This window comes from Dipodomys spectabilis, unplaced genomic scaffold (genome assembly GCF_019054845.1).
Source record: "Dipodomys spectabilis isolate Male_0828 unplaced genomic scaffold, ASM1905484v1 ptg000157l, whole genome shotgun sequence".
Taxonomy (NCBI): Eukaryota; Metazoa; Chordata; class Mammalia; order Rodentia; family Heteromyidae; genus Dipodomys; species Dipodomys spectabilis.
In genome coordinates, this window is record NW_024870834.1 from 17,985,646 (window position 1) to 18,057,734 (window position 72,089).

Genomic DNA, 72,089 nt, shown 5'->3' on the forward strand with positions numbered 1-72,089 from the left:
GATTGACTGAGTCTTAGAAGGGAGAGAGAACTTACCCTCCCCGTGAGAGTCAGCTTTCCATTACTTTGCAAGCTGAGACAATCAACTTAGAAAAAGGAAAGATTTGCTCTGGCTCACAGTTTGGGATGTTTCAGTCTATCACCAACTGGCCTCATTGCTTTGGATCCATGCTGGCATCCCAGTAGTATACCAGGGTGGAAGCATGTAAAGGAAGTCGATTTACTCATGAAAAAGAGAAAAAGGAAGAGACTGAGGCTCCCCTATCTCCTACGGTGGCATGCTCTTGTTAGGCTCCACCTGAGCAAGGATCCGCTGCCTCCCAGTAAAACCACAGAGGGCAAAGGCTTTAACATGTGGGAGTCTCCCCAGGCCTTCAGCAAGCTAGGTGGTATCTACTCACATTGTTGAGGCAAATCTGAGCCCTGAGTACGAATTCAAATGCTACTTTCTTCTGGAAACATCCTCATAAACAAACCCAGAAATAAAGTTTAGGAAGTTAGCTGGTCATTTTTTAGCCCATTCAAGTTGGCACATAAAATGAACCATCACAGAATGTATACCTATGTCAAAACTGGGTTATAGCAACCTTTTTTTTTAACTTAAGTTTGAGGAACACTGACTGTTTTGATTAAATATGATTTGAGTATGTCCACCAGTTCCTATATTGGAAGCTGGAAGCCTAGGATGTCAATGTTAAGAGGTGTGGGTCTTTTAAGAGGTGGAGCTGCTGAAGGTCATTAGTTATTGGGGGCACTGCCCTTGGCAAGTATTAAAGTAGCTCTTTTGAAATTCTGGGTGGGGATAATGGAAATCCCTTAGGCCTGGGAGCTGAGAGACCTAAGTAGTGTCAGGGAGGAGGGGGGCATTCAATGACCTTGTACAACAGCTGATACATAGTAGGTCCTCAGTATGGTTGGCAAAAGCCTCATGATCTGTACATAATGCTCATCTGCACGTTGTAAGGATTTTGGTAAACTGGGCTCTCATGGCTCATGCCTGTAATCCTAGCTACTTAGAGCTGGGTGCCAGTGGCTCACGCCTGTAATCCTAGCTATTCAGGAGGCTGAGATCTGAGGATCTTGGCTCAAAGCCAGCCTGGGCAGGAAAGTCTGTGAGATTCTTATCTCCAATAAACTACCAGAAAACCAGAAGTGGCCCTGTAGCTCAAGTGGTAGAGTTCTGGCCTTGAGCAGAAGAGCTTAGGGACAGTGCCCAGACCCAGAGTTCAAGACCCACGACCTCCCCCCCCCCACCAAAAAAAAAAAAAATCCTAGCTACTCAGGACGCTGAGATCTAAGGATTGCCGTTTGAAGCCAGCCCAGGCAGAAAAGTCCCCATGAGACTCTTTTTTTCTAATTTACCACTCAAAAACTGGAAGTGGTGCTGTGGCTTAAAGTAGTAGAGCACTAGCCTTGAACAAAAGAGCTCTGGAACAGTGCCCAGGCCCTGAGTTCAAGCCTCATGACCACCACCATCACCAACAAAAAAGAATGTTGGTACATTGATGTATACAGAAATGTTTAGAATTGAAAACACCATGGAATCTCCAGGTGTTACCCTAGTCATACCAAGGGAAGGAGGAAGGAAAAACACTTACTGGAGAGAACAGAGATCCCTAGTGGACCTGCCATCATGGCAGCCGTTTCCAGATAGTGCTTCTCTGCATGCCCACAGCAGTGATTCAGGCTCAGCAAGAACATTCCCATTCCTCTGGCTGGGCTTCCCAGGGCCTTGGAGAAGGTGAGGAACTCTTTCTAAGCCTCTCACTTTGTGGAGAACAAGGCTAGGGGGTGAGTCACTTAGCCATTTCCAAGAGCCTGGCCTTAGGAGGAAGAGGGAAGGCTTTCAGAATGGACAGCACCTCGGAACAATTCCAGGGACTCAGAAGTTCAGGGTGCTTAGGAGGAGCCTGGAATGCCGTAGAAGAGTGGGCACACAGTTCTAACGAGTGGAGAGGAGCGAAAGCCCTGCACATGCTCTCGGACATGATTTCTCCAAGCCACCATCCATCTTCCCCCAGCCCTGGGCTGTGCCACCACCTCACTGCCCTTGTCCTCCCTGGACTTACTACCCCCACCTGGCCTCTCGCCTTCACCACTCCTGCTGAGTTCTGTCGTTCAAGCCCCCTAATTTAATAGGTTTGTCTCCTTATTTTGATTAATCATATTAACTCGTGTTAATTAAGGGAGAGCTTTAAGCAATGACAGAGGTTAATGGAATCAGCCCGTGTGCTATTCTGGCTTTTGTTGGGGACACTGAGAAGCATGGGGTAGGGGGAAAAAAAAGGGAAATGGAACATTAGTAGGGAAAGCCCAGGAATACCCAGGGAGTCTGCAAAGAATGCCTAGAGAGAAAGTATCAAGGGAAAGATCAGCTACCAATCAGACTTCCCTCCTAATTGAATGTCTGATTTTATTAATGATGGAATTTATAAAGGTCCTTAAGAAAAGAAAAGAATTTAGTCAGTTCAGCAGTTAGCTGTGAAAATTAATGCAGAAGATGTAAGTTAAAGTGGTCCTTTTATTTGTCTTCCTAGTGGAAGGGGATGAAATCGGGCCTGTAGTCTGTGAGCAAGTTCTATGTTTGGGCTCTCTTTTCTTGGGGCTGATGAAGCAGACAGGCCCAGTGCTTCACCATAGATCTGTGAGGAACAAACAGTACACCTGCTACATTCCAGACTTCACTGCACAACATAAACTCATCCTTCCAGTTAATCTTCCTAATGATCCCTTGAGGTTCCTAACAGAGGGTGAAGATGGACTCAGAGAAGTTTGATCCTTTGTCCACTCCTTCAAGTCCTGGGTTCAGGATTACAACCAGGCCTCTGACCTCCATACCAATGAAATTCATAACAACCATGAGCTGTGTACATCACAGTTTTCTTCTACAGCTGGGGAAACCTTTGGTACCCTCATTGTCTCTGTCTGATCACAATGATTTTGGCTCTGGAGGGGAGCTGTGACATCCTGGCATGGGACCCATTGGAAAAGGCCTTCCTGCGGAAATAAACTGAGGAGGCTACAGATGGAGGGAGCATGAGATGGAGGCTTCTGGAGTTGACTCTGCTCCACTGATAAGTTCTTCTCTCCCTGTATGAGTCCAGTTTCATTGCTGTAACAAAATACCAGAAGGAAGTTAACTGGATAAAGGAATTTATTTAGTTCATAGTTTTGAGGCTGAAGGTCCAAATTGTATGAATCTGGTTCTGATGAGGGCCCTTTGATTTACAGCAGAAGTACACGAAGGAGGAAGCCAGAGACTAAGTCAAGTCAGGTGTTGGGTCCAGTTTTATAACTCTCTCTCTCTCTCTTTCTCTCTCTCTCTCTTTCAAAGGAACTATAACATCCTAATATAGGACCCATTGGAAAGATCTTACCTTCCTCTCTGAGCCTTTCCAGGCAGAGAAGGAGGAAGAGAGACAGACTTACACACAGACAGAGACAGACAGACAGAGAGAGACAAAGAGAGACAGAGAGTATGCTAGAGTCCAGGTATCCACAAGAGCTACATTACCCCCTACCCCTTTCAAGGACACACTTCCAGTGAGCTAAGGGCCTCCCACCAGTTCTCACCTCTTCATGGTCCCATCAACCCCATGTTACAGCCAACATGCCAAACTGACAGCCAACATCATCTTAAATAGGAAAAAGATGAAACCACTTTCTCTAACGTCAGGAATGAGACAAGGATTTTACTCTCCCCATACTTAGTATAACACTGAAATTCCTATCCAGAACAATAAGGCAAGGAGTGGAGATCCAGTTAGGGAAGAAAGAAATCAAATTATCCCAAGTTGCTTATGATATGGTCCTATATCAAAAGGACCCTAAAGATCCTACCACAAAACTCCTATATCTGAGAAGTAGCACTGTGGCTCAAATGGTAGAGCACTAGCCTTGTGCACAAAAAAGCTCAGGGACAGTGCCTAGGCCCTGAGATCAACCCCTAGGACCTGAAAAAAAAACCCACAGAACTCCAAGATCTGATAAATACTACAGCAGTACAGCAGGATACAAAATCAACATACAAAAATCAGTACCTTTTCTCTCTCTCTTCTTTCTTTCTTTCTTTCTTGCTTGCTTGCTTGCTTGCTTGCTTGCTTTCTTGGTCTTTCTTTCTTTCTTTCTTGCTTGCTTGCTTGCTTGCTTTCTTGGTCTAAGACTGGGACTCAAACTCAGTACCTGCCACTTTTGATCATTAGCTAGTGATCTAGCAGCTGAGGCTCACCTCCAACTCCCCAGTAGCTTTTCTAAATGCCAACAATGAATAGACTGAGAAAGTAAGCAGGAGAACAATTTCATTCATAATAGCCTTAAATAATACTTGTGAATAAACATAACCAGGGAGATGAAAGACCACGTCAATGAAAGCTATAGACTTGAGGAAATAAGGAAGACACTGAAGATGGGAAGAGTTCTCATGCTCATGGATTGGCAGACTTAATATTGTGAAAATGGCTACACTACCCAAAAGGAATCTACGGATTCAATGCATCCATCCTTCACAGAGACAGAAAAAAATCAATACTAAAATTCATATTGAAACACAAAGACTCTGAATAACCAAAGCAATCTTGAGGAAAAATTCCAGAATGAAACCAAACTCCAAACAAAAAACAAATAAGCAAACAAAAAACTAAAACAAGTCATTCTGGGGGTATCATAATACTGGACCTCAAACTATACTACAGAGACATAGTAACAAAATCAGTATGGTACTGATAATGAAGACCAGTGGAGCAGAAGTAAATCCAAGCAGCTCCAGCGATCTAAGTTTTGACAAAAGCCCAAAATGTAAAGAGAAGAAAAGATATCCTCTTCAACAAACCATATCAGACTGGACTACATCTCACCTTGGACTAATATCAATTCAAACTAGATCAAGGATCTACAGGAGAAAAAAAAAACACGAGAGTATATTAACAAAGAACTCCAATAGTTCAGCAAATAGGAACAAGGATTGACAAATGAGATTGTATCCAACTTAAAAGCTTCTGTACAGCAAAGGAAACTGTCACAAGACTAAAGAGATGGCCTACTGCATAGGATAAAATCTTTGTCAACTCTTCATCTGACAAGGGATTAACAACCAGAATATAAAGGGAGCTGAAAAGCTAAATTCCCAACAAATCAACAGCACAATTAATCAATAGACAAATGAACCGAGCAGATAATTTTCAGCAGAACAAGTACAAATGACCAATAAATACATGGAATAAAATGGTCAATATTCCTGGCCATCAAAGAAATTCAAATCAAAATGACATTAGGAGAATGCAGGGGGGAAAGAAACCCTCTTAAACCCTTGGTAGGAATGTAAACTAGCATAACCACCATGGAATTCAACATGGAGGCTTCTTATGAAACTAAAATAGGAAATGAGAAAATCAGGTTTATCCAAATTCCAGAACCTGAGAAGATCGAGGGGAGCTCTTATTCCTCAAAAGCCCATCTCAGAGGCAAAAAACAGCTTTGACAGGAAGGCAAAGGAGTAGCAGTAGATGATGGGTAAGAAGGCTCTGTGCTGAATGGGATCTCTGTCATCCCAGGCATGGTCTTTTTAAAAACTTGGCTGGAGTATTGCATTCAACCTTGACTTCCTGGGGCTACATCTTGTAATTCTTTAGACAAACGTATTACTCTTTTTCAAGTTCAGCACCATCTTACACTTTCTGATACAATCTGAAAGTCATCAGATATTCTAGGTTCCCTAAATCGAAAGAAAAACTAAGTTAACAACTCCGCTAAGGGAACAAACTGGGGGTCCCACAAGAACTGCTTTATCTCTTCCAAGGGCAGTGCCCCCACTGATCTGGTGACCTCCTACCCGGCTTCTATCTCTTAAAGATTCCACCAGCTCAGCCTCACGGCACTGAGGACCAAGCCTCCAACACAAAACCCTGGGAGGATAACTGACATCAAAACCATAGGACTGGTCTTCTCTCAAAGATGGCAGTGGTCTAGAACAAAGGTGGAGCTGGCAAAGTTTAAAAGGACTTCCATCTGCCATAAAGTTAAGGTGTTGAAGAAACAAAAGGGCAAATGGAATGAAAGGGTCAGGCCTTTAGTCTCTCTGCGACTAAACCAGACTTGAACCAGAAGGTTCAAGAAATAGCAGAGGGTGTGGGTATATTTCAAGATTATTTGTCTGCTATTTGTCTTATTTCAAAAATCACCTTATGTAAATACACTTTACCCTATTCAAATGAGCCAGTCACAAACAGATTGTGAAACTGAGCTCAACCAATCTGAGCAGAGGGGCAGGGCCTGCTGTGTTAGGGATAATTATTGGGACAGTCTGCCTGCTCTGTGTGCTTGCTTGTCAGATTTTTGGCTGATGGTGCACCCTTCTGCAGAAGTAAATTTTGCCTTGCTGAATGAGACAAAAAGAAAGGAGATAATAAAGCACTCAAAAGATTTTTGTAAGGGTTAGGTACACAGCATGGTTTCTCTAATTCCTGATACCTGATACCCCACCTTCCTCCACAAAGTTTAGATGTATGGCACCATGTTGAAGTTTGGTTTCATTGGCAGAAATGTGAATCAAGAAGAACATGAAAGGCCTTTTGGCTCTAGGTGGTCTTGTCATGGCCTGTGTTACTTCCCTCTCTTCCTACAAGCACTTTCCAGTTTGCAATTATAGCAGATTTTTTTTTCTTAAAAAGCCTGCCTATCCTCACCTGTCAGTATTAGCAAGAGAAAGTCTTTTCTACATTATGGTGGTTCCATACTGAAAATGGAAAGACAAGTTCCATTCCTGTGAGAATCTACTTTGTGACCCACAGGGACTGGGGCAGGGGATGATGGGATGGGTGGGTAAGGAGGAGCCCAGGCAGAATGAGGCAGAAGAGACTCCAAGGATCCATATTGTTAGGTTTTTAAAAAGAGGTAGCTGAGTAAGAACTGCAACACGCACGTGGTATTCAGGTAAGGGGTAGGTTTATTCATCATTCCCGGCTGGCACCAGGCCATCTTGGTCCTCCACGTGGTGGGGAAAGGCCTGGGAAAGAGAGCTGGGAGAGCTGGGAAAGAGAGAGAGCTGGGAAAGAGAGAGAGCTGGAAAAGAGAGGAGAGCTGGGAAAGAGAAGAGAAGGAAAGAGCTGAGAAAGAGCTAGAAAAGAGCAGAGAGAGAGCCTCTGGGCCTGGGCTAGGCCTTATCTAGGGTATGGGCGGAGAAAGGTGTGGCCACATCAAATTCAGATGTGACCTCAGCGGATGCAGATGTGACCTCTTCCAGGTGTGGTGCCAGTTGCCTAGGTAACACGTGCCAGTTGCCTAGGTAATGCAGGTATTGGGTGGAGACTTTGCTGGGAGGAGGGTGGAGTCTGCTAGCCATCCAGGAGTGGACCTTACTCACATAAGATAGGCAGATTTTGTGAAGGATGAAAGGCAAGCTTTGGTGGAGAAAGTAAAGAAGTATTTGGGTCTCTGTGTTTGGATTGGTTAGTGGTTTTCAGCCTTACCTGTACATTAAATTTACCTGGATGGCTTTTTTATAAAATACTGATGTCCCTTAGATATTCTGATTTATTGGTGTGCCATGGAGCTTCAGCATCAATATTTTATAAAGCACCCCAGGGGATTCTAAGTGGAGCCATTTTTGGATGCTAGTGAAATGAATAGTAATATGGTTCCCTTTGTCATTGTGGATGACACAGTCGGTTGCAGCTAACTCTAGTTGGAAAACACGGGTTCGTGAGTTTAGTAGAGTGATTTGCAAATTAAGAATGAGTAGAAAGAAGATATTTCATTTTATTGCTGGTCCTGGGGCTTGAGCTCAGAGCTTGGGCAGTGTCCTTTAGCTTTTCTTTCTTTCTTTCTTCCTTTCTTTCTTCTTTCTTTCTTTCTTTCTTTCTTTCTTTCTTTCTTTCTTCCTTTCTTCCTTTCTTTCTTTCTTTCTTTCTTTCTTTCTTTCTTTCTTTCTTTCTTTCTTTCTTTCTTCCTTTCTTTCTTCCTTTCTTGCTTTCTTGCTTTCTTTCTCGGTTATGGGGCTTGAATTCTGGGCCTGGGCACTATCCTTCAGCTCTTCATCTCAAGGCTAGCACTCTACCACTTGAGCCACAGCGCCACTTCCGGATTTCTAGTGGTTTATTGGAGTTTCCTTCCAGGGCTGGCTTTGAACCATGATCTTCAGATCTCAGCCTCCAGGATAGCTAGGATTACAGGCTTGAGCCACCGGGCCCTGCTTTTAGCTTATTTTTCAAGGCTATCATTGGCATCACAGCTCCACTTCTGGACTTTTTTTCTGGCTAATCAGAGCTAAAAGGCTAGAAGGGCTTCCTTCCTGGGCTGGCTTTGAATCATGATCTTCAGATCTCAACCCCCTGAGTAGCTAAAGATTACAGGCATGAGCCACTGGTACCCAGCAAAAACAAGGCATCTTGCTGTATGAACCACCTAAAGGAACTCAAAACTCCTAGGTCTAAGTCCCCACTGAGAGCTTATTGTGAGGGGACCTGAACTGAAATCCCTGCGTTTGCCTATCTGTCAAGTCACTCAGCTTCTCTGAGCCTTAGTTTCAGCATCAAAAGGTTAAAGCAATTATCTAATTCAAGTGAGAGTGCACAGTTTGTGGAGCAAGTTCTTCTGCCTTTTATTAGGCGTAACCCTTTAGACACTCTGAGATTAGGTTTTGCCATGCCTAAGAATGAGATACTAAGACACTGAAAGGATTGTTTTAAGAATTAGGTACTTATCACCTGGTCAGTCACTCTAATTCCTGCTAGAACTTCCTCCAAGACCCAGCAAGCTTGTGTGGAGAGCATTTCCTCCCTCAGAGCTCCAGACATTTATTTGCCTCGTCAAGTAGTCAATAAATAAACACTTCTATTTACTTAAGAAATGCTTAATTGGCCTTGTAAGATCTTGATTCTTGGGCTTTCACCTTGGTAGAGAAGGTTGTGAACAAAGGTGTGTTGCAAGGGCTCCCTTTAGTTCCCCAACCCAAGTACCTCTTCATTTCCTCCTCCTTATAGTTGAAGCTGGAGGGGAGGAGAGGCAGCAGGCCATACCTAGAAGCTGCAAGGGCGGCTACTCTGTGTGTCCACGTTATAAGTGATGAGCACAAGAGATCGAAGAGATCATTACGGATCATTTTTCCCCACTCAGACTTCCTTCTCTCACCCAAGTGGTGCCCAGATTTTCTTCTAGAAATCTCCAGCTCCACCTAGCCCCCAGAGGAAGATGTGAATGAACACACATTTTGCTACACTTATTTTAACCATCATCTTAAATGCTTCCGAATTCTATTTGTCCCACTGAAAAGCCCACTTCGTTAAATGCTTCCACGCATTTTAAACTGCATTTATAAACGTAAGTTTTGTCTGAAAGGAAACTGCCACGTGGTTCCAGCAGAAAATAATTTGGCGGGGGAGGGGAGGGGAGCAAACTGCTGGCCCCATACCAGATGGAGGCATATGGAGACAGAGGGGAAGAAAGAGAAGAGGACTCATTTTGAGCCAGATTATACAGGGGAAAAGTGGGAAGCCGGACCACCCTGGTGGATGAGGAAGTGATCTCTGAGCCTGAGGAACCTCTCACTAGCCAAGGGAGGAGTGACCTGGGCAGTTCTGGAAATGACTTCTTCAGTGGCTGAGATCTCAGAGCCTGAGATGCTTTGCTGACTCACAGTCAAGTGATTGACAGTCAGGTGATTACTGGTTTCAGGCAGGTGAAGAGGAGGGGGGCGGGGCTGCTCTCCTGGGCAGACCTAACAATAAGTAATTTATTTGCCTTTTTAGTATAAATACTTCAATATTCTGACTTAACAAATGCCTAAGATTCTTCAAAAATCCATGAAATTAAACTATTAATGTGAACATAAAGTTCTCTTAGGTGTTCCAAAATTCCCTAGTCTTTTGTGTTTTATTTGAGGACAAGACTTCAAATAATGTAGCCCAGCTGTCCTCACATTCTCAATCCTCCTGCCTTAGCCTAGCAAGCGTTAGGATTATAGATGTGTACCACCATGCCTGACTTTAAAATCCTAAGTCTTAAGTAAAATTTTAAATTACAAATTTTAGAGAAATTATTCTGAGTGCTGGTGGCTCACATCTGTAATTTTACTCAGCAGGCTGACATGTGAGAATCGCAGTTTGAAGCCAGCACAGGCAGGAAAGTTTGTGAGGCTCCTTTCTCAAACAATTAGATGCTCAAAAGCTGAAAGCAGGCTGTAGCTCAAGTGGTACAGCATTAGTCTTGAACACAAAGGCTCAGGGACAGCATCCAGGCCCTGAGTTCACCCCTAGAACTAGCCTCTCACCCTCTAAAAAGAAAATATTCTTTTTTTCTCGATAGTACTAGGTTTTGACCTGTTGGCCTTGCTCTTGCTAGAAGGTGATCGATGCCTGGTCCATTTGCTTTAGTTGTATTTCACATAGGGTCTCACACTTTTGCCTGGGGCAGCCTCTATGTAATTTGGTTTTGTCTGCCTTGCAGTTGCATTATATGAAGTCATTTTGGATATGAGAAGGACACTAAGGCACACAAGCTTACACAAATTCCTCTAGACTCCACACAAATCAGGGAAGAGGCCATGATTTGCTCAGCTAAGACACTGGTGGTCTCTACTGTTCCATTTTAAATGATGTAGTCAGGCCAGGGAGTCCATATAACTTTTTGTTTTTGTGTTGTTACTGAGGCTTGAACTCAGAGCCAGGGCATTCTTCCTTAACTTTTTGGTTGGTGCTCTACTACTTAAGCCACACCTCCACTTCCTGCCTTTTGTGGTTAATTGGAGGTAAGAGCCTCTTGATTTGTTTGCCTGGGCTGGCTTTGAACCTCAGTCCCTAGGTGTCAGCCTCCTGAGTAGTTAGAATTAAAGGAGTGACCCACTGACATTGGGCTCACATAACTTTTAAAATTGTTTCCCTCACAGTCAATCAACAAACATTTATTGAGTCTGAGCTAAGAGCCAGACTCTTGCTCTTGGTGGTGCTGTAGTTTGGAAAGACCCATGTGCGTAGCTGCCAAAGAGAAAAGAAGGGTATTCTGGGATGCCAAAGCAGGGTGTAACTGATCCCTGCCAATCTCCAGGGTGGGCCTGAGGCAGGAAGGGGGACAAACTAGGCTGGAATGTAGGAAGCCAAAGCCTGATTGTGAGTGGGGCAAGGTCTTATGGGAGCTTTGTTCCCAGGAACTCTTGCCCAGTCTTTAAAGAAAGACGTTGACATGACAGCTGAGATCATGACAAAGAAGTGTGAGAAGAGAGGATAGAAGTTGGATAGACAGGAGAGGGTCAAAGGAAGTCTTTTGTAATGTGTTCATTTCTGTCCCCAAGAACAAACACATCTGTTTCCTCTGACCACTCCCAGACCCACCTACAGGCTGACGCTCCAGATGTTAAAATATCACAGCCCGCTGCCCCTCTGGCTGGCAGATGGGACAAGATGGCCCTGCCTAGAAGAAACGCCACAGGTGTCTCTCCCTCTCATCCTCTCTCCCATCAGCTCATAGTCCTTCAGCCTCTATCTGCCTGGCTCTGTGCCAGAGGCTGGGTGACAACCAGGACCCTGACCAAAAGCCAGCACAAAACCTGGCTGGGAGGTCATTCGAATCCATTACAGGGCTGAAAGGGCTAAGGATTCCAGGGGAAAGGGCTTTCGTTTGTTCACAGTTTCTTTCTTCTTCTAGGGGACTTAAATATACATAAAACCTGAACTCATTCCCAACCTCTTCAACCTAAACTACTCTGAGAACTTTAGGCTCACGAAAGTTCCCATACATTATCCCTTCCTGTTTCCAGGCCTCATTTGTCAGCTAGATAAACATACACACAAACGCATACATGTGTATTAAAAAGGTCTCTGCATGGAAAATCAATGAGGAAGAAATGTCAAGAGAGCCTTAGTAATCGGGCTATCTCCCTATCTTTACAGGGATCCAACCATGGACTGCAAACAGATAAGCAAGGGGAGGAACGGAGATAGCAGAGAAAAGGAGGTTGTGCTTTACTCTGTTTCGAGCTGGAAGGAATGTGAGCTCCCTCTCTGGGGTGGAATTTTTTATTCCACCTGCCAGCGCTCCCCACCCTGACCTGGGCATGGCTGTGCTTTCCCAGCCTGAGTGCGCTGTCCTTGGTCCTGGCCCACTCGTGGCCAGTCCCATCGGCAGCCTCCTGTGGATGCGGGTCGAATTGTGATCCGCCAGCACATCCATATGCATGCGTGTCTGTATCCCAGCAGCGGCCGGCATCATTCATTTCCAAAACCAGCGTGCATTCATTTTCATAACTTTTTGTTCCATTACAATATTAATGGGACTATCAATGGGAAAGGACAAGAGAAGCATTTTTAATGTTTATCTGACAGTTGCAAATTTCACTTGAGGTTGTTTACTGGGATCTGATTGTTGGCAGAGAGGAGCAGGAGAGGCGGCAAGATTAATGGGATCACAGGAAGAGGAGATGTATTTATGGACCTTCCCAACACCATCTAAGAGTAATAAAAAGTCCTGCCGCACCCTTCCCCAAGTGAGACTTAAGAAGTTTTCAATGCTGAGAAATGAGGGATTGTTTTAATTAACTTCCATCTAATCCAGGTAGCCTGTTCAAAGTGAATCATGTTGCATTTATCTCTCAGTCTATTAAAAATTAGACATTCCCTCTCCCATCCCCCATCTCTCCCTCCCTCCCTCTCTTCCTACCTTTCCTACTCCCCCTTCCCTACTCCTGTCTCAGCCCTCTAGCCCTGCATTGCTGTCACTCTGGTTGGCTGGATTCTCCCTCTTGCTTTTCCTCCTATGCAGTCTCAAGGAGAAAGAGGGTGAGGGGAGGGGCATTCAACCAGGAGGATGGTAAGGAAGAGGAGGATCCATAGATAGATTCAAGAAGGAGCTGGCACTAGCTTTAGCATTCTCCCTTCCCCTGAGGTCTTTTTCTGGCTGGAAGGCTAGAGCCAGGCATCCTGGGATTCCCTAGGAAGCCTATGATACAGTGATGGGAAAGAGAGGTACAGGAGGGTGCGTCCCCTAGCCTCCAGAAGAGATCTGGCTGTGCAGACACTTTCCCAGGACAAGGCTCCAAAGATTGACCTCTTCAGGGTCTCCTGTGACCTCTTGCCCACTCACTTGGGAAGGAAAGTGCATGGTTATAAGCAGTCACATAATTTGTGCTTCAGCCTATTCTTCTATCAAATGATGATTAAGAGAGGGTCTCATTTTCAAGCCAGGTATCTGTGGCTCATGCTTGTAGCCCTAGTTATTCAAGAGACTAAGATATGAAGGATTAGAATTCAAAGCCAGCCAGGGAAGGACAATCCTCAAGACTCCATCTCTTAAGAACCAAGCAAAATGTCAGACTAGAGGCATGCCTTAAGTGGTAAAGTACCAATTATGAGCAAGCTGAGTAAGTGAAGGCCTGAGTTCAAACCCCTGGGGTATTGCAATAAATGAGCAAAAAAGTATGCTCTCTTGTTTAAATGATTTCCTCAGAGCTGGCTCAAAGATTTCAACAGGAATCAAAGTGGACAAGCAAGAGGTCTGAAGCTAGAAGCCGAGCACATGCCAGCTCATCCCCCAATGAGCGCTATACCTCAGAAGCCTTCTTCATGAAATCAAGGCTGCCCTGAGATCTCAGAGCCATCTGAGATGAACTCACACATGTGAGGACTTAGTGCAGTGTCTGAGAGTAAGCCCTGGGGTGTGTCCACCATCAGCACAATTCCATTCATCTGTCACAATTTCTTGGGCATTTTCCGTCTGCTAGGCTTAGGCTTTGTGTCATGTGTGTGGTGTACTAAACTGAGGCTGTACTTATCTCCAGGAGAAGACTACTATGTGAGGCTCTCAGATCCGCCATCTTTATGCCATTGCTGTCATCCCTGCTGCCCCTCTCTTCCTTGACAATGAAGCTTTTGAGCTTCTTTCCTTTCCATGTGAAGCTCTACCCCATGGGTGGAGCTGTGTACTCCTTGGCACAGATGCTGATATCAGACCAGCATTCTAGTCCTGTCAATAGCCATCTCTGATGAGAGTGGATGGGACACGTGGACTATCTCCTTGCATCGTGGTTGCATAAGCACATCATTATATAGAACTTAGCCCCAACTCTACAGAGGATAAAAAAATTCTAGGGTTGGAAAAGATCTAAAGGATAACCCTGGTTGAAAAATGAGGGAAATGAGAGACAAAAATATCATCAGTAGTGCTCACAGTGACTATTCTATCCTCCAGATCATCAGCCCATGTGCCGATCTTCACGTGAAGGGGTTTCAGAGGAGAGGTGTTCATGGACTTTCTGACTGAGCCCTTCAGGGCACTGACCACTTCAAACCCTGAAATTGCTGCAGCACCCACCCAGTGTTTTCTATGGGCCCAGGAAGCTATTTTAATAAGTTAAGGGAGGGTAGGCATTTCCTACCTATTTTAATAAGTTAAGGGAGGGTAGGCTGAGGCTGAACAGGGCCACATTCTTTTCCAAAATTATTTATTGTTATTACAAGAGTGATGTACAGAAGGGTTACAATTATATGAGTCAGGTAACTGGTATATTTCCTTGCATACAGTGTCTTCCCTTCCCTCACTCTCTCTCAGTCCCTCCCGCCTGTCTCCACCCATGAGTTGTATAGTTTACTTTTATCCATGTCCAGTGAGCTCTACTGTTGCACTTTTTCACCCTTTTCCCTCCAGTTCTGTGCCTTCCCTTCCCCTTCCTGAAGATATACATACAAATACACCATACATAAAGAAAGATCTCATTTCCATATCTTGGGGGTTGTTTTGATATATGTGTGTGTGTATAATTTTATATAAATATAAAGAGGCATATATGCTTTGCACACCTGTGTTTCTCTCCTAAGAGGATCTTATTTTGGTCTGTATGTGAGTGTCCAGAAACCTGTATAATCTATCATATCCCAGTATACTTTAGATCTACTTTCCACATATCAGAGAGAACACGTGCAGGTTGTCTCTCTGAGCTTGGCTTACCTCATTTAACATGATTTGTTCTAGTTCTATCCATTTCCCCGGCAAATGACAAAGTTTTGTTCTTTCTAATGGCTGTGTACAATTCCACGGCATGTATGTATGCTTTTTGGACCCACTCATCTATTGTAGGCACCTAGGCTCTTCCATTTCTTAGCTAGTGTGCATAATGTGAGGCCTACATTCTTAGACAAACTTGGGGATAGAGAATAACATTTACAATCTGAGTGAATTTTGGTGTTCCTTTTGTTTTTGGTGTGTGTGTGTGTGTGTGTGTGTGTGTGTGTGTGTGTGTGTGTGTGTGTGTGTGTGTGTGTGCTGGTCCTGGAGCTTGAAATCAGGGCCTGGGTGCTGTCCCTGACCATTTTGCTCAAGGTTAGGGCTCTACCACTTGAACCATAGCTCCCTTTCTTCCTCCTCCTCCATACTTCCTCCTCCTCCTCCTCTTTTTAATTTTGGTAGTTGATTGGAGATAAGAGTCTCACAGACTTTCCACCTGGGCTGGCTTCAAACCATGATCCTCAGATCTCAGTCTCCTGAGTAGCTAGAATTGCAGGCATGAGCCATTGGTGCCAGGCTTCCCTTAGTTTTTATTAAATTCTCTTATGAAATACATTGGTCATATATTTTAATAATAATAGTGATGATGATGATGATGATGATGATGATGAAGAAATGAAGTCTGGTGTACCCACTACCTGCTTAAGGAATAGTGTTGTTATCTTTGCTTCTTCATCCTTTTTGTTGTTGTTGGTTGGTTGTGGAGCTTGAACTCAGGGCCCGGGCACTGTCCTGAGCCCTTTTATCAAAGCTAGTGCCCTACCACCTAAGCTACAGTGCCAATTCCAATTTTCTAGTGGTTAGTTGGAGATAAGAGTCTGATGGCCTTTCCTGCCCAGGCTGGCTTCGAATTGTAATCCTTAGATCTCAGCCTCTGGAGTAGGTAGGATTATAAGAGTGAGCCATCAACACCCAGCTCTACTCATTATCTTTGAACCTGTCCTTGTGTGTAACATGCCTGGTACCCACCAAGCACTTCCACTTTGAGTAAGTTTGAGTTAACCATTCCCTGTCTTTATTTATCTTTTTACCACATATGTGGGCATCCCTGAAAATATATTGTAAAGTTTGCGTGGGTTTTAATTTCATATTGATAAAATCTTAGTTAATATGTTCTTCCCTCATTGGCTGTTTTATTCATTCAATATTCTGTTTTAGAGGTTTATCCCCAATGGCATTTGTGGTTATTGTTGACCTGGTTTTCACTGTGCACCAGCATTTACTTGTCTCTATTGCATTCAATGGATATTTGAATTGTTTCTAGCTTTTCACTATTGTGATCAATGTTGCTATGAAGAATCTTATTATTGTATGTCTCTGGGTGCATTGCAAGTTTGCATGTGTTGTGTGTACTTTTAATGTACTGACATTAAAAGTACTGGGTAGTAGAGTGTGCATGTTTTCATTCCTGGTAGACATTGCAATTTCATGGAATGACTTTTCCAACCTGTTGTATCCGTGTATACACCTCATTGGCATCAAGACCCTCATCACACTGGATGTTGTCAGGACTTAGTCTTGGCAAGTAAGTGGGTATGAAATGATAGTTCCTCATGGTGTGGGTTGCCTTTCACTGACTGCGATTGATTTCCACCTCTTGTGCTGTTGGGCTATCTCTTGATTCCTTTACTGGGAGTCTCTTCTGTGGGCCCTTTGCCCACTCATTTACTGGGATGTGCTTTTCATATTGGTTCACATGCATTTTTTTGTTTTATGGATACCCACCCTCTACTAATTGCAAGTGATCTCCCAGTTGGTGGCTTTGTTCTCATTCCCATATGGCGCCTTTGGGTGAATAAAAGGCCGTGCTTTAATGTAGGCAAAGGTATTTGTCATTTTCTTTATGGTGTCTGTTCTCTTATTTCCTTTATTTTCTTCACTCAGGATGTCATCTTCCCTAGGGAGATATGGTTGAGGTCCCCAACAAGTACATTCTTCCCATCTCATACTTGAACTTAGTTTACTCTCCTTTGTCCCCCTGAACTGTGAGCATGGATCATATATCATTGAGTTCCAATGGCAATCCCTACAAGGCTTTGCACACAACATTCCCTCTTCTCTATGTGTCTTAATTTCTCTCATTCCGTAGCAATGGGTTTTCAATGACAGCTGTATACCTTGCCAGCCTCCATGCCTAGACTTCTGACTTAATTGTTTTGATAAGGCCTTGACATTGATTTTGTGTGTGTGTTGGCACTGGGGCTTGAAGTCATGGCCTGGGTACTGTCCCTTAGCTTTTTTTGCTTAAGGCTAGCACTCTACCACTTGAACTATACCTCTACTTCTGGCTTTTGGCTGGCTAATTGGAGATAGGAAACTCACAGACTTTCTTGCCTAGGCTGACTTTGAACCACGGTCTTCAGATCTCAGTCTCTTGAGTAGCTAGGATTACAGGCAGGAGTCACCAGTGCCTGGAAGTATTTATGTTTTTTGAAAGTGCCTCAGATGACCTTGAATATGTGCATTCCAGGCTGAGAACCCCCCAGCTTTGTCAATTATATGGAAAATGCAGCCTTTAGTAATGTGTCCTCTGTAAAGTACTTACGTGTCAGTCCCAATCCCAAATAATAAGCCAGGGAGAACTTCAGGCCCTGAAAGTCTCCAGAAGATGGTCTGCCAAGAGTCTCCACCATTGAGGCTGCCATACTGGTGGCTTCAGTTGTAGCTGATGGGAAATGGATGAGAGGAAGGGTAGGAGGAGGATGGAAAGGGGAGAAAGGGGAAAGTACCATCTGTGAGTAAAGCAGAGGGATTCACGGAAAGGCAGAAGATCCACATTTTGGAAGGCCCCAAAGCTTTGACAGGAACCTGCTTCCTTCACTCCTCCTGTTCCCATCTGTTTTGGAGAAATGTAAATGCGCCCATGCTCCCAGGTGACTGGCCGACGGGTAGCCTCTTTGGAATTCTGCGAACTGGCCATCTGTCGTCCTGTAATAAATGATAGCTATAAAAGAAAGTGATTATGGCGCCGATAGGGAGAGAGGCATTTGTTTATATTCTTATAATATGTATCAGATTGAATAGAAATTATCACTTAAAATTGACAAATGGAGAGCGGTATCAGGGACACAATAGCGGCCATGGGACCAGGTGTCAGGGACCAGCTCAGCCCAAGGCTCCTAGAGAATGCTCCTGAGGATGGGGACCCAGCTTCTGACCTTCTGTGAAGGTCTTGGGTGTGCCTTGAGTCCATGCAGTTTGACTAGTCGCCTGCCCCTTCCTGCTCTTAAAGAAGGAAAGGTAGCTCTTTGAGATCTGTATTGAGCTAGGTTTCTTTGGTTTCTCTGTCCTGTGGGGGTTATTGACCTAAGACCCTCATCTGGACTCATCCCTGCCCCCAAATGACTACTTCTTGTCTTGATTTTTCCCATCCAGCCAAACTGTTCCAGACTCTGGTGCAATGCTCACCATCCGGGTCTTCAGCCTTCTCTCCCAGTCCTGCCATCTGTTCAAAGCCTTGCTGTTTGCCTTTGCTGAGCATGAGATTTGTCAAGGTCTCTGAGGAACTGGCTTCCCTAAGGCAAAAACCTGGTGTCTGTGTATTTCATGTATCACCTGGTCACCTTCTGTTTCCCAATCCAGGTTAGAGCATCTACACTAGGCTAAGGTTCCTTCACCTCTTCCCTCGAAGCAGCAAAGGCTTGAACACTTCAATACACCTTCCTCTCTTCTTCCCTTCCCCATATACCTGGTCAAAAACCTCCAGTCTCTCTGTGCTAGGCTGGGCTGTCTTTTCTCAGGTCTCAGAATAAGGTAACTTGATGTTATATAGTTCTCACCATGCTTTCCTCTTCTACAGGACAGGAAAGGAGAGTTTATTCTAGCTGAGATCCGAGAGCATCAGGTCACAGGTTAGGGAATGCTAGTCACCTGCTAACCATTTCTTATAACACCCTTTGCTCCTGATTAGTGCCTAGGAGAACAAGCTTGGTTTAGTTTGCAAACATTATTCACTTTCTCCTCCATTTTGCTACTTAGACTACATTCATGTACATCTTCATAAACATGTAACTGTGTTTATATTTTAAGCATAGGTTTATATACTCTAGTTGAATGTCCCTCATGCAAAAACCTGAAGTCTGAAAAACTCCAAACATTTGAGTTTCTGATTCAGGCCACAAGTGGAAACATTCCACACCTGAGCTAAGACAATAGATTGAAATCCCAATGCAACACACTAAAAATATTTTACCAAGTCACCTCCAGGTTGTGTGTGAGGTGTATGTGAAGCAGGGTTGGTATATAAGTTGTTTATAATGTAAATGAATTTCATGTCTAGACTCAGGTTTCATTCCCAATGTTTATGCAAACATTCCCAAATCTGAAAAGAATCTAAAATTGTGGTTCTAAGCATTATGGATAAGGGATATTCAATCTATATTTAATATAATATGCTTTTCTATTGAATACCCAGCACTCAGTAGCTGCCACAGCAATCATGCTATTATCTTAGTTACTTTTTCTGTACATTCTTCTGGAAGGATTCATGAGATTTCTTCTATGAGCAGGAATCTGGGGACTAGCACAAACTGCCTTTGTACAATTACTATGCACTAATAAAAATTTACAATTTTAAAAGTCTGTCTGTGGGCTGAATTCAGCTCATGTGGATATGACATGCTTCACCGGCTTTTTCTTTCCTCAAATTACTGTAGTTAATTGATTTGTTGTTGTTGTCTGTGTTTCTCGCAAAGCATTGTTGTTGAGAAGTCTAATGACAGTTGAATTTTCCTTCCTTTGTGAATGATAGAGCCTTTCGTTGGTGATCTGGTTGCAATGGTTTGCCATAGTTTTTGTCCCAGTGAGATGTGAATGTCTGTCATGCTGAGCAGAGAATATGGCCTTGGTGTCTTTCCTAGCATTTTGTTCAGGATTTTTATAGGACTTTTTGATTTGTTGTGTTGTTCTCTCTCTGTCTATCTCTGTCTCTGTCTCTCTCTCCCTCTCCCTCTCCTCTCTTTCTCCCTCTCTCCTTCTCCTTCACCCTCTCTGTTTTTGTTTGTTTTATATGATGTGCTAAAAGTCATGGCCTTTTCCTTCCAGAGACCTTGGCTTGTCTCCCTGACTTTGAGCTCTAGCACTGTTTAATAGACTCTTCTGTTCTGTACCTGAACTGTCCATCATACAATGGAAGCCACTCGCTGTATGAGCGAGTGATTAGCCACTAGGATGTGGCTTATGGCAACCACTGGTCTCAATTTCCAAGGCAATTTGAATGAATTTAGATGTGAATAGCTACACATGGCTAGTGGCTTCCAGATACTACAGTTTAGAGCAAAACTTCCCATCTCCTTTGCTTCCATGGTCCCCATTCTCCCTCAGCTTCAAATCTTACTTTGGGTTCTTCTTCTGGCTGGGTGTCCTGTTCTGAAAGGCCTCCCATTTGTTGGTTTCAGACGTGACTGTAGTGTGTCCTGTCCTTCAACCCAGGGCCTGTTGAAGTTGCTCCTAGCTTTGGTTGCTACTCTCCCAGGGGCCTTCCATCCCTGGGCTAAGGGTCTCAGGTCTAGCTGCCTTCAGGAGCCCCAGGCCTTGTCTCTACCTTCTCCACCGTAGTTACTGACACCTTGTGGCCCTTTTGGTACTGAATGTTGCCCTTGCTCACTCATACTTAGGGGTTTGTGGGTATGCTCCTCACATTTTTTGAGATTCTGCTGTTGACTTGGATTTTGGCTTCTCTAGCCTGGTTGCTATGTTTTATATTGATACTGTTTTGAATTGCTATTGTTATATCTGGCAAGATACTATGCATAGAATAAATGAACAACTAAATGAACGCATGAAAGATGGGGGTAACATCTCTTGTGGGGGAGACAAACCTGAATATGCCACCCCAATCTAGTCACCCCAATTCCTCTCAGGCTGCTCTTCTATCTGGAAATACATCCATAGGAGCTCTTCTGAGCTCCAACTCCCCAAATCCTGTCCTAAGTGGGTTTTATCCATGCTTTTCCCCTGAGCCAGAAGCCTTCTGCTAAGGCGATACTGCCTTGGTTTGCCATTGTATTAAAGATTTTGTCCCAAGTTCCTGAGATGTGGAAGGTAGAGTTCTCCTTCTTCCCTTAGTTCTGGCTATGCACATAGCTCCTGAACAAGCGATATCTTATGAGAGAGCCCTATGTCTATTCTGCATTTGCAAATATCCTTGGCTCAATGTTGAGTGAGAAATTCACATTCAAGAGAGTGTGCTTATGTCCCAGAGACCTGGAGAATGTCCATGGAGACTGGAAGCCAACTCTCCATGTTTAGTGATGGGACCAAGAACTTCCCTATACCGTGCATCCTCACTGCCACCCCTTGCTAGCACTTCTGTCTTATCCCTCTGCCTAAGAAATTTTCTCCTTTCTAGACATGGTACTGAGGGTCCTGCCCTGGCTTCCCATAGCCTTGTGCTTTTCTAGCCTTGATGAGGACAATAATGACACAATCCCAAGCCCACGCAACTTGGACTCACAGATAACATGGACCCCAGGGACAAGTCATGGGACTTCTGAGACTTGATGTTCCCCAACTTGTGTCTACTGCCTAACACCTTTTACCTATCACCAATTTAGGCTCTATTCATATAAACCCTAGCTCCTCAAAAATAATGTAATAGAAACAAGGGATTTGTTTTTCTCTCAAAGGACTTGTGGAGACAGAAGGTTGGAGTTGGTGTGACAGTCCCACAATGCAGTCAGTGTCCTACGCTGTTTCTACCTTTCTGTTCCATTATACTTAGTGTATAGCATCCATCTTCAAGGTTACTGCAGGGCTACAGGATGGCTGCTGCAGCTCAAATCATCATACCCACCTTTCGGGTATGCTGGAGGAAAGAAAGAAGAGCTTACCAGCAGAATTGGCCTATTTTAGAGAGGTTTCCTGGAAGCCCCTTCACAATAACCTTCTAATATTTGGGGGATGGGCCCAATTGTGAAGGAAGCTGGGAAATGTAATTTTTCATCTGGGCATATTTCCATCCTCAACAATGCAAGGACTGGGTCAATAAGGGGTTGTCTGGTGGCACTGACCCCTTGCTGAGTAGTCACTGGATGCCAGCTGTGGTTCTAACAAGCAGTCTTGATTAACACCTCAGTGTAGTCTCCCAGTTTGCCCATGATCAATTATTACCCATTATTTTCTGTAAGAGGAAACTGAGGCACAGGGGTTGAAGCAATTTTCCTAAATCGCAGAGCCTAGAGTTGGCACCAAGATCCCCTCTAACTAGGCTAGTTTCTACCTGAGCCTTGCCCTCAGGTATGCCCTCACTTTGAGCAGCATTTCAGGTCTCCAGCTCCCTGTCTCACCCCCCGCCCCCTCCCTGCCAGCCTCCAGCCTCCAGTCTCCAGCCTCCAGTCTCCTGCTCACTGGGTCACTGAAGTAGAAGAGCCTGGCCTCTGCTCACTTCTGAGATCTGCCCCCATCCTCCACTTGCCATACACAACCCATGGTTACTCCTAGTCCCTAACTTGTCCCCTCTTGTCTTTCTCCTGTCCTCTCCCAATCCCTTGTGAATCTGTTTTCCTTATTATCTCCTTCTGAAACCTCCCTTAATCCTGTCTTCAAAATAAAAGGAGCTGGCATCTCTGCAGGCTTCATCTTCATGCTTACAGTTCCCTCCGGCCCCTTCCTCTCTCCCTTCGTTCCCCCTCCCTCTCTCATCCCTGCCCTCCCCACCCAGGACACTGCCTCCCCGGCCCCCCACACCTGGCACACAGCCACCTCTGAGCTCACCCAGGGAGCAGGCCTGAGCTGCCAAGCCCAAGGCTATAAACATAATGGAACTGGCTCAGCCCCCTCCCCTGGGCTCTGTGCGGCCTGGCAGTCACTCACTGTCAGTCACTAAGAGGGAGTCCCCAACTCCCTTCACGGTGCTTGGGAGGACAGAGCCCAGCGTGAAGGGGACTTTTATGCTCCTGGAGGGAGCTTTACCTTCATGTTCCTCCTCCAATCCCTTCTTCCCAATGCCAGACTTTCAAGCTGGCAGCTTGAAAGTTTTTGGCTCAAATGGGACTCTGTACATCACACAGCAAACACCAGTTCATCAACTTCAGTCATCAGTAATACCAGCCAAGAGTTTGGCTGGCCATCTTGCAGGATAGAGGCTGCATTGTAGAAAACCACTCTGAGGTGCCATGGGCTCATGACTATAATCCTAGCTATTCAGGAGGCTGAGATCTGGGGAACACAGTTTGAAGCCAGCCTGGACAGGAAAGTCTGGGAGACCCTTACCTCCAATTAAGCACCCAAAAAGCTGGAAGTGGAGCTGTGGCTCAAGTGGTAGAACATTAGCCTACCAAGTTCAGGGACAGTTCTTGGGTGCTGAGTTTAAGCCCCAGGACCAGCACCAAAAAGAAAGAAAAAGAAAACCACTCTGGGGTGATAGAGCTAAGCCCAGGGTGTGGCTAGGATTTAGCAATATGCAAAAAGAAAAGCTTTTAGGGCTGGGAAGGTGGCTCAGTGGTAGAGCACTTGCCTTGCTTGCTTGAGGCCCTGGGTTCGATTCCTCAGCACCACATAAGAAAAAAGCCGGAAGTGGCGCTGTGGCTCAAGTGGTAGAGCGCTGGCCTTGAGCTGAAGAGCTGAGGGACAGCGCCCAGGCTCAGAGTTCAGGCCCCACGACCGGACCAAAAAAAAAAAAAAGAAAAGCTTTTAGAACAAGTCAGCGAATGAGCATTGTCCATATTTTAAAAAGAAGAGCTTTTCTCTCTATCTTCTTCCTTCCTGCTTAGCATCGTTTTAGGAAGATAGGATGTTGGGAGCTAAGGCAACCATCTTGTGGGCATAAGGTGATATTTTGAGAACTAAAGCTGATAGATGAACCATTATAAAGAGCCTACTCATGAAGCATTAACCCCAAATCTCAGATCCTACCTCCAGACTTCTCATTGAGAATGGAAAATAAATTCCTACTTGTTTAGTTACTCCAGTGGGCAGAATAATTCCCTGAAAGATGTTTGTGTTTTACTTTCTGAACCCTGTGCATAAGTTAAGTTACACAGCAACAGGGAATAAGGGCAGCAGATGGAATTGAAGTTGGTAATCAGCTGACTCTAAAATGGGGATCTTAGCCAGGTGCCTGCAGCTCATGCCTGTAATCCTAACTACTTGGGAAAATGAGAGCTGAAGATTTCAGTTTGAGGTCAACCCAGCAGAAAAGTCTGTGAGACTCTTATTTCCAATAAACCACCAAAAAGCTGGAAGTGAAACGGTGGCTCAAGTTGTAGAACATTAATCTTGAGCAAAAAATGCTCAGAGAAAGCACCCATGTTTGGAGTTCAAACCTAGTACTGGCATAAAAAAATAAAATAAAATAAATGAGGGGCTTACCTTGGTTGACTTGAGGATTCTCAAGAGAATACATAGGAGACAAGTGTATGCATATACGTTTTGTGTGTGTGTGTGTGTGTGTGTGTGTGTGTGTGTTTATGTGTAATGTAAATGTCTTCTAGCATATAGCATTTAGGAAAGGGATATATCAGAGAGAGATTTATTTTAAGGAATTGTGGGGGCTGAAGTACAAAATTTGCAAAATAGGCCACTGGTCTGGGATTTCAGGGAGAAGTTGAGGGTCAAAGGTTAAAGTCTTGAGTCTGAAATCTTCAGGCTGGAAGTCTAGCATGATTCCTATATTGTAGTTTGAGGTAGAACTGTCTGCTTCTGAAAGGCCCCAGACTTTGCTCTGCTTTATTCTGTCTCCTTTCAAAGTGTTAATCACATTTAAAACTTTTCCTCAGCAACATGGGTACCCCACATGGCCAGCCCCCATCGCTCGACCAAGTTGACACACACCAACACCCATCACCAAGGTTCCTAAATGTGGAAGAGTCTACATCAGCTTCTGAGACAAACAGCATCATTGTCTTTGAAGATGGAAGGGGGCCAGGAATCAAATATTCAGGTCTCCCTAAAGCTTCTAGAAAGCACCATAACCCTTGTTTCAGCCTCACAAGACCCAGGTAGATACAGATCTCCAAAGGAACAAGATGAGCATTGCTGTGTCTCTTTTTCCTCAGGTACAAAAACAACTGCTGAAGCCCCATACAGAAGGAAAGAAACAGTGTCCCCCAAGCAACATCGGTCTCTCTGATCCTGTCCTCGTTGGATCTCACTGACCACGACACTGTCATATGATCACTCCTAGCCTTAGGGAGGTCAGTGTAATGGGCTGAATTTTTTTAAATATATGTTTTGTTATTGTAAAGGTGATGAGAGTTACAGTTACATAAGTCAGGTAATGAGTACATTTCTATTTAACCCTGCCACCCCTTCTCTTGCTCCCTCCCATCCTATCTACAAGTTGTATAGTTCATTTTCCACATAGTGTCTAGTAGGTATCACTGCTGCATTTGTTCACCTTTTATCCCATGTTTTCTGTGTCCCCTTACCCATTGCAACAATGAGACGTACAAGTCATTATGTCGAAAACGAACTTTACAACTTTGGTAGGGGGTGGGGGAGGAAGATTGGGCGGGGGTCAGGGGGAGGATGAGATGGGAAGGGGAAACAAAGGAGGAGGCTACAATGCTTGATAAGAAATGTGCTCATTATCTTGCCCATGGAATTGTAACCCTTCTGTACAGTATTTTCACAATAAAAAAATTTTTAAAAAGAAAAAAATTGACAAAAGAAAAAGACAACAAAAAAGCAGCATCAGCAACAACAAATCTCTTAAAAATGTTGTGTACGTATACCATTGAATTCTACTTTTCTATCAGAAAGAATGATATTGTACCATTCATAAGGAAATGGAAAGACTTGGAAAAAATTATATTAAGCAAAGTAAGCCAGACCCAAAGAAACATGGGTTGCATAGTTTCTCTCGTTTATGGTAACTAGAATGTGCCTATAAATCTACAAGTAAACACACTGGATAGTTTTTTAAAAAACCACAAAATACAGTGGGACATGATAAATTATACAGGTCTCTAGACATTCACACAGTGAAACCAAAGGGAGATACTCATCAAAGCAGATCACAAAAGGCTCAATCGCTATGTGCATATGAGCATAGAAAACAGCATTTTATCGAAATGAACTCCAGGAAATAGACTGAATTTTTATGTCCCTTCTGAAGTCTTGTGTTGGAATTCTCACCCTCATGGTGGGGCCTTTGGTCATAGGGGTGGAGCCCTGATAAAGGGACCAGCTGCCTGCGAAAGACCTCAGAGAGCTCTCTTACTCCTTCTACCATGAGAGGCTGCACGAAAAGTGTTGTGCCAAGAAGCAGACCTAAGCAGAAATTGATTCCACTGCAGCCATGATCTTGGACTTATAGATTCCTGAGTGTGAAAAATAACTTTTTATTGTTTGGCAAGCCACTCAGAATATGGCATTTGGTTACATATCCCAAACCAAACAAGGTAGGTGAGATCAGAAAGATGTTTCCTTTTCAGTCTTCAAGGTAGAGGTTAGTGAGAATGAGGGACTGGAAATAGCCAGCCAGCAAGGTCTGCTGTGGCACACTCAATTATGCCTCAACGGATCGATCAACCAACCAATCAATCAGTCCCGTCAATAGATCAATCAATCAATCAATCAATCAAGGAGAGGGCAAATCTAGGGTGAAAGGAGCCAGGGTTCTGGTTTTCAGAGCTGAGTTTGGCCACTAGGTTTGGTTTGGTGGCAGTTTGTTCCCTCTTTCCTGTCTCCCTTGTGGGTTCCTTTGAACGAGGACCCCAATACAGTGCTTTGGGACCAGAACAGATAAGGAGAGAGGTCTGTCTCTCACTGTTCCCTGCCCCCTCCGGTCCTGTCCATACAAGACTGATAATGAAACCAATACCTTTCACCAGCGTAATTTTCATATTTAATGAGCATGACTCAAAAACTATTACATTAATTAGTCAAATCCCACAAACCGTTAATGGTGCACACGGTAATTAATATTGTACTCAATTAAAAAAATGACCTGTTTCGGGGGGCTGCTTCCAGGTTGAGTGTGCAGGGGGCAAGGGATATCGCACACATGCATGGCACTGTTTGTTGGCACAGCTCTCTGGTTAGAGCTTTCTGTCTTCCTTTACCCTGCCATTCATGCAGGGAAAGTGACTGGGGAGCCCGGGTGCCCCCTGCCCTGCCACCAAAGCCAGTCACCAGCTTCCCCTCTGTCTTGTGTCTCCCCCCTCTGCCTCTTCCCCACTTCGTGGAGCCGACAGCCTCGTTGCTGTGATTTATGGGAGGGCCTGGCACAGGGCTCACAGACTGGAAAATTTCCAGTTTACACAAGAATTCCCTGAAAAATGAGCTTGGTTAATTTATTTCTTTCATTAACGAGTTCGAACTGTGAGATAATCTTTCTGAGTGCCCCTCCTGGGCCCACCCTACAGCGTGCACACATCCTGGCAAGCTGCACCTGCGCCGTCCCCCCACCCCCCTATCTGATGAGTGGTGGGCAGGGCCCAGGAGGCTGAGGGGCTGGCCTCAGTAGGTTTGGCCCGTCTGCTGGAACTGCGGCCTGAGGCCAATCAGGGATCCCCTTCTCTGTCATCTTATAGATGCCCAGGGAGCTAAAGGCTAAGTCAACAAGACTCCTGGCATCTGGTTGGCTCAATGTGTTTACAGAAAGCTCAGCTTTTGGCCAAGGCTAGGTAGCCACAGCCAAGAAGAGCTTAGTTCACAGTGCTCATCACTCAGGGACTTTAGCTCAGCACATGAAGGGTAGGACCCATCTTCAGGACACAGCTGAAGGCCAAGGCTTGGACCTGGTCCTCAAACATCTGGACATGGACAGAGCATATGGGGGTCCCACATGCAGTTCTCCCATTTCTCTCCCATCAGGAGCTCCACCACAAGCTCAGACAACCTTTCCCAAACAGCTGTTTCAAGATTCCCCTCTCCCCACATTGGGCCTGGGATAGCTTGGGACCCTCAGGAGAGCTGAGGGACAGTCTGATTAGGTTAGGGTAGATGCACAACTTGAACCCAGGTGATGGTTTGGAGCCCATGAGGGAGCATGGGAAGATGGTACAAGTCCTGGGCTCTGAAGCAGGACCACCCACATGGAATCCTAACTACCATTTTCTTGTGATGGTGAGACTACGGACAAGTTACTTAACCCCACTAGTCTCTGCATCTTGATTTTAAGATGAGGATTAAAAACTCACTTCTGTATAGGGCGGTTGAGAGTCTAAAGCTTTGTAATGCACAGATCCCATTCTAGGACACACATCAGGATGTAGTTAGTAGAAGTGACGATGGCTGTAATCATGGCTGCATTATTAGAACAGGTCATGAGGGTGCTTCGGGACAACCAGGCTTGGGGCTGGTACTGCTGACTCAGAAGGCACCTGGCTGTGCCATTCGGTTGCTTCAGGATCTTGAGAAAGCCAAATAGTCTGCCTGAGCCTCGGTGCTCTCATTTGTGCAGTAGATATTATGGCAATTACCTCACGGGATGTGGTACAAATTAAGTGGAACAATGCACAGGTAGCCCTCGACGAAGCCAGCTATTATCTGTTAAGCATCTGTTCCTCTGCCTAAATATTTGAAATGTATCATTGTCATCACCCTCCAGGCATGTTAGTGCTTCCTCCTCCACTATAAATGAAACCATAAAATACAACCTGCACAAATGCACAATCTAAAGTAATGTTACAGACCCTAAGGCTAATATAAAGCAGAAATCATATAAAAAGTAATCATTTAAAAAAAAATACTGATTTTAGCCAGGCTCCACTGGCTCCTGCCTGTAACCCTAGCTATTCAGGAGGCTGAGATCTGAGGATCAAAGTTCAAAGCCAGCCTAAGAAGAAAAGTCCAGGGCTTGGAATGTGGCTCAGTGGTAGAGTGCTTGCCTAGCATGCACGAAGCCCTGAATTTGATTCCTTAGTACCACATAAAGAGAAAAAGCCAGAAGTGGCACTGTGGCTCAAGCTAGAATGCTTGAGCCACAGCTCCAGCCTGAAGCAAAAGAAGCTCAGGGAAAGTGCCTAGACCTGAGGACTGGAGAAGAAGAAGGAGGAGGAGGGGTGGGGGAGAAGGAGGAGGAGGGGGAGGAGGAGGAGGAGAGGAAAGGAGGGGGGGAGGAGGAAGAGGGGGGGAGGAGTAGAAGGAGGAGGAAAAGGAGAAGGAGGAGAAGAAGAAGGAGGAGGAGGAAGAGGAGGAGGAGGGGGAGGAGGAGGGGGAGGAGGAGGAAAAGGAAGAAGAAGAAGGAGGAGGAGGAAGAAGAAGGAGAGGGGGAGAGGAAGGAGGGGGAGGGGAATATGGGAGAGGGGGAGGGGGAGGAGAAGGGGGAGAGGGAGAGGGAAAGGAGGAGGAAGGAAGAAGAAGAAGAAGAAGAAGGGAGGAGGAGGGGAAAGGAGAGGGGGATGGGGAATAGGAGGGAGAGGAGGAGAAGGAGGAGGAGGAGGAGGAGGAGAAGGAGAAAGAAGAGAAGAGAAGGAAAGTTGTGGCCGGGTGCTGATGGCTCACGCCTGTAATCCTAGCTCAAAGCCAAAACCCAGGCAGGAAAGTCCATGAGATTCTTATCTCCAACTAACCACCAGAAAACAGAAAGTGGTGCTGTGGCACAAGTGGTAGAGCGCTCACCTTGAGCTGAAAGGCTCAGGGACAGTGCCCAAACCCCGAGTTCAAGCCCCATGACTAACAACAACAGAAATTAATCAACAACTGACAAAAAAATTAACCAACAAAAAGCTGAAAGTGGAGGTGTAGCTGAAGTGGTAGAGCCAGCCTGGCACATACACAAAAAATACTGATTTTTAAGTATAATTAAATAGAACCATAAAAGACAAGTAACTATTGGAAGCATGGCTCAAGTGGTAGAACACCTGCCTAGCAAGAGCAAAGCCCTGAATTCAAACCCCAGTATGACCAAAAATAAAATAACGATGAAGCATAAGTAATTGGTAACAGAACAATTTATATTTTAATCTCCAGGATAAAATGAAATGCCATTAAAAGACATAAAGAGGTCGGGTGCTGGTGGCTCATGCCTGTAATCCTAGCTACTCAGGAAGCTCAGATCTGAGGATCGCAGTTCAAAGTCAGCCTGGGCAGGAAAGTCTGTGAGACTATCTCCAATAAACCACTAGAAAACCAGAAGTGGCGCTGTGGCTCAAGCTGTAGAGTACTTGCCTTGAGCTGAAGAGTGCAGGGATAGTGCCCAAGCCAAGAGTTCAAGGCCCACAACCGACAAAAAAAAAAAAAAGAGAGAGAGAGAGATAAAGAAGGAGATAGTTGATAAAACTTGAGTAAGAGATGCAGTATAGAGAACTTTCATTTTCTGGTATTGATAATAGACTTGCTTGTTAATACAAGAGTGAGACGCCTCAGCCCCTCTGCCCTTCCTACAGAAAAGGAGGGTAGCTATCTACTGTCTCCCTGTAGCCTAGGAAGACCCAGAAGTGAGCTTCACACAGGAATGTGACTCAAGCATAGCTCCAAACCTTTCACTCCGGAAGCAGCAATTTTTTAATTTATTTTTTTTTTTTTTGGGTCCGGTCATGGGGTCTGAACTCTGGGCCTGGGCGCTGTCCCTCAGCTCTTCAGCTCAAGGCTAGCGCTCTACCACTTGAGCCACAGCACCACTTCTGGCTTTTTTCTTTTTGCTTATGTGGTGCTGAGGAATCGAACCCAGGGCCTCAGGCATGCAAGGCAAGCGCTCTACCACTGAGCCACCTTCCCAGACCTCAAATTATTCTTTATCACTATCTTTGAGCTCTATCAAGGTCTAGAAGACTTCAGATTTCAGTTCTGCCTTCAGGGTTTAGGAAAAGGAAGCCATCTACCTCACTGCATCTCCCCCTCCCCACCATGAGACAGAAAGGATTTCTAGAAGGCAAGTAACACTATAATTTCAAGTGCTCTGTAATGACTTCTTAGTTACACAGACACTTAATAGAATTTCCTGGGAAAGAGGTTGAGTCCACAGTAATTCTAGACCTCCTACTGACTAGAGCATAATTGCAGCTAATAGACAAAGAGGTAATTACTGCGTGACCTGCCTTCTGGTTTTGAAGCAAACAGTCACACACCCTGAGCTCTTGAGGGAATCTGGAGTGGTGTCTGAGTCTCTGTCCTTGAAAAGGCTGCATGATCCAATCAATCATAGGCTCCCTGGATCTCTGATGAGGAAGGGATGTTGAGATCCTAAGGGAGGTAGACTATAGTCAACCAAAGATGTCTTGGTCCTAATTGCCTGAGCCCAAGAATGTGTTGTGCCATTTGGCAAAGGGGAAAGCAGACTTCAGGTCAACTGTTTGCCGGCTGCTCATCAGCTGACCTTCACACAGGATGCCTCCTCTGGGTTGTGTGAGCCAATCCCATAGAACCAAGAGGGTCCTTAAATGGAGAAAAGTGAGATAGCCCAGGAGTCAAGAGTTGTGTGGCGTGGAAAGGGCTAGACCCACAGTTGCTGACTTTGAAAGTGAAACAAGAAAATATTGGGGTTGGGAATGTGGCTTAGTGGTAGAGTGCTTGCCTAGCAAGTCCTGGGTTTGATTCCTTGGTACCACATAAACAGAAGAAGCTGGAAGTGGCACTGTGGCTCAAGTGGTAGAGTGCTAGCCTTGAGTAAAAGCATCTCAGGGACTCCAGGACTGGCAAAAGAAAAAGAAGAAGAAAAAGAAACAGAAAACATTGGCAGATCATTTGTAGAGCACTTGCCTGGCATGTATGAAGTCCTTGGTTCAGTCTCTAGCACTGAAAAATCACAAACAACAAAAAAAACACAATAGCCACTCAACATAGAGGAATGGTCCATAAGCCAAGGGATGGAGTAGTCTCTTCATAACTGGAAAGGCCAGGAGATAGATTTTCCCAAGAGCCTCTGGGAAGGAACACAGCACTGCTGACATCTTAATCTTAGTCTGGTGAAACCCATGCTGGATGCCAAATTTCTAGAACTTGTAGATAATAAATCTGGGGTTTCTTTTTTTTTTTTTTTTTGGGTCCGGTCATGGGGCCTGGACTCTGGGCCTGGGCGCTGTCCCTCAGCTCTTCAGCTCAAGGCTAGCGCTCTACCACTTGAGCCTGGCTTTTTTTCTTTTTGCTTATGTGGTGCTGGGGAATCGAACCCAGGGCCTCATGCATGCAAGGCAAGCGCTCTACCACTGAGCCACCTTCCCAGCCCTAAATCTGGGGTTTCTAATGGCACTAAGTATGTGGTCATTTGTTATAGCAGCCATTGAGAACTAAAGAAGCCCCTGGGAAATAACCTTTACGGATCCTAGCCTGTTACTTGGTATAGGACATCCTGGTATAGGGGCTTCTCATGCTGTGAGATTGGTCTCATTGTCCAAACATATCCCTCAGAACTTGAAGTCATTCATTCCTACTTCTTTGCAGAGGACACATAGATAGTTAAGTCTCCAACAATCACGCTTCACATTCTGAAAGAGCAGCCCAAGGGCCTGATGCAGAGTATGGATGCATCAGCAATGTTTATTAAGAACTGAGTAAAGAGAAGGGCTTCTTGAAATTCTGTGGAGGCACACTTTGAGCCATCATCTCCTGTCTCCTTTCTCCTCCTGTTCCACTCAGGTTCTACTTGAGAAACACCCTTCCCGATCTCCATATGCAGGGTTGCCCCACCTCTGGTCATAGCAGAGGATGCAGCACTGACACATGATAAGCTAGGAGAAGGGGAACCATTAGGACCCAATTCTTAGAGTTTGACGGGCAGAGGCCCCTAGGAAAAGAACAGATCTCCTCCAGTGGGGTTGCCTGAGCATCTGGATTTCAGACAAGTACTTGGATAAAAGTTTGTACTCTACTAAATGCCATGTTGGGAAAATGACATCTACTTGGAATCTTAAGCTGAGCTGAACAAATGTAGACCCAGATGTTACCTGCAGGTAAATTTTTAACTTGGGGGTTATTTTAGATTCCCTGACCTCACGTGAGAACAAGCAGTGCAGTTTTTTGGGGTTTTTGTTTGTTTTTGGTCAGTTGTGGGGCTTGAACTTTGGGCCTGGGCACAGTCCTTCAACTCTTCAGCTCAAGGCTAGTGCTCTACCACTTGAGCCACAGTGCCACTTCCGGTTTCCTGGTGGTTTATTGGAGATAAGAGTCTCACTGCGGGGTGGGTACCGGGCCAGGGGAGGGGGGGGGAGGGGGGCAGGTATGAGAAGGGATGGGAATGGGAAACAAAGGAGAAGGCAACAATGCTTGATAAGAAATGTACTCATGGGCTGGGAAGGTGACTCAGTGGTAGAGTGTTTGCCTTGCATGCATGAGGCCCTGGGTTTGATTCCTCAGCACCACATAAGCAGAAAAATCTAGAAGTGGCACTGTGCCTCAAGTGGTAGTGTGCTAGCCTTGAGCTGAAATGTTGAGGGACAGCACTCAGGCCCAGAGCTCAGGCCCCACAACCAAAAAAAAAAAAAAAAAAGAAAGAAAGAAAGAAAGAAATGTACTCATTATCTTGCCCATGTAATTGTAACCCCTCTGTACAGTATTTTCAAAATTAAAAAACAAAAAAAGTCTCACTAACTTTCCTGCCCAGGCTGGCTTTGAACCGTAGTCCTCAGATCTCAGCTTCCTTAGAGGATAGGAGTACAGATATGAACCACCAGCGCCCAGCAGCAGTGTAGTTTTGTTAAACAGAAATACAGTTGATCAGAAATAACATTGTAGATAACCCCTACTTAAAAAATTATCTTTCACTTTGGGTCTTGAACCCCTGTTCCATAGACCATCAGACTAGTTCTCAGGCTTACTTTTTTCTCTTTCTGTTCCCTGATGCCTGTGTCTCAGCCTCTTGGGAGGATATCAAGTTATAGGGAACAGGAGGGGGTCTAGTCAGAGGGACCCTCCACTCCCATCCTCCCCTAAGGGGAGGCTGAATACGTGAAGGCTCATGAGGATAAGGGCTGAAAAGGTTGGAGGAGTCTCCTGGCAGGAGGGGGAGTCTGTCTCCACTGACATGGCCTGAACATGAGCAGCGAGGCCTCTGGAAGTTCCCAGGGTTCTGTGCATTTTGTTCTAGACTTTCCTTGCCCTTTGGAGAGAGGCCCAAACCCAGAACCTGATGTTCCCTTTCCTGCTGTGATGAGCAAGTGGGAAGCTGTCTCCCAACGTTTGATCAGGACCTGTGGGGTTGGATTCTTGAACTGTGTGGGTAGGGCTGAGCGTGAAGGGAGGCTCCTACAAACAGCTCTAGCACAGCCAGCATCTGGTCTCTCTACACGGATGTGTCTTCAGATTCTATTTTGTCACAGTATGAACCCAGTACTCAAGTCTCCTTATTTGGAGACCTTCCTGGAGCCTCACTACGGTGATGGAATGTGACCACCACATTCCATCAAAGTAACTTTGCATGCACAATAACCAAGGGTGGAAACAATTTCCAGTTCAGACTTGTGGCCTCCAGAAGCCTGGCAGCATAAGGGTCTGTTCTTTCAAGATACACAGATGATTATGTCTTTGCTACAGCAGTGCTGGGGAAACAAACACACCCAACCCCACTCCACCTCTATAGAAACAGAGAGAATGGATGTGAGAGTGAGGTATTTATTGCTTTACAGAGTTGTTGGGGATCAGAGAGGCAAAGTTTGTCACACACGTATAATCCTGGCTAGTTGGGAGGCTGAGATCTCAGGATTGGGGTTCCAAGCCACTCCAGGCAGGAAAGTTCATGAAACTCTTATCTACACATATGCAGCAAAAGACTGGAAGCAGAGCTGTGACCCAGGTGATAGAGCATCAACCTTCAGCAAAAAAGCTAAGAGATACAGCCTAGACCCTAAATTCAAGCCCTAGACCCTAAATTCAAGCCCTAGTATTGGTACACAAAAGAAGAAAGAAAGAAAAGAAAGAAAGAAAGAAAGAAGAAGGAAAGAAAGAAGGAAAAAAGAAAGAAAGCAAGCAGGTAGGAAGGTAGGCAGAACTTGTGAAAGAACGGAGCTTAGAAATGTTAACTACTAATTACATTTGAATACGATAACTAATTATTCTATTATTGCAGTAGCAGAACCAAATTCTGACCATGCAGCAGCCTACCCTCATTCTTGTTCATACAGTCACCTCTTAACCATTCGCATCATCTTTTGGTTCCCCTCGATTCCATCCCCTTCATTGCCCCGCAAACATGAAGCAGCCCTCTCTGACAGCCCAGTTAGGGACAAGGGATGGGCTTACCCACTTGGGGGAATGCTGGGAATGCTGCACACAGTTAACTTTGCCTTGAGGGGCCCAGGAACCCCAGTCTCCCCCCTGCCCCCTAGGTGTCCGTGTGCACTCATGTGTGCCCGAAGAGCATAGGGAGAGAATCCAGTGATATTTCACACAAATGAGAAATGTTATTCTGCAGATTAAAGCCTCGCCGAGCCTGGTTTTGTCTTTATTTATGCTTTTCCATTTCCCTCTGGGCTGACATGGGTGCCCACGCTGGGGAGCATTGAAGGACGTAATTGGTGAAGGATTGTTGAGTGGCCCCGACGCTCCCTGGCAGGGCCACCCTCCCTTCCCTCCCCCATCTGTCACCATCTAATGTGACAAAGTTTTTATCGGGCATTGAGGCACGGGAGATTAAAAGTAAATACTGCAATCAGCAGGCAGCTGGGGAGAAAATGCACTGCATTTCACAGTAAGCTGCACAGCTCATCAGGGTAGCCTTGTGGCTGGTGAGGCGAGGGGTGGGGGTGGAGACGGTGGGCTCGGGTGGAGGGAGAGGGGGTACATGGGCCCCGGCTGAAGTGCTTTCACTGAGTAGTAGTAAAACAAGACTGGCTGTCTTATACCAAATGCCTACTATGTGCCAGATATTGAGTCCCAGTGGTTTTGTGCATTTCCTAATTTAATCCTTTTGATGATAAGAAGATTTGGAATAGACTCTTCATTTAATCAATGAAGAACCCAAAGGGCTGGGTAGGTGAGGAAAATGTCTAGCATCATACTAGTGATTGGTCATCTAGGGTGACCTCTCTTCTCTCCTTCTTTCCTGCTAGCTTCTTTGGAGACATTTTTGGGGGTTTGAATTTACAAGTTAAAGCACCATGAACTGTTTTGTTACGTTTTCATGAGTTGTCCTAAGCCACAGGTTTCTACTAATAGCTAATTTAATCATTCAATCATTTAGTCATTCAAAAAACTCTACGCTTTGTTTTATTTTTCCTTCTTAATGTCTCAAGCACCTACATTACCAAGTATTCAGTACATACTCAATAAATATTTATTGAACGAATGAATAAACAGATAAACATTGGCCCAGTGTCTGCAATATGGGTTCAAAAGTAGCCAGAGCTTCATGGCTCATGCCTGTAATCCTAAATACTTAGAAGGTTGAGATCTGAGGAGCTTAGTTCAAAGCCAGCTTAAAATGAAAAGTCTGTGAGACTCCCATTCACTAGTAAAATAAAGTCAGAAGTAGAGTCGTGGCTCAAGTGGTAGAGCTTTAGTCTAATGAGAGCATGAGGCCCTGAGTTCAAGTTCCAGTATCGGTACCATTTTTTTTCTTAGGTTTTTTTAACTTTGTGGAAAAAGAAAGCCAGACACGGGTGGCTCATGCCTGTAATCCTAGCTATTCAGGAAGCTGTGATCTGAGGATTGCAGTTCAAAGCCAGACTGGACAGAAAAGTCTGTGAGACTCTTACCTCCAATTAACTACCAGAAAACCAGAAGTAGAGCTATGGCTCAAAGTGGTAGAGTGTTAGCCTTAAGCAAAAGAGATCAGGGCTAACGCCCAGGCCCTGAGTTCAAACCCCATGATGGACAAGCAAAAAAGAAACAGAGATCCAAAGAGGTCTTCTGGCATGAGGCCTTGTGTTCTTTCCATCATATCTACTGCCCCTACTTGATTCAGTGCTTCAGTGCAATTAGAAAACAAGTAGAGGCATGAGAGGAGCTGTTCTGAAAGAGATGGGGAGTGAGTGAGGACTGAAAGAAAAGGAAGAGGAAGACATGGTGGGCCTTAGAGTCAGCAAGGATTATAGACAGGAAATGTTGGTTGAACCAGGAATTTTGTCTAAACCAGGATGGAAGGAGTAATGATTCTGATCAATTACAAGCATGTATTGAGTATGTGTTGTATACTGTGTGTTGTGTTGAGATTAACCACAAAAGGAATAGTATCTACCACCTACCAGAGGAGAGAACATGGAAAGAGTGAGTTCTATGATGGAAAAGAGCCACCCTAGCCCTGGGATAGGACAGGCCTGCATTAGAACCTAGGTTTTCTAGTTACTGGTTGATGTTGCAGGGGGAAATGGTTCCCTCTTGAGTTTCTTCAGTCATAAAATAGGAGTAGCTATTAACTGTCTATGCTACACAGCAAATATGCAAAAGATCTGCTCTAGGCCAGGCATTGGTAGCTCATGTCTGTAATGCTAGTTACTCTGGAGGCTGAGACCTGAAGATCACGGTTCCAAGTCAGCCCAGGCAGAAAAGTCCACGAGACTCTTATCTCCAATTAATCACTGAAAAGCCAGAAGCAGAATTGTGGTTCAAGTGGTAGGGCACCAGCTGTAAGTGACAAAGCCAAGTGAGAGCATGGGCCCCAAGTTCAAGTTCAAATGCTGGCATGCACACACACGTGCGTGCACACACACACACACGTGCATGCACACACACGTGCACACACACACACACACGTGCACACACACACGTGCATGCACACACACACACACGTGCACGCACACACACACACAAACACACACACACATACACACACACACGTGCATGCACACACACACACGTGCACGCACACACACGTGCACGCACACACACACACACGTGCACGCACACACACGTGCATGCACACACACACACATGCACGCACACACACGTGCACACACACACACGTGCACGCACACACACGTGCATGCACACACACGTGCACGCACGCACACACACGTGCACGCACGCACACACACACGTGCATGCACACACACGTGCACGCACACACACACACGTGCATGCACACACACACGTGCATGCACACACACACGTGCACACACACGTGCACACACACGTGCATGCACACACACACGCACGCACACACACACACGTGCACGCACACACACACACGTGCATGCACACACACACACACGTGCGCGCACACACACACACACGTGCACGCACACACACACACACGTGCACACACACACACACACGCGTGCGCACACACACACGTGCATGCACACACACACACGTGCATGCACACACACGTGCACGCACACACACACACACGTGCACGCACACACGTGCACGCACACACACACGTGCACACACACGTGCATGCACACACACACACGTGCATGCACACACACACACACACACACACACACACACACACACACACACACACACACGAGAAAAATAATCTGCTTCAGTTTTTTTCTAATCCTGAAATCAGCATCTAATGATTTGAGCTTGAACTTGGCAAGGTTCCTGAGTCTCAGTTTGCTTTTTTTTCTAATAGCGATGCTTATGCCCATTTGAGAAACTTGAAAAAAAAAATGCTTGCTAACGATTTTGTTGCTCAACTCTGGCTACCTTTCACAAGAGCCCAACAGGCTGCAGCTAATGGATGCCAATGGGCCACACGTGGGAGTCTACCAGGCCCACCTGGCTGGCTCACAGGTAGAGAGGCATGCCTCTGTGTGCAGCCCATTCATGCACCGGAGTAGAAAATTTCTGCCACTGAAGGCTGAGGGTGAAGTAACATGATCTATGGCTCTGTGTTTCAGTCACGGCACTATTGACATTTTTTCCCTACACCATTCTTTCTGTAGCAATTGACCTATATTTTGTACTTTTGTTTAGCAACCTCTCTACCCACTAGATGCCAATATGGTAAAACACCATGCTGACAACTGAAGGTATTTTCAGGCATAGCCAAATGTCCCCTGAGGAAAAATAAAAAATCACCTCTAGATGAGCATTCTAATGACATTGTTTTAAATTTTATTTTATTGTAAAGATGCTGTGCAGAGGCGTTACAGTTACATGAGTAAGGTAATGAGTACATTTCTTATCAAACATTGTTACCCCTTCCTTTGTTTTTCTCCTACTATCCCTTCCCTTCCTCTAATGAATTATTATATTATCAAATGCTAGAAATATACTTTGGGGGTAGTATTTGTCCATTTTATCTAGCATGATAGAGACAGTCTAAGCTCAAGTTTAAATGGTTGGGGCTGACAGGAAATCTTGCAAACAGGCCAGGCAAGTTGCTGTGGAACACCACCCTCTAAAGCTGTGGGTTCAGGTGAGTGACTGAAAGAGATGAGATGGGGTATGAAACAGTGTTTGGAAATCCCACAGGAGGAGGCCTCCAATTAGCATCATCTCCAGCCATGATCTACTAAGGGCCACCGTCTTGCCCTGAGCCATCCACTGTCCTGATTCATGAACTGCAGCCCCCTGTGGCCAGGGATTGGCCTTGTAATTTGAAATACGTTTCTTCTTAGACAAAGGAACTGAGTCTGTCCTAGGTAGCACTGACAGGATGCCCCAACTGTGACCACAGCCATATTCATTCTCTCTCTCTCTCTCCATCTCTCTCTCTCTCTCTCCCTCTCTCTCTCTCTCTCTCTCTCTCTCTCTCTCCCCCTCTTTCCTTTCTCTCCCCCTCTCTCTGTGCACACTTTCCTTGCACTCACCTCTTCTGCCCTTTTCTCCCATCATCTTCCTCCTTGGCCTGGGAGCAACACTTGGTAAACTTTCAATGGCGATAAATGTCAGTGTAATCCCAGGTAATGGATTGTAATCCATTGTAATCCCAGATAAATGGAATGGATCCCAGGTGCCCACAGTGGTGAATTGCGCCTTCCAGGCACGGGTTTCCTCCCTTTCTTGATATTCCCCCTCTCTTCCACTCTGTCTACATCCCCAGTCAACTACCTCACATGTGCCCTGGCAGGCTCCGCTTTGGGGAACCAGCCTGTGGCCATCACTGAGTACCAAGAATGGCACCCTGCTCACAGCCAAACAAGGGCTTCTGGGCCCAGCTGATGAGTGTATCTAGCTACATTTCCTGCACAAAGACAAAGCTGGTCAGTGGAGGCTGAAGTTAGCATGATGGGCCTCTTCACCCGGCCACTACAGAAATCCACACATACTATCTACTATGAGCACCAGCCTGACTTTCCCATCAGCCAGAGGAAGTCACGTGGCGCTCAGGAGCACTGTGGAGTGCTCACGTTTTCACAGCAGCCAGCAGGTCTACCCTCAGTGTCTCAAGTTCACAGGGGCTCCATCGTTAATCCTGGAGATTCCCCAGGCAACACTATCTCCCAGTTGTTTCTTTGCTAACAAACTTGGGTACCTCAGTGTGAGTGCGTGTGTGTTCACATGCCTGAACCTCTGTCTTCATGCAGACATGCATGTGCCCAGCATATGTGTGTGTGTGTGTGTGTGTGTGTGTGTGTGTGTACGTGTACCCAGGTTTTTGTATGTTGCTGTGTATTTGTGGATGTAGCAGTTGCGTGTCATTATGCCACTAATGGGAATACTGCCATGGATCACAACTCTCAATTAGCTCCCAGGGAGATTGTTGCGGCAGCCAGTCACTGAACAGCAAAGCCTAAAGGAATGAATTAATTTGTAGTACAAGCAATGAGGGCCACCACATTAGCAATGGGGGTTCAGCAGCCAGAGACCATGATTAGAGAAGCTCAGGACTATTTGGCATCAGCACACACCTTGAAGATATGACAGGAACATCAAGGACCACTTCAGGGGATGCTGGCAAGTACATAGCCACAGCCCAGCCCAGAGTACTAGGAATTTGGAGAGGATGATGAGCAGGGCTCTCTCCTTCCTTCCGGCCATCTACCCCATGTATCTCTCAGCCACTGGCACAGAATGATGGGTAGAAGCTATGATCTGTGATAAGGGAGACGTCTTCATGTCTGAGCTATGAAGTAAAAAGACCTGGAGGCAGTCATGGTAAAAGGCACTTAGAAATGATGCATTCAGGTAGGGGGAGTAAAGTGATCTAGAAGAAGGTTAGCCATAGACTGTGGTCCTAGAATACTTCCCTGCCTCTAGAGAACCAGTACACCCATCTCTTCAGGGAAGATGGTAATGGACAGGCTAGACTGATCCAAGAGAGCAAGCAAGATGCTGGGCCTTTCCATTTCCTCCCTCTCCACCTCGGTGAAGAAAGATGCTGGTGTCCTGCATCTTTTTCTTCTTCTGTGATCTAACAGTTTCTTCAATGTCCTCATGTGTCTTAACCTAGAGCAGGTCAGTTAGTTTTTAGAATATTCCTCCATTTAAGTTTGTCTGTTTTTTTTTAAAAAACCTTTATTGTTATTATAAGAGTGATGTACAGAGGGGTTACAGTTATATAAGTCAGGTAAAGAGTACATTTTTTTTGTACAATGTCACTCCTTCCCTCACTACTTTTTTTTTTTTTTTGGTTACTGTTGTTGTTGTTGGTGGTGGTGGTGGTGGTGGTGGTGGTAGTGCTGATGGTGCTGGTGCTGGTGTGGGTATGTCTGTGTGTGTGTGATTAAATTCAGTTCATGCATTTGGACAAAAATCTTGTAGAAGTGATGCTGTGTTGTTCTCTGGGTTTTGTGTCAGGAGGCACAGGATGCTAATTAAAGCCAAATGTTGGTGCTATTAACTTTAATCATTCAGTTAAGTGACAATCCGCCAGGTTTCTCCAGTGTAAAGTTGCTGTGCTTCCCTGTGTAATGAGTAATTTGTGGGAAGGTACTATGAAGCTGTACACATGCCCTGCTTCACACTTCAAACTTACATCTGCCAAGACTGGCAGCTATTGATGATCTTCCTACTCCATCATCCCTTGCATATTTGTTGCTGGGAATTCTATTGTGAAGAGCCATCCTTCTCCCACATTTACTTACCTTTTCATATCAGTACAATTTTTTTTTTGGGTGGGGGGATCGGTCATGGGGCTTGAACTCAGAGCCTGGGTGCTGTTCCTGAGCTCTTTTGTTCAAGGCTAGTGCTCTACCACTTTGAGCCACAGCACCACCCCTGGTTTTCTGGTGATTAATTGGAGATAAGAGTCTCTTGGACTTTCCTGCCTTGGCTGGCTATGAACTGTGATCCTCAGCTCTCAGCCTTCTGAGTAGCTAGGATTACAGGTGTGAGCCACTGACACCCAGCTCCAGGACATATTTTTTTTTTTTTTGGGTCCGGTCGTGGGGCCTGAACTCTGGGCCTGGGCGCTGTCCCTCAGCTCTTCAGCTCAAGGCGAGCGCTCTACCACTTGAGCCACAGCGCCACTTCCGGCTTTTTTCTTTATGTGGTGCTGAGGAATGGAACCCAGGACCTCATGCATGCAAGGCAAGCACTCTACCACTGAGCCACCTTCCCAGCCCCAGAAAGGGTTTTTTTTTTTTTTTTTTGTGTTGTTTGGGTTTTTTTTAACTGTATTTTTTTGTCTTTTCTTTTTTGGTACTGGGGATCGAACCCAGGACGTCGCACTTGCTAGGCAAGCGCTTTGCCACTGAGCTACATCCCAGCCTCCAGGACATATTTTTGTCCTATCCAGTTCATTGTAACTCATTACTAACATACATTTTCATTCTCAAATTGTCCTAGATTTGGCCAGAGAGATCCCTTTAAGTTGACTTTGTTTCTCTCTCGTTCTTTTTTTTCAGTATGTAAACTATTTATTAACAGAAAAGGCCTACAGACTCGTTTCTTCTTGGACACACCCACAGTGCGACCACAGCGTCCAGTGGTCGAAGGCCCCAGAAGTGGGTCAGCTCTCTATGGACTCGAATCTTCAGCCACCCCAGGTCTTCAGGGAGCTTATGATCCAGACCATTGGCCAGAACCTGACTGTATTTTTCACCCTTTACTTCCTTCTGTCTGTTTAAGAACCAGTCTGGACTCTTGTATGATGTGGATGCTGCATAATGGTGATCACACGTTCTACCTCACCCTCTGTGAGTTCTCCAGCCCTCTTGGCGAGGTCAATGTCTGCTTTCCTCAACACCACATGAGCGTATCTTCGCCCCACACCCTTAATGGCAGTGATGGCAAAGGCTACTTTCTGCCGCCTATCGATGTTGGTGCTGAGTACTGGCAAAATGTGCTGCAACTTCTCAGGAATCACTAAAGACATAGCGGCAGCACCAGCAGCGGCGTGCAGGCCTCCTGTGGAAGTCTCTCTTGTTCTTTAAGCACATTTTACTATCTGACAAACCAGATGTCTAGCCTCCTTTTGTATTTATCTTGTCTCAGACTTGGTATCAGATCATCTTCCAAGGAATCTTCCAGGACCAATTTAATTTGTTTGGGGTTTTTTTCCCCCTGTGGTGGAGTGGAGACCTGTGGGAGGCAGCTGCTAGATATGTCTCAGGTTGGTTTGAACCGCAGTCTTTAGATTGTAGCCTCCTGAGTAGCTAGGATTACAGGCAAGAGCCACCAGATCCCAGTGGTTTGTCTATTATTAACAAGTGCTTCTGCCTTGCAATTATAGAGCTGAGTAGATCCACGGGGCCTAAGCCATCTAGACTTTTACAGAAAATTACCAACCTCTGGTCTAGATGATGCCCAAAAGCCAAACATATAACAAGAGCTAAATGTTCCTTATATAAATGAGTAACCCGGTGCCTGAACATTCAGGTTCCCATTTGTAACATTAGAGTGGTCATGTACCTTATCTTGGGTTAGCTTCTGAAGTCAACCTGCAAAGCACAGGTCTTAGAACCAACCAGAAATTCTTTTGAAAGTTGTTCTGTTGGGAAAGACTGATAGCATTTTCATGAAATTCCTCATAGCCAGTTTTTCCAGCATCTACAAACTCATGTTGTATATTTGGACAACATACACCTGCAACTTGAAGAGTTGCTCTTGGCAGCCATGCCAACCCACAGACCAGCCAGCTCAAATGTGCCATGTAACCAACTGCAGTCTTGAAACCCAATCACACGTGGGCTAGCAATGATTACAGGAAATAAATGATTAAAAACCCTAAAATAGCATCTCCCCAGAAGCTCTCTCATTTGGAAAATTGCAAAAGAAAATTGAAGTGGGAAATGTTTTGCCAACGTGAAAGCTATAAAACACACAATGTGTGTGTGTATGTGTGTGTGTGTGTGTGTATGTGTGTGTTTGCACTCACAAATTTTAAATACATGCTGAAAGAGACTTTATACTCTGGTAAATTGCCTCAATGATTAGTGAACACAACAAACACCATCCAGTTACGAGTGGTTAAAAAATGGATTTGAAGGATGATTCAAAGCTGGGTGCTGGTGGCTCATACCTCTAGCTACTCAGGAAGCTGAGCTATGAGGATTGCAGTTCAAAGCCAGCCCAGGCAGGAAAGTTGGTGAGACTCTTATCTCCAATAAACTGCTCAGAAAATACTGGAAGTGGCACTGTGGCTCAAATGGTAGAGTGCTCCTAGGACAGCACCTAGGCCATGAGTTCAAGCCCCATGACTGGCATGAAAGAAAAAAAAGAAGAAACATAATTCCAAATATATTTGAAATGCTCTTTTGGATTAATATGGCAATCATCTACCATTTCCTACCTACTGAATTGGGCAAGTGGAAGTTGGGTTATACCAAATAATGATCTGGACATAAGGAATTGAGGGTACTAAATCTGGATATTGAGGGATGAAGAAGTGGTTGAGCTGACAAACCACTTTGAAGAGCCATTTGGGTGAATGGGCAAATCCAGTCACCAATGAATTTGCTCCACTAAACTTCCCTGTAGAAGCTTTAACCAGTGTGATCTCATCCCTGGGAATTTCTGAGCCGTTTCTAAGGGGGGATTGAAGGTCAAAGGAACTGTGAGAGCAACTTAGTGACTCAGAGGAAGAGGGGAGAACCATAGTCCCACTCATGTGTTCTTCAAACTCTCTGGGCAGAATGGAGGTGCAGTGAGAATGGAGTGGCACGTGGAGGAGTACTTTCTGAGCAAGGTTTAAGGTAGGGCCCAGGATTCTGCACTGTTCTGATTTGGTTTGGTTGGTTGTTTTAAGCACTAAAGGTATTTTGATGCCTTAACAATGTATATTGGGCCAGGCAGGCCTCTGTGGCTCATACCTATAATCCTAGCTACTCAGGAGACTGAGATCTGAAGACTGTGGTTCAGAGCCAGCCCAGGCAGAAAGGACTGTGAGACGCTTATCTCCATTGAACTACCAAAAAGCCTGAAGTAGAGCTGTGGCTCAAGTGGTAGAGTGCTAGAAAAATAGCTCAGGGACAGTGCCTCCTGCCCCCATCCTCCCAATATGCATTGACTTTGGAGGACATCTGCTGGAGTAACTGGGCTCCAGTCCATCCATCCATTGGTTTGTTCTTTAGATCCAAAGTACTAGGGTGAAGGAGATGACCTAGACATAGCGTCTGTCTTGAAGGACTCCAGATCTAAGAGAGGAGACTGACCCATTAACAACTCATTTACAATTCAACTGCCTGTGACAAATGGGGGAACAGAATTCTCTGAGCGTAGAGAAGGGAGAGTGGCTTCTGCAGCTAGTCTTGAGAGAAACGAAGAGAGCTGTAGGGAGGGGATCTTGACCTTGGAAACCGTGCAAGATGGTCCTTGGCAGAGGGAAGAGGCAGAGGACTAAATTGAGAAGGGGGGAGCCTGCCCTCTCCACTGTCTCTAACATTCAACACAGTGCCACATCACTACTGGTATTTTTGAGCAAATCAGAAATGGGATGATATAAAGAAATAAAGTCTGACTGGTGTAGAATTGGAAACAATGCAGATCCTACTTTCTATCTGCTCCTATGAATCCTACATTCTGTAAGTGTGAGATTAGAAGAACGTATCACGAATACACCTCACATAAAGAAGCCTGCCCGTGTTCCAACCTCACACCAGCAGCCATGCTCTGGACTCCAGAGATGGAAAGCTTACCTGGGGGACTCCTGGCCGGGTGGACATCCATCTCCCTCAGCTCTGGGGCAGCCTGAGGCTGAGTCAGGTTAGTGGGAGGACAGACACAATGAAGCCTAGAGTCTAGCAAGGAGAGGCATTCAGGGACTGGGTTGGGCTGGGCTGGGCTGGGCTGGGCTGTGGCTTGTCCAATAGGAAAGAAGAAAACTATTGAGAGATCAACAAGGGCACTTGAGAGGATGAGGTCCGTAGGGCAGGACAGACCAGGGGCAGAGGAGTTAGAGTAGCCTGAAGCTAGAATGTGAGTATCCTAAGACAGGATATAAAATGAAGAGAGAATGAAACTAAAATCAGGACGTATTATAAAACTATACCATCAGTCATTAGAACCAGGAAGTCAAGTAAAGAAAAAATAAAGCCTGGGGCCGTGGCTCACGCCTGTAATCCTAGCTACTCAGGAGGCTGAGATCTGAGGATTGCAGTTCAAAGCTAGCCCGGGGAAGGAAAGTCCCTGAGACTCTTATCTCCAATAAACCATGAGAAAACTGGAAGTGGCGCTCTGACTCCAGTGGTAGAGCACTCGCCTTGAGCTGAAGAGTGCAGGGACAGTACCCATGCCCAGAGTTCAAGCCCCACGACTGACAAAAAAATAAAATAAAATAAAGAAAAAGACGAAACTAGTTTCCTCCCACCACCTATTTATTTATTTACTTATTTATTTTGTGGGTATGTGTGTGTGTATTTGCACATGCATACAAGTGTGAATTGAATTCAGGGCCTTATGATCTCCTTGAGCTTTTTCAATTACAGAATACTCTGCCTCTTGAGCTGCACCTCTACTTCTGGATTTTTGTTGGTTATTTGGTGATGAAAGTCTCTCAGGTTTATCTGTTTTGAACTTCGATCCTCGGATCTCAACCTAGGATTATAGGCATGAGCCATCAGTGCCTGGCTACTCCCCAGACATCTATTATTTGATGTTCAGTTACAAGAATAAAAGTAAAGGTGCTATCTGCACCTGCCTTCTCCGTTGAGATGTTACGGTTCCTTGAAGAGAGACAAAAAAAAAAATTATATGCCTGACTAAAGCGAACCCTGAAGCTCATTGTTGCTGTATTTGGGCCCATATCTCATGTCTAGGTTTCAAAATACTAATGAGCACCCATCTTCACTGTTAGGAAAAATGGAGAAAGGAACAGGCCAGACTTGATTCTCAGCAGGTGAGGACTGGAATTGAGGCATAACAATGAAGGGGTGACAACCTTCCCATGGGAATGGAGGTTGTGCAAGGGGGTGGGCTGGGAGTTAGGCTTCTATGAGGTCTGAGTTTAGTCCACGATGGAGGAGGTTACTGCAGGTGAGGGCAGAAAATAGGATAAGTATACATAGTGATAATTGTGACTCCCTTATCCAAGGTCTCAAGCTTTTTAATGCTCAAACAGCTCTACATTTGTCTTGCATTGACTGACCTTCTCAGGGTCCAGTTCTCAGTCTTCCAATCTCTTAACCCTTTCCTGGCCTCACAGCTCAGCCTCAGAGTTAGGCCCACAATGGGATGTTGGCAGCCAGGCTTAGGTTAGATTGCCCTGCTGTATCAAGCATGGCCACACATGCCTAGGGTTTTGCCTGACACCGTATGCACCTGGCTAGTCTACTGGCTAGAGATCAGGGTATTCCCCCACCTCAGAAAGGATAAAGATGGCAGCCGAGAGCTGTGATGTGTGTCTTTACTTCCATTTCCTGCACAGGGAGCAGGAAATGGTTCTTTTCCATTTCTCCCTACTTTATCCTTCTATACGAAGCTAAATCCTTGCTAAAACTTTCACCTTGTGAGATGCTTCTTGTGGTGAGACCCTCAGAATGCTGTCCACATGTACTTCCTACGTTCCTGTATTTGTGTGGAAACTCGGAAGCTGAGTTTAAAGAACCCACTCATCCATCTTCCAGTGACACACCCCAATGCACAGCTGTGTCCCAGCTCCTATCCTCTGAACACCTCTCCTTGCCAATAAATCTTTACTGAGCTCTTGGTACAAATCCAGCAGTGTTCTATGCACAAGGCTCATTTCACTGAGCAGAACCAGTGCCTCATGACTGTAATCCTAGCTACATAGAAGGCTGAGATCAGAGGATCAGGGCTCAAGGCCAGCCTGAACAGACAAATCCTAAAGACTCTTTTTATGTATGTATGTAAGTATGTATGTATGTATATGTGTATGTGTGTATTTTTGTTAGTTTTAAGGCTTGAACTCAGGGCCTGGGCACTGTCCCTGAGCTCTTTTGTTCAAGGCTAGGGCTCTACCACTTTGAGCCACAGCACCACTTCCAGTTTTTCTGGTGGTTAATTGGAGATGAGTGTCACAGACTTTTCTGCCCAGGCTGGCTTTGAACTGCGGTTCAGCCTCCTAAGTGTGATTACAAGTGTGAGTCACCAGTGCCCAGCTTTAAAAATTCTTATTTCCAGTTCACCAGCAAAAAGCCAGAAATGGAGATGTGGCTCACATCTATAGTATAATATCCGCCTTGAGCAAAAAAACTAAGCAAGAGCACCCTACCCTGAGTTCAAGTCCCTGATCCAGCACATATACAAAAAAAAGTTTAATTTGTTGCTTGGAGTCGTGTAGCTCAGTAGTAGAGCACAGGCCTTGTTTGGATGAGGCCCCAGGTTGAATCCTAGCACTGCAAAGAAAAGTTCGTTTTTTTAACACAGTAGTAGAAGGTGTAAGTACACTAAAGGAAACCAGGGCATAAGAGAAGGTAATGAATGTTGGGCAGTGTGTGTGGGGGGGGGGGGGGGGGGGGGGAGGGGAGTATATGTGTATGTGAGTGAGAGAGCGCATGCACATGCATATTCTTAGGTGTGCATCATGGAGAAGGTGGCCTTTGAGGGTTCCTTTTAGATGTCACAAAATTGTTTCAAGTCACATTTTCACCTGTGTGCTTTCATGAATGAGTATGTCACCAGAAAGACTATGAACTCCTCTAAGAACAGAAACGAAGCCTAGCACAGACTTGAGCCCATTAGGGACATTCAGACAGGTTTTGAAAGAGGAAGACAGAGAATGAGAGGGGGGGAGGGAGGGAGAGGGAGGGAGAGGGAGAGGGAGGGGGGGAAGAAATGTCTTCCATCTCAAGATTGGGCTTTTGGTTCAAGTATTAGGGAATCTTTGTATTCACTGCCCTGTTAGGGCAGGAAGGAAAAAAAAAAAAAGTGTCTTGAGCCAAGGAGAGCCCAGTGAGGGGCAGGGAAGGGTAGGAACAAGACTGAAGGGTGAGGTGGGGTGGGATGAGTGGAGAGGGGAAGGAAGAGGCAGAAGAGGCAGGAGGGGAGAAAACAAAAGATCAATAAGAACGGGGAAATGACAGCAGCCAGCCAGGGAGTGCTGCGCGATTAGAATTCATGAACTCCCCTCTTACATTAAGTCTTTATATGACACCTGGCCTTTAATGCAAAGCTGGCTGCGAACATTAAAAATTAAAAGCCGAAGGTAGGCTACATCCATCTCTGATAGCGCGGCTCCCCTCCTATCTGAGGCCTGCACAAAGCTATTACACATTGATAAATTATTTGGGGTAATAGCCGAGATATTACATTGTTTCTGAGTGAAGGTAAAATCTCTCCCTGACATGGGCATTTATCAGAAGTGCCTTTCATGCTATTTATTATGGGCTAGATGAGCAGGGTCTGTGGTGACTGGGGTGCTGGGCTTAGGCCCCTTCCCCTCCCACCCCCTCCCTCTCCTTCTGTCACTCCCTTGATAGGGTATTGAAGGAGCCAATGACAAGTTAATTATTAACTAAAGATATGCAATTCTCCTTTTAAGAGTGGGGGCTCCTGGGGAATCAGATTCATTGCAACTGAATTTCAATCTGATTGCTCAGCAATCAGATTCATTGCCACTGCCTTGGTCCCTGAATCTGCTCTGGTCCCTCAAGGTAAGCTTGAACCCAAGCACCCCATCCTACCATTTGGGAAGAGCCCACACACTTGGGTCTTGCTCTCCACACACCATGCCCAAGACCTCCCCGACTTCCCCGCCCTTCCACATTGGCAACCAATCAGAATTGCTGAATATTTATTTGGGTGATGGGCTTGGAGGTCCCTCCCCCTGCCAGGAACACACACCCTACAGGTACATACATTCGTACATACATTCTATATCCCGGCTAGGAGACACTCCTTACTCCTTTTTGTTCCCCCACTGGGTTCCAAAATTGGCACTCTCTGCTTTTCTTGCCTGCCATTTCTTCTCCTTTCCCCACCTCCTTAGCCTCAGTCCAAACTCCTCAATGGTGTGCTTCAGGCTGCAGATCAGGGGAAAGACATAGCCCCAGGAAGCTGGCTTTAATTTCCAGCGGGCCAGAGACTTCTATTTTCTCCATTTCTGCTTATTCCACTATAGTAGGAGTGTGATAACAATGGCACCCTCTTGGGTGGCTGTTAGAATGGGGTCACGTGAGGAATGGCTGGGCTTCCCAAGAGAGCCTCCTGCACATGGGAGGGGCGGTGAGTGTGGACTGACGTGTGTATGCATAAACTCGGTAGACACAATGCCTTGGGGTCACTAATAGCTGCTGATACTGGTTGTTTGCTTGGGGGGTAGGGATGGCAGGGTCACCTATCTGCCATCCCTTCTAGAAGAAGCATTCCTTCCAGGAATATTCTCCAAGGGCCTGCTGATTTTCAGACATGCTGTTAAGAAGTAAGCAGTGATGAACTTGACAGATGTAGTTTCTGCTCTCTTGATGGAATTGGCTTACTCTCCCCCCAGAGAGGAGAGGTTGGTGTTCTGGGTGAGTTTTGTCCTCTAAGGCAGGCTAGTTCGCTGGCCCTCCAGCCTGAGCTGGCTATCAGTTCCAACTGCCATCAAGTGCCTGGCACAGAGTGTCCAGTTGTTGTTTTTGGAATGGGTGAATGTTGAGTAGGAAATGCTGGGTTCCCAGGTAGAAGGGTGAGGAGTCACATGGGGCTGGGAAGGTGGCTCAGTGGTAGAGCGCTTGCCTTGCATGCCTGAGGCCCTGGGTTCGATTCCTCAGCACCACATAAGCAAAAAGAAAAAAGCCGGCAGTGGCGCTGTGGCCCAGGCCCAGAGTTCAGGCCCCACGACCGGACCCCCCCCCCCAAAAAAAGACCCCAGACATGACTGAGATCCACACTTCTAAGCAGTAAAAGCTTCCAGCTCAGCTCAGAGGAACTGTGCCAATCCAAGCCCCAGTCAAAAAAAAAAAAAAAAAAAAGCCCAATCAGAAAGAGAAAAACATCTATTGTGGCTGGTGTTAGCTAGGCGGTGACATATGTCCTCACTGCTATTGGCAGAGCCAGAATGACTGTCCTATGGCATTTCTGTCTAATAGTCAGATACCACAGAACCCCCAACCAGCAGAAGAAGGGCCAGCCCCTGGGCACACAGGCCCTTGTGGCCCAGTTTGCTATGGTCAGGAAGGTAGCTCAGAGTACAGGGCAGGTGGGTATGCAGAGGCCGGCAAGGGTGGGCTTGGCCTCCCTCCCCACCCATCACTATTGTCAATGTACACATGCCAGGCTGACCACCTCTCCATCCAGCCCTCTTGCACTTGCACAGGACCAGCCGACTGCATACCAGTTGGGGGTCCAGTCCCTTGACGCCATTAACTTTGGGACACACCTGAGCATTCTTCCAAAAGTCCAGAAAAGACATGTGGATCATGATGATGGATAAACATCACTGAGAACAAAGGCCCCTGATTATTTATGCCATGGTTTCCATTGTGGACTGACTCAGGTTCTCTTCTTCCCCCTCTTCCCCCTCCTCCCCCTCCTCCCCCTCCTCTCCCTCTCCCTCTTCCCCCTCCTCCCCCTCCCCCTCCTCCCCCTCCTCCCCCTTCCCCATCCTCCTCCTTTTCCTCCTCTTCCTCCTCTTCCTCCTCCTCCTCCTCCTCCTTCTCCTCCTCCTCCTCCTCCGTCTTCTTTTTCTTCTTCTTCATCTTTGTCTTCTTCTTCTTCTTCTTCTTCTTCTTCTGTTTTTGTTTTGTTGGTGCCAGTTCTGGGGCTTAAACTCAGGACTTGGGCTCTCTGCCCCTGAGCTTTTTTGCTCAAGGCTTTTTTGCTCTACCACTTGAACCACTGTTCCACTTCTAGCTTTTCGTTGGTTAATGGAGGTAAGAGTCTAATAGATTTTCCTACCTAGCCTTTGAACCAAGATTCTCAGACCTCAGCTCCCTGAGTGGCTAGGATTACAAACATGAGCCACCAGCACCTGGCTCGCAGCTCCTTCTTGATGAGAATTTTTCTTGTGAGGAGAGGCGCCAATCTAAGAGGGTGATTGTGAGTCCCGATAGAAGCTGCATTTCCTTCTTCCCAGGAGAGTCCGATAGGCCCTGCCAGGTGAATGAGAGTTAACTTCTGTTGGCTGCCCAGAAGGGATTTCATTCAACAAGCATGAGGAGTCAGGGGAACAGCTGAGGCCCTGCTCGAAATAACTGATGGATAAATTAAAAAGTCCAACTAGGAACAGCCTTCTGGAATTAACTCAATGATAGAGTGACATCTAATAATAATAACCGTGGCAGGGAACCCTTACCAGCATGCAGTATGTGCCATTGCTTTCCCTGTCTCATTTAATCCCCACTGGAACTCAGGAAGTTGAGATTACAAGGGCCCAAAGATGCCAACAGTGAGGGTGGCCAGGGGAATTGACCTACGCTCTAACCCCACACAGGAAAGGCTCTTGAGGACAAGCTATTCCACCTCTTTATCTTCCCAGAGAAACAATCTAGGACCAGACTGGGTTATTCTATACCTAAGTTTCCTACAAAGAAACAGGACTGGATCCCTGTCCTAATTCCAAATGCAAAGCTGTTCTCTGTCATGCCAGAACATAGTTATTAACAAAAACCACTCTTTTCCCTCTCCTCTATCTCCAAGGCGGTCATAATGGGGGGAGGGGCAGGCGGGGGGGGGGGGGGGGGAGGGAAGAAGGGGAACCAGAGCCAAGAGAGTGGAAATCAGATGGTGAGCAAAATGTTGACAGACAGACAAGAGGCTTGAGACAGATTGGGACTCCAGGAAGCTGACTTTAAAGATGAAAGCAGGAGTCAGAGGTGACAGCAGCTAGACATGAGGACTGTGGGGGTAGCTGAGGGCGTGCAAGAGTCAGTCAAGCTGGGCACCGGTGGCTCACATCTGTAATCCTAGCTACTTAGGAAGCTGAGATCTGAAGATCACGGTTCAAAGCCAGCCCGGGCAGAAAGTCTGTGAGACTCTTTTTTTTGTTGTTGTTCATTTTCCAAGTAATTTATACTTCTTAAACAGCCCATAAATGATGATGTCCAGTTTTCTGTGAGACTCTTATCTCCAATTAACCACCAGAAAAATGGGAAGTAGCGCTGTGGCTCAAGTGGTAGAGTGCTCGCCTTGAGCTGAGGAGTGCAGTGACAGTGCCCAGGCCCAGAGTTCAAGCCCCACGACTGACCAAAAAAAAAAGTCAGGGGTCAGGAATAAGTGATGGAGGCCTTCGTATTAAAGGAAGTCTGAGGGCTGGGAAGGTGGCTCAGTGGTAGAGCACTTGCCTTGCATGCATGAGGCCCTGGGTTCGATTCCTCAGCACCACACAAGCAGAAAAAAAAAAAAAAGCCAGAAGTGGTGCTATGGCTCAAGTGGTAGAGCACTAGCCTTGAGCTGAAGAGCTGAGGGACAGCGCCCAGGCCCAGAGTTCAGGCCCCATGACCGGACCCCCCCCCCCCCCCAAAAAAAAGGTTAAAAAAAAAAAAGGAAGTCTGAAAGAGGAGCTAGCAGAGCCAGGGACCTCAGCAGATAAGGCTCAGAACAACAGAGGACCAGGGGGAAATACAGGAGGGAACCAGCAGCCAGCAAAGGCAGAGAAATTAGGGCAGTCCCAGGGCCAGATAGAGGTTCAAGAAAAAGAGCCAGCCAAGGCTCAGGTGGGCATGACATTGAGCCACAGCCAGCACTGGTGCTTGGATTTTTTTATTTGGAATTGCTCACTGGGCAAGAAAAAAGATGCCAAGGAGTATCTTAGAAGTTTTCCCTGAGCATTATTTTTCCTTTGTTATCTTCATAAATAACTGCTACAAATATTTAAACTGCTTTTATCACTTTTTTTGGCAGTATTGAGAATTAAAGCCAGACTAGGCAAGTTCTCTACCCCTGAACTATACCCCTAACCCAAAATCATCTTCTTCCTCCTCTTCTTCCTCTTCTTCCTCTTCTTCCTCTTCTTCTTTCTTCTTCTTCTTCCTTCTTCTTCTTCTTCTTCTTCTTCTTCTTCTTCTTCTTCTTCTTCTTCTTCTTCTTCTTCTTCTTCTTCTTCTTCTTCTTCTTCTTCTTCTTCTTCTTCTTCTTCTTCTTCTTCTTCTTCTTCTTCTTCTTCTTCTTCTTCTTCTTCTTCTTCTTCTTCTTCTTCTTCTTCTTCTTCTTCCTTAAGGCTTTGTACGTACTAGGAAAGGTCTCTATGATCAGCATGTACCCATCCCCCCTCCCCTTTATTATTTGCTTTAGGTATTTTGCAGGTAGGATCTCAAGTTTTCACCTGGGGTGGCCTCACACCACCATCCTCCTACCTATGGACATGTGCATGCCTGAGATAACACATGTGGGCCACCATGCCAGGCTTATTGGTTGAGATGGGGTCTTGATAACTTTTTGTCTGAGCTGGCCTCAAACCATGATCCTCCTCCATCCCTGCCCTTAATTGCTTTTTCTTTAAACCCCTTAATTACTGAGAATCCACAAAGGCCTTTTCATCTCTAGAAGGAATACTGTTCTGGGTAGGAAAGGGTGTGTTTTTCTGGAAACAGACTTCTACATCAGCTGGGCACAGAAATTGTAATCACTCAGGATGCATAAGTAGGCCCGTCTTGCAGCCAAAAGTCCCTGCTAATTCTGCACATTCTTAATCTTTGGGATAGATCAAGCGTCTGAGTTTTAGGCTCCGGCTATGCAGAGTTAATGTGACTTTGGGGATGGGGCTGGAGAAAGGGGGAGGTGGAAAAGATGGAGGGGTGAGTTTTTACAAACCCAGTGTCTCTGCACCCAGAACCTGGTAAGGGGGCAGTGGTCAGAAGGAAAACAGAGGGAGAGAAAGATATCAAGTGTAGTAATCAGAATGAAAAAATGGAGCTGCGGTTACTTTAAACAAGAGCTAATTCATCACAAGAACGAGTGGATAAGTAGCTGAGTTTCAGGCGTTCAGTAAGTTCCCCCGTTCTGCTCCAAAAAATTATTCCACCCCTGTCTGCACGCTCCCATAAATCATCCCTTCCTCACATCAGCTCCGATTACCAATTACTCCTGCCTGTAACACGCTTTCCTTGCCCAACGCCATCAGACGGGGCCTTGCCTTTTAATTTTACAAATGCTTTTCTCTCACTTTGCTTTCTTCTTTCTCCTCCAGCCTCCCCCCACTCCCCCTCCCCCCAGCCTTCCTTTCTCTCCTTCCCCCTCTCTTCCATCTCTGTCATTTCTTACTTGCATAGTGTCCCAGGCCCTGGTGAGCCTGAACAGATTCAGTGGCCCTTTGGGATAGGAATAAAGTGCCACCAAGAGTACTAGACACCCTGGAAACACTTGAGAAAGATGTGGGAAGGACGACATCTTGTCCCAGCTTGGCATCCATCCCCACCCTGTGTCTTGGTCAACAGCATCAGACAAAACTTCCACCTGAGGTTTCCTTTACTTGTTGGAAAGATCGGGAAGGTCTTGCATGGTGATAGCAGTCATCATACACACTGCCATCTGTAAGGGTGGCTGACAGTATTTGGGGAACAGAGGAGGAGACTGTCTGTAGACTGCCTTCCAACTCAGCCTCTTTCTATCACCATAGAATCTTCCAGAATCTAGCCACTGCATCATACAACTGTGACCACAACTTAGTCCCATATGTACCCTACTTTCTTCAAAGCAGTTTTATATAGTCCATTTTTTCCAAAAAATTCATGAGCCAGACATGTGGGGCTTACACTTGTAATCCTAGTTACTCTGGAAGCTGAGATCTGAGGATGTCAGTTTGAAGTCAGCCCGGGGCAAGAAAGTTTGTGAGTTTTGTTGTTGTTGTTTTGTTTTGTTTTATTGTTGGTCGTGGGGCCTGAATTCTGGGCCTGGGTGCTGTCCCTCAGCTCTTCATCTCAAGGCGAGTGCTCTGCCACTTGAGCTACAGAGACACTTTAGGCTTTTTCTGCTTATGTGGTGCTAAGGAATCGAACCCAGGGCCTCATGCATGCAAGGCAAGTACTTTACTACTGAGCCACCTTCCCAGCCCATTGTGAGATTTTTATCTCCAGTTAATGTGTAGAAAACCAGAAGTGGTTCTGTGGCTCAAAGAGGCAGATACTAGCCCCAAGCAAAAAAAACCTCAGGGACAGTGCCCAGGCTCTGAGTTCAAGCCCCATGACTGACAAAAGAAAAATTTAATTAAAAAAATACATTCATGAACTCAGCAGGAGCCAGTGGCTCATGCCTGTAATTCTAACTGCTCAAGAGACTGAGATCTGAGGATCAGATCCAAGATGTGAAGCTGGCTCAGGAGAAAAACCTATTAGATTCCTATCTTCAATTAGCCAACAAAAAGGTCCAAAGAGGAGGTGTGACTCAAGTGGTAGAGCTAGCCTGAGCAAAAGAAGCTCAGAGGTGGTGCCTAGGGCTGGCACAAAGCAAAAACAAAATAAAAAAGAAACACTAGTCTAGGCTGGCCTTTAAATCTGATTTACTTTGTCACTATAGAAAAGCCACTTATGTCTCCATTCTCTGGGTGTTTAAAATAAGAGAATCTTGACTGACTTTCTTACCTCATGGAGATCAGAGAAGGTCAGAATTTGACAGCTAAGTGGGTGATGGTCTGGGGTGGAGGTGGGAAGGGGAGGTGTGGCTATCTCCATTAGCATCTGCTCAGGATGGAGATCCAGCCTGGCCAGTGAGCTTAGCAAGTTAGACTTACATCACCCATTGTCTTGGGTGGGTTTGAGAATTGCAGTGTTGAGACTCCCTGGTGTGGTCTCACAGTTGCTGCTTGTTGAATTTGAATGTTTTATCCCCTCACCCATCAAACATTAGTTGAAAATCCCCAGTCTATTGAGAGGTGAGGCCTTAGGGAAGTGACTGAGTCAGGACAATCCCCCTTCACGTACGAGATTAGGACCTCTTATAAAAGGGCTTGCTGGAGAGAATTTCCCCTCTTTTGCCCTTCCACCATCTGCCAGGGGAAGACCCAGCATTCTTCTCCTGGGAGGATGTGATGTTCAAGATTCTACCTCAGGGGCTGGGAAGGTGGCTCAGTGGTAGAACGCTTGCCTTGCATGCATGAAGCCCTGGGTTCGATTCCTCAGCACCACATAAGCAAAAAGAAAAAAAGCTGGAAGTTGCTCAAGTGCTAGAGCGCTAGCCTTGAGCTGAAGAGCTGAGGGACAGTGCCCAGGTCCAGAGTTCAGGCCCCATGACTGGACCCCCCCCCCCAAAAAAAAAAATTCTACCTCAAAAGCAGAGACTGGATCTTCATCAGAGAACAAACTTGCTGGAAGCTTAGTTTTGAACTTCCTTGCCTCCATAAGTGTGAGAAATACATTTCTGTTCTATAAAGAATCTAGTGTCAGGTATTTTGTTTTAGCAGCACAAATGGACTACATATCATCAGGGGGAAATTGTGCATAAGGTAAAGATATATAAAAAGGTTACCCTACAGCTCAGGCTGGCTGGGGACTAGAAATCCTATAAGCAAAGTATTCTCAGGGGCTTGGATTGTATTTGCAGAGTCCTTAAATGTCATGTTCTGGCTGTCTTGTTTGCCTCTCCTTAGTCCTAGCTCCGCAGAAGCTACTGTGTTGCCAGATATAAATTCTTGTAAGTAAGACAAGAAAAGGACCAGCAGTCAACCAAACATCCAAAAGGAAAGGCCCTGGGCCAGGGGCATCCATATCTGCCATGTCCTCTGTTCTCACAAGATGCCATTATGGAGATTACATGAAGGTAACATCACACCCGAGGACAGGGAGACTTAGAGAGGCCAAAGAAAGGCAGGAAAGAAGAAAGGAGGGAGAAGGGGAGGGTGGGAGGTGAGGAGGTAAGAAGGAAGAATTTATTAATTTAATTAGAATCAAGCCACTTGGAGTATATCTCAGTAGAGAACATTTTCCTAGTGCATGTGAGACCCTGAGTTTAATTCTTAGCCCTGAAAAAAAAAATCAATTAAAAATATATAGGGGTAAGGAGAGGAGAGAGGAAAGGCAAGGGGGGAGGGGAGGAAAAGAAAGGGAAAAAATATATAATCCATTTTATAGGCGAGCTCAAATTTAAATGGCAACGAGTCCTCATTTGTCAACTATGTGCTGAACTTATTATTTTATTTATTAATTTATTTTTATTTAGTTTTTTATTGATTTATTATAATTCATTGCCAAAAATAAAAGAGGGGAGACAAGGATAGTAGAAGAAAAACAGAGAGTAACAATGATTGCCAAGAAATGTACTCATTACCCTACTGGTATAACTGTAAACCCTCTGAATAGTATCTTTACACTAAAATTTTTAAAAAAGATTTCATAATACTTGTATTTACTTAGATCTCTACATCCATCCACCAACCATGACCATGCCCGCCACCAGTCAGGCACAGCAAAGAATCACCAGGTTTCTTTGGAAACTTAGAACCCAGTGGGGCATGAAGCTAAGTGGCGTAGTAGCTGTGGGATATGGGAGGTGAGGCCAATAAGGAAAGGCCAGCAGAACCAGAAAATGGGCTAAAGACATCGCAGTAGCTGCTGTTAACCAATAGAAAACATCAAAGCATCCTGCTAGTCACTGAGAGAACTCACTAGTGCGTACAATTTGCATCTGAGAATCTTTGCATGGGGAGTAGCAGCAGCAGTGCACCAAGGAAGGTGCTACAGGATGGGTGTAACTACATTGTATTGGGTAGATAGTCTCCAACATGAATCTAATCCCACCACAAGATCACGAGATCACAAAACAAGGCATCTTAGAACCTTGACTTTTCATAGTGGGAAACTGAGCCACAGGGCCACATTCCCTCAGTCATTAAGTGGCTGATGGGTGGAGAGGAGGTTTTTCCATTGTCTCTTGGCCAAAGCAGCTAGCCACAGGGTGAAAATCACCTCTTCCTGCTGATGGGCTTTATTAAATGAATGACACAGACATTCAAGTTAATTAACTATCTTGCCCTTTGTCCTTTCATTTTATAGCCGTCCCTGTTTATTTGGGGCCAAATCACTTAATGTCTTCTATTTATTAAAGTCATTTCTTCTTGTTAGTATAGAGTTTCTAGAGACCTCTGGGAGCAGGCTCTCCGTGGGGAGGGTGATGGATAGGGAAACATCTGGGTGCCAAGGAGCGTCTGCACAATGAGATGAGACAGCAGAACCTGAGGGAGTCATGCCACTTAAGGGGTTCTAGCAGCAGCTGGTAGATTTTATATGTGTGTGTATGTATGGAGTAATATATATAAAATATGTATTATATGTGGAGTATTATATATCAATATATATAATATGTATTGTATATGGAGTTTTATATATATATGTAAATATAGTGCTCTAACCCCTCCCCAGAAGTGAGGGAGGCCAGCAATTTGAGGTATGAGCCCAGGTGGTTCTGCCATAAGCCACAAGCTGAGAATTACCAGTTGAATTCATTCGTTTCCATCTGCAACTGTTCACTGGCTCAGTTCAAGGCCAATGACTTCAGTTGAAGGGACCTGGCCTAAGCCCTGGCCATTGGGTGTTTTTAAATTCTTAGAATGCAGCCAAGGGAGAGAAACCATGGCTTGGAGGGTTGGAAGACTCCAGATTTCACCCCTAAATCAGTGCTCTGAGTGATGGGTGCCCTAAAATGCACTCCCAGGGAGCTCAGGTGTTAAAAAATCATGTCTTTGTCCTAGAATTCTTCTCAGCCTGAGGACTTAGGAATAAAGATCTAGAAGCTGGGAAATACTAAATATCAAGAATAGAACTTGTCATGGCTAGTGGCTCATACCTGTAATCTTAGCTATTCAGGAAGCTGAGATCTGAAGATCAAAGTCTGAAGCCAGCTTGAGTAGACAAACTCATGAGACTCTAATCTCCAATTAACAGCAAAATATGCTTAAGTGGTAGAGTGCCAGCCTTAAGCAAAAAAGCCAAATAAGAGTGCTGCACTCTTGGGCTAGGAAGGTGGCTCAGTGGTAGAGCACTTGCCTTGCATGCATGAGGCCCTGGGTTCGATTCCTCAGCACCACATAAGCAGGAAAAAAAAGCCGGAAGTAGTGCTGTGGCTCAAGTGGTAGCACGCTAGCCTTGAGCTGAAGAGCTGAGGGACAGCACCCAGGCCCAGAGTTCAGGCCTCACGACCAGACCCCCCCCCCAAAAAAAAATAAGAGTGCTACACTCTGAATTCAAACACCAGTAAGTGCACATGTGCACATGTGCGCACGCATGCACATGCATACATGCACACTCATGCTGGAGACTCTGGAGCCTGCTGTAGCACTGTCACTAGTATGGAGGGGTAGCATCCCTAACCCTTCCCGTGGCTGCTTGCCCAGCCCTGTTTCCCATCTGTAAATTAGTGAGACTAATGTCAGCCTCCTGGGCTGCTTTTAGGCACCAAGGACAGAGAATGATCATTGGCAGTAACTTAGACAGAAGACCTGGGAGTATAGGAGGGTTGGTTTGTTTTTGTTTTTTGTTTTATTTTGTTTTAATGGAAATTGGCCAAAGGGAGCCACAAACTCAAGGGCATCATTCTGACCCAGGCTAGGGAAATGAGCAAACTGGGACGTTGAGTTTATGAATAGGGAAGAAATTTTGGAAAGGACTTGAGGAAGGTGGTCTTGTTCCTGTCTTATGTAGTAGAAGAATTCAGAGACAGAGAAAACTAGAGTACCTCTTGGTTCACTGCATTTATTCACCAGCCTGATCAGGGCTGGGACAATATCAGGAAAACAGTAAGTGTATAAGAACATGGAGCCTGGTAGGGAAACAAAGACCCAGCCAAGGGGCCTTTGGGGTACCCCTTCCCGGGACAGTCATCCCCCTGAGAGTCTCTTCCTGTATCCTGAGATGCAAGAAGAAGATTATCAGCACCTGGAAGACACAGGGGCCAATAGAAAACACTGCCAAGAAGGGTCTCAACTGAGCTCCAGTCTAGTAGTGAAGGCAAGACAGTCCCTAGGTACCATGAAGTTGGGAGTCAAGAATCCACCCCTGTGGGTGTAGCCAGAACTTCTGGGCAGGGCTGGCTGTATTCTTGGCATGTGTGTGTGTGTGTGTGTGTGTGTGTGTGTGTGTGTGTGTGTGTGTGTGTGTGTGTGTGTGCCAGTCCTGGGGCTTGAACTCAGGGCCTGGACACTGCCCCTGGTTTTGTTTGGTTGTTTTGTTTTATTTTTTTCTACTTGAGCCACGGCTCTACCTCCGGCTTTTTGGTGGTTAATTGGAGGTCTGAGTCTCTACCTGGGTTGGCTTTGAACCTTGATCCTCAGAGCTCAGTCTGAGTAGCTAGGATTATAGGCATGAGCCACCAGTGCTCAGCTATTCTTGGCCTTTTGCCATCATAATTGCTAGAAGGTTTTTGGAATGAAGAAACTTTCCTAAAAGGCTCACTTTTTCCCTCCTCAATCCTCCTCCTCTCCCCAGGAGCACGGGGCTTGACTTCTACACTGACTGGAGGTTAAAGGCCAAGCCTTTCTCTTGTCCTTACCACAGTGGTTGTATTTGTGAGGGCTTTGCATGTGTACAGCACCCCATAGCTGACTGCAGCCCTGGCTACCCTACTGTGTTGGGGTTGTCCTATAACAAGGCCCTAACTGAAACTCCAGACCAGCTGCTGCCCAGCAAACAAATGGTCCTCCTGCCCCCTATCCCTTCTCATGTGAGAGAGCTTTCTTCCTGTCCAAGACCCTAGTCTTCAAAGCCCCTCTCTGAGCTGTGCAGACTGGTTGATCTCCTTCAAAACATCATCCAGTGACTATGACCCTAGCCATGGCTCACAGGCCCACCCATGTCCTCAGCCAGCCTCAAGGTCACAGCCTAACCCTCAGACTCCTTGGGGTTCTCAGTCTACCTCATGCTTGTTCCCACAACTTTGCCTCTGTTCCAGATATCTCATCCACGTAGTGTTATCTTCCTTCCCCACTTAGTTTAACTCTCCTTAGATTCAGTTCCAACCATTTACAAGGTTTTGCTGAAACTTGACTTCCACTGGAGTGTTTTCCTGGCCCCTCTGTGGGGTTTCCGGAACCCTTTGTATAACTGGATCATGATATGTGGCTATCAATTGCAGGACGAGTCATTGGCTTTGTTGGAAGTGGTGAAAACCATTCTTACAGGAGCAGATGTAAGCGGTGGCTGGGAAAGGTGCCGGGTCTGTCTAAGGTAGCTTTGAGGAGTGTTGTTTTTCCCTAGAGATGAGAGATCACAGTACACTAGTCAGGAAAGGCCCAGAGTGCCCAGAGGCTATAGTGCAGTACTGTAGTCTAGTCTAGTATACACTACACTAGAAAGGCCCAGGATCCTATTACTTCCAAGAGTGCTGAGCCTGTCACTGGAGGGCCACTTATGGAGTCTAAGAAAAGAGTCGGAGCCCAGACATAGACACTGTGCTGGGTTTGCTTGGCAGCTCTCACCAGGTGATGGGTCCATGGGACAGGCACCAGGTGAGATAATGCTATCAACATAGAACCATTGGAAGAATGATATTGGACCATTCTTTTCAAGGAAGTGGAAGGAGTTAAAGTAAATAAAGTTGCCCAAACCCAGAGAAACAAAGGTTTCTCTTATTAGCGGTGGACAGAATGTGTCTATAAATCTACAAGTGAATACATTGGGTGGTTTGCAATTCCAAATTAATCAACTGAATTATAATAGATGCTATGGAGAACTGAAATAGTATAATTTTTTAAAGTCAAAGTCCAACAAAATAAGTACCAAGAAATGAGTACTTGCAGGGGAGAGGTGGGGCCAAGGGGAGAGGGGTAGATGAGTGCAGGGGGAAGGGAGGAGAAAGCAGTCAAGACTTCGTCATAGACACCACAAAATTAAGCAATGTAAGCGAAGGGGTGTGTGGAAGGGGATGAGATTGTTGAAGGGGGGACACAGATGGAAATGCACTGTATTCGTATGCCACTTTGTTAAGTGATACCTCCCTTGTACAACTGCTTAAATTAAAAAAAAAACAACAACACATGGGCTGGGAAGGTGGTTCAGTGGTAGAGCGCTTGCCTTGCATGCCTGAGGTCCTGGGTTCGATTCCTCAGCACCACATAAGCAAAAAGAAAAAAGCCGGAAGTGGTGCTGTGGCTCAAGTGGTAGAGCGCTAGCTTTGAGCTGAAGAGCTGAGAGACAGCGCCCAGGCCCAGAGTTCAGGCCCCACGACTGGGCCAAAAAAAAAACACAGAAAGTCTTAGAAATGAATGAATGATGTGTGAATATTTGGATGAAAAAGATCTTTCTGGAAAGAAAGTATAGTTCATGCTTACTGAGCATTTACTATGGCCAGGACCCTGCACCTTGAGTTGTTTTTCTGGGACCTCACCATGAGGTTCTAGGGGAGTTCTGTCACCCTCCTGCTATCAATGAGGAAAGGAAGACATGAGAAGTTCAAGCTCAACCTACAGCACAGATGTGAACAGAAGCCATTACTGAACCATCGTACTCCCCCTCTCAGTCCAGAACCAGACCCACCAGGTCAGGCACTGGAAAACATTAGCAAGAAAGGTGGTCTATTTCTGATGGCGTAGGAGGGTTGTGAACTCCATCAGGGTCTTTAAGTGGCTGGGAAATGAACTAGCTATTAAAACCCATCTTTAATAAGAAAAACAAAGTTAAGAAATACGTGCAATTAGTAAGACATCATAAAAAAAAAAACAGGTAAAGGGTCACTTAGAAAAATTAAATGCTAGCAAGACACATCAATCACAGAGTCCTGTGGCGGTACAAAACGGAAAGGCCTTGCCAGAATTAGCTAATGAACTTAAAAGAACTCTTGACATGCACTTTCCACAAGCAGAAGGTGGACTGCAAGAGATGGCTGGAGAGGGAAAACTCAGAACTGGACTTGAAAAACAGGAAGAAAACCGATTCCAGCAATTTCCCCCCAGGGAAGCCATAAGTTCCGTTTGTAGGCAAGCCATAGAACAAATTTTATGATTAAAAATTTACGATAAATTTTATGAGTAGAAAATCCAGGAAGCAGCTGGAGGGTAACAGAGACCTGAGCCATAAACTCAACTGGCAGGTTTACACAGAAGTCATGCCGGGAAACGACAATGCTTTTATTTTTTTTTATTCTAACTAATTTGTAATATTAGTGAGAAGAGAGTCCACAGAAGATTTAGTGCTTTTTGATTTTAGAAAAGCCTTTGATTCAGTGTGTTAGGAAATCTGACGGGCAAAATTAATTTAAATTGGCATGGACGACGACGATCATGGGATGGGGCTCCACTGCATGGCTATAAACTCAGGTGTGATAGACGGAGGCCACAAACAGGAGGGACGAGGGGGCGGGCCCAGGGCTGCTCTGTAGGTGGGGTCAGCAGAAGCAGATGCCCATCACATCGACAACTTTCATGAAGGTGAGGTTCATGGCTAGCTATGAAATACGTGTCATGTTGCCAGGTGGCACAGACAAGGAGGATTTTCACCGGACACTAGTATACACTGGAACAAGTAGGAGAAGAGGCGAGAAAGCAGCTTCTCCTCTCCTCTGCTGAGCCTAGCTGAAAGTGAGCTTTCATCCTTCTGGTATGTACAACCTTGAGAATAAATTTCTGTGGTTTAAACTTCCCACTTAGTGACAACTGGCTATGAAAGTCTCAGGATGCTAGCGCCAGGCCTGCTGGGAAGTTGTGCGCCTCTTGCTCTTGAACTGATGTGCTGTGTGTGGCTCTTGGCTAAAAAAGGCATGACTATCCTATAGCCCTAAGGAAGTCTCCTGGCTTCTCATCAGCCAATGTGAGACCAGCCTTGTCCCTGAACCAGTAATGAACCTGGGATGGAGACCACATTGCATGGCTTCTACTTGTCTAAAGAATGGGGCAATGGCCACAGGCCACCCTGGAGGTAGGAGAGCCCCATAGCCAATCTATCCCTCTGAGGGTGACATGGAGAAGAGACCACCACTAGCCTGTGCTTTGAGAGAGACCAGAAAACCTCCTGCTTAAACTGCTAAAAATGGGGAAATTTATTATGACAGCTTCCTGACTAATGTGGAGGGAGAGAAGGTCACTGAAACCATCCAGAAAGACTGGCCATATTTTTGACAGGAAGGAAGGTCAAAAGGTATTCTTGCTAGGTGCTAGTGGCTCACGCCTATAATCCTAGCTACTCAGGAAGCTGAGATCTGAGGATCCCGGTTCAAAGCTAGCCCAGGCAGGAAAGTCCATGAGACTCTTATCTCCAATTAACTACCACAAAACCGGAAGTGGAGCTGTGGCTCAAGTGGTAGAGCACCAGCCATAGCTGAAGAGCTCAGGGACAGCGGCCAGGCCCAGAGTTTAAGCCCCACCACCGACAAAAAAAAAAAAAGTGTTCTCAGCCAGGCACTGGTGGCTCATGCCTGCAATCCTAGCTTACTCAGGAGGCTGAAATCTGAGGATCAAGGTTCATAGCCAGCTCAGGCAAGAAAGTCCATGAAGCTTATTTCCAACTAAGTGCCCCCATCCAAAAAAAAAAAAGCTGGAAGTGGAGCTGTGACTCAAGTGGTAGAGAATTAGTGCTAAGCGGAAAAGCTCAGGGGCAGCATGCCCAGGCCCTGAATTCAAGCCCCAGAACCAGCACAAGAAAAAAAAATGTGTTCTCAGCAGGAGCAGGAAAGGAAGTGGTTGCAAATATGGAAATGAATGTTGAAAAGCAAAAGTAGAGCCTATCAAGGGAGGAGCAAAAGCTCCTAGGATGGGGATTAATGCAAAGGAGAGTGAGAAGTGAGATTTAGGAAGCTGCTGCTGATGTTCATGAAAAGTGACAAAGACCCAAACTGAAAGAAAAGACTTAAAATACTGGATAGTACTTAGGATAGTACTTAGCACTAGTACTCAGTCCTCAATATGGCACAGGCACTATGTTGAGAGTTTTGTCTTTCTATCTCCAGGGAGGGAGGGACTGGAGCTAAGATAGGCTAGCCCATCTCGGCATTGCTAGGTTAGCCCTGCAAAGCAGGGTCTCCCTGCCCCCAGTCAGAGCTGAGCTGGGGAGTTTGTTCCCTGGGCTGCTGGGATGGTACAGGGGGTACTGCAACATCACAGATCAGGCTGGCCAGCCCCAGGTGCTGCTGGGAGACAGGTCAGAGGTAGCAGGAAAGGTGGCACCTATCTGTCAAGGGGAATTAATGATCTTGTGGGTTTTGTGTGCTAGGAGACAAGATCTGCAGAAGTAGCACAGAAACTCCTGGGCCCCTTTTCTGGGGTGCCATTTTTACTGGGGAGGCCATGTGTGGTTGAGAGAGAGGCACAGCACTGTCAGTGAGAGAAGAGAGTCATGGCTCACATCCTGGAGAAGCCCACCACGAGTGACTGCAGGCGTGGCTAGGAGCTGGTGCTCTGAGGAAGTCCCGCCCTTTCACCCCTCTTTCCCTTCCTGACTTTAGTTTTTCTCAATGCCGTGGCTAGGTTGATCTTGGAAGTTCCAGGCCTCCATGATCTTGGCAGCCAGTGAACAAAGCTGTTTCTTTCCCATGGTTTCAGGAAAAGTCCCAGCAAAGACCCCAGCTAGCACAGCCCGGGTCAGGTGCCCACCTTGGAGACAGAGCAGAATCAGCTCTTCCCAAAGGGCGTGAACTAAGAATGGTGAAAAGATGGGTGGGTTCCCCTAAAGCCTGACCCTGAGACAGGCTTAGAGGGAAGAGAAGGAGGAATGATCCCAGGAGGAATATGCTCTTTGTCAAGACGCTCAGGAAGCTGGGCACTGGTGGCTCCTGCCTGTCACCTCAGCATCTCAGAAGGATGAGATGTGGAGGATCATTGCTAGAAGCCAGCTTGGGCAGAAAAGTCTGCAAGACTCTCCAATTAACCAGCAAAATGCCAGACGAGAGGTGTGGCTCAAGCCATGAGCAAGCAAGCTGAACAAGGGTGAGGCTTGAGGGTGGGGGAGGAGAGGGGGGAGATAGTTTCAGGGAAAGAGATCTCAGAGCAAGCCTGATCTGAGAGCTAGCTTCCGTCTACTTCTAGCAGGTTCCTCTCAACAATGCCTTGGTGGCAAGGAGGGAAGATGATCATTGTTTTCTGCCTAGGGCTCCAACATAGAGGCTGCTCCACTGCACTTCGAGATAGACAGTCACAGTACTGGGGTCACCACCCACTCAACTCCTGTCTTGCTTGGCTTGCTTTCTTCCATTGCAGACTGCTCTCGCCGTTTTATTTGATCTTCACAATAGCTCTGCCACGCAGGTACTGTTTTATCTCTAGTCTAGAATGAAAGCCCCAGAAGTACCAGAGTGCTTAAGTAACTTGCCTGAGGTGACACACAGCTAATAAGTAGGAAATTCAAGCTTCAAGCTCAGGTCTGACACCTGATTCCAGAACCCATGTTCTAAACTACTGATAGCCAGCAGCCTTAAGAGAAGAGTGAACAGGTGCAGCTCCGCTGGCTGCTGGCCTTCAGCGAGCTGCTTAGGTAAGTTGTCCAGTTGTGCCCTTGGGAGGCTGCTGGGGTGTACATATGCTTGGGACAAAGGGCTCCTGAGTTTTGTGAGTGGGAGAAGAGACTGAGGGTTCCCTCACAGCTGGATGAGGCAGAGGTTGGGGTGCTGTCATCTGCCTTCGAAGGCAAGGCAGAGGAGAAGCCTTCCTACAAGATTCTTCCTGTTGGCAAGACTAGCTCTGCTTGGTACCTTCCTTCAAATGCCATAGGCCCCAGCCTGGCCAGCCTGTGGGAGTAAAGTGCCTTAGCTGCTCTCCTACCAGTCAAGTGTCTCCCCCTCTGCTCCCTCCATCTCAGTCCCTTCCCCTCCCCACCCCTCACAGGTACCCGGCCTTCCTCTCCCACCTATGGTCTCCTGATCAGGGCTAGTTTTAATCCTTGCTGGGTCTCCTTTAGTTTTCCCCCTTTGTGGGGTTTCCTGGGCTGTAATTTTTCCCTCTGTGTCATCCATCACAGACATAGCACGGCTTGTGCAAATTAAAATGCACCTCAGAATAATAAAAAAGGGGCTTTCTCACTCCCCCTCCTTTTCCTTCCCAGCAGCAACTGCTCAATACAAAACATTTGTCTCAGGCAAGAGCAAGGCATTAACCCTGTGGGTGCTATCACTGGGTTGATGTAGCCCTGGCAGCTCAGGCAGCCAGTGATCAAGGCCTAAGGAAGTCAGAGAAATGCAGAGAGGGGAGTGTGGCTTCTAGACTTGACTTAAGCCTCTGGAGTGCCAGGTGCCAGGCTGACTTTACCTCTTTAGTCCATAGCACTTTTCTGTGAGGCGGAACCCTTCATTTTGAGAACACAAAGCTGTGGGTGGGTGGTGACTTTCCCAGTGAGTTGATTGGAACACCTAGGTCAGTCCTGCTTGTCTCCTGAGGCTAGGACCCACAGGCCAATAACATCAGGTTAGCACTGAACTGTTAGCAATGCGGAGTCCTGGGTCCTAATCCAGACCTGTTGACTCAGAAGCTACATCTTTTAAAAAAAAAAAAAAAAACAGGTGTAGCCTGACACTCGTAGCTCACGCCTGTAATCCTAACTACTCAGGAGGCTAAGATCTGAGAATCATATTTCAAAGCCAGCCTGGGGAAGAAAAGTCCATGAGACTCTTATCTCTAATAAACCACCAGAAAACTGGAAGTGGCGCTGTGGCTCAAGTGGTAGAATGCTCACCTTGAGCTGAAGAGCTGAAGGACAGCGTCCAGGCCCAGAGTTCAAGCCCCATGACCGACAAAAAAGAAAAAAAAAATCCCCAGGTGAGAAGAAAGGGGTGTGACATTGTCCAAAAAGAAATGTACTCATTACCTGACTTATGAAACTGTAACTCCTTGGTACATCACCTTTATAATAAAAATGTTTTACTCAGGAGGCTGACATCTGGGGATTGCGGTTCAAAGCCAGCAGGAAAGTCCGTGAGACTCCTCTCTCCAATTAACCACCAGAAATCCAGAAGAGGCACTGTGGCTCAAGCGGTAGAGTGCTTGCCTTGAGCTGAAGAGTGCAGGGACAATGCCCAAGCCCAGAATTCAAGCCCCACGACTGACAACAACAACAACAATAATAGTAATGTTTTTTTAAAAACCACATGGTGGAAAAAAAATCCCCAGGAGACTCATATGTGCCTGAAGATTGAAGAACTGCTGCTCTAAACCTGTGTGTCTGCCTCTCTTACCACTCCCCATACCATGATGTCCTGATCTTGGTTCTTCTGCTAAGCATTATAGTTACTTGTTTCCATACCCAGGCACTTGCTCTATGCTCCTTGGGGATCTTCTTGAGGCTGGAGGGAGCCTCATTCTCCCTGTGACCATAATTTAAGAACAGAAGACTAACAGACAGCTTTTTTATATCTGCATCTTTTTTTTTTTTTTGGCCAGTTCTGGGACTTGAACTCAGGGTCTGGGCACTGTCTCTGAGCTTCTTTTGCTTAAGGCTAGCACTCTACCACTTGAGCCACAGCACCACTTCCAGCTTTCTCTGCTTATGGGATGCTGAGGAACTGAACCCAGGGCTTCATGCATGCTAAGCAAGCACTCTACCACGAAGCCACAATCCCAGCCCTCTGCATCTTAATGCACGCGTGCACGCACACACACACACACACACACACTCAGAAGAAATGGAGCTGGTTCTTTGAAAATATCAGTAAAAGTGACAAGCCTCTAACAAGCCCAATACAGAAGAAAATGACTGACGATCCTAATTACTAATATCAGGAGTTAAATAACATCTACAAATGCTACAGACCTCAGAATAATAATAATAAAATATTACCAAAAAAGTCTATCTATGGTTTTGATATGTATGCTCCAAGGGCCAGTGGGGTAAAGGATGGGTGGTGAGTGGGGGTGGAGGCCTTAGGAGGTGGAGCCTAATGGGAGGTCTTTACATGACTGTAGGTGTGGCTGCGAAGGGGATTGTCTCCTTATTGCTTTGGCTTCCACCCACATCATGCTCCCAGTAGGACCACAGGCCCAAAAGCAATGGAGCCAGTCAATCATGGATGAAAACTTCTGTGACTGTGAATCAAAATAAACCTCTTATAAGCTGATTGCCTCTGGTACTTGTTATAGTTATAGGATGCTGATTAATACAACTCAAAGTATATAAACGTGACAACTTCTATAAAATGAACCCATCTCTCCCAAACACAAATTACAACTCCTCTACTACTAAGTAATTTGAATAGCTCTATAACTCTTCGGGATGTTTAATATTTATGAGTCCCCAACCAGAAATCTCTAAGCCCAGAATTTCACTGGAGAGATGTATCAAATGCGTATGGAAGAATTTGTGCCAATTCCACAATATCAAGATCTGTGGACAAGAAGTGGCGCTGTAGCTCAAGTGGTAGAGCGCTAGCCTTGAGCTGAAGAGCTGAGGGACAGGGCCCAGGCCCAGAGTTCAAGCCCCACGACCGACAAAAAAAAAAAAGATCTGTGGACAAAAAATAAATAAAAAAGAAAACAGTGAGCAATTAGGACCAAAAAAGCACACAAGCCAGTGGAGAATAAAAAACCCAGAAATAGACCTTCCACAAATATATCCAACTAAGCTATGACAAAGGTTCAAAAGAAATTCAAAGAAGGAAAAGTAGTCATCTTAATTAACATCTGGTGTTAAAACAGTTGGACCCATAGGGAAGGAGAGAAGAAGGAGAAGAATGAAAAGAGAAGGAGAAGGCAAAGTAAAGGAAGGTAACATATAAAAGGTGAAGTAAAAGAAAGAGATATCTTATACAAAAATTAACTCAAACTGTTTTATGGATTTGAATATAACCTGTAAAACTAAGAAGATATGCTTAAATCCTAGAAAAGTACAATGCCTGCTCAGATTAGTGTACCCAGCAAAGCTGGGTACAAATCTTCCATGACAAACAAAAACTAAAGGAATTCGTGATGACTAAACCAGCACTAAAAAAGATAGTAAAAAGGAATTCTACCCACAGAAGAGGAAAATGAAAAAACAAAACAAAACAAAAAACCCTACAGGAAAGAACAAGCCCTACTAGGTGAGTAGATTAGTAAAGGAGAAATAGAAAAAAAAGCAAATACCATTTTTAAATGATAGGAGATATGATATACTTTTCACTATTAATGTTGGATGGTAATGGCCTTAACTCTCCAATCAAAAGACAGAATGGCAGCTTGGCTTAAAAAAGCAAGATATCCCCTCCCACACTTCCCCCACAAAGCAAGACCCAAGCTACGCTACATTGGTTCAGCCCTATAATCCTAGTTACTCAGGAGGCTACAATCTGAGGATCTGTTTGGAGCCAGTCTAGACAGACAAATCTGAGGGACTCTTATCTCCAATTAGGCAGTATAAAGTAGGAAACGGAGGCCAGTCATGACTTAAAAAAAGCCAAGTGAGAGCATAAGACCCTGAGTTTAAGCCTCCCTACTGGCAGACACACACACACACACACACACACACACACACACACACACACACACACACACACACACACACACACACACACACACACACACACACACACACACACACACACACACACACACACACACCCCTGTTGATTATAAGAAACATAGATATGGAGAAAGCAAAGGAAAAGGTGACATTATCCAAAAAGAAATGGACTCTTTACCTGACTTCTGTAATTGTAACCCCTCTGTACCTCACCTTTATAATAACAATTTAAAACATGAAAAAAAGAAATGAAAATTGAGTTTACCTTTAAGTAAGTGTCATATTACTGTATGAAATCTCACGATCTTTCAAGATAAGCATGATGGTTCCTACTTTGTGTATATGAAAGCTGAGGTTCCAGGAGGCCCAGAGCCTTGCCCAGATCCTTCTAGATCCATAGTCTTATCATGGAAGAGGATGCCCATAACTACTGTCTTACTGACTTGTTAAATGCTGGTGGTCAGTTTGAATCAAGATAGTTATATGAAATGCTGATTCACCTGATCCCCATCTGCCAGCCTGGACAGGGTCATTCAGGTATCACCTGTGCCTAGGAATGAACCAGAGGAATTCACCTGGTTCAAATATTAGTAATCATTTCAGGGTACAACGTCATCAGGGAACCTCAGAATTCCCCAGCCGACCCCTAGCTCCTGACTGTGTGCCTTCTTCTCTCAGGAAACACGCAGTGATGCTCAGGGAAGTCACTCTGTCTTTCTATTAAGAGTCCCAGCTAAGGATAGGGTGGTTGACAATCCAATTATACTGTCTATAGCATCAGAATTCTGAGTGTTATCAAGGTCACTGCAAGCTGTTAGCAATGATGCTGGGGGAAGAGGAATTTTATTAGCGTACCATT

The 72,089-nt window shown here is 45.6% G+C and overlaps 1 pseudogene; it reads right to left on the reverse strand.

Annotated features, from left to right (window-relative positions):
* Window positions 1-27,601: 27,601 nt before the first annotated feature.
* LOC122118866 lies at window positions 27,602-42,972 on the reverse strand (annotated as a pseudogene).
* Window positions 42,973-72,089: the final 29,117 nt, after the last annotated feature.